We start from the raw sequence: 72,089 nt of genomic DNA on the forward strand, positions 1-72,089 counted from the left end.
GGGGAGATGAAACTGCAGTTGAAGAAGATATGTTGGTGTGATTCAAGGTGGTTTTGACAGAGGGCACATATATTTTCATGTTTGGACATAGATTTGCAGTCAAGTGTTAGAAGCCTTGATTGAACTACGAGCCATAAGTTGAATTTCATCCTTGGAATTGTGGGTGACTTCCACACCAAATTGTACCAATGGACTGGAGGGGAGTGCTCTGCAAGATGCCATGATGTGTGCTTAAGGTTGTAGGACCCATTTGGTGATGCCAGCCACAATTTCTTATCCCTTCTTAAAGTACAAGGAGGAGGGAGTGAAAGTAGCTCTGGGATAACATTAGTGAGGCTTGTTGAAAAGATGGATTCAAGATGAATGTGGCTACTGTGATTGTGTCATTGAATCCAGCATCAGTGAGAGTATTTAGTGGATGTCTAGTGCTGAAAGGGCCACTAAAGATCCAGTTGTCCCACCAGAAAGTTGTATCAATGCCATTACCAATCCTATGTTGGATGAGAAGTCTTGCAGGAAGCTGGAGCTGCAGTATCTTCCTCCAACTCCAAGAGCAAAGCTGAGGGATCTTGAGTGTCCAGAAGTTCCTTGATTTAATGAGGTGTGTGTTACACCAATTGATTCAAGCTTGTCATTTCTATTTGTTTGGAGATCCCAAATGTACTTTAGGATACCAGCTTTATTTGCTCTCACCGCATATACAATTTGGAAGAAAATAACAATGGGACTACTATAGGGATTTTTTTTTTTTTTTTTTTTTTTTAAGGAAAATGTATTTATAATCAATAATAAATTGACACGTTCTATTTTAATTATCAAATCATAGATGATAATCAAATCACCATCTCTTTAGTTATTTTTAGAACCAATTGAAAAATGGAATTATCCTTTGACAATTACCTGTCAATTCCTTATGAGACTCATACTGAAAATATTCAAGTTAATTTTGGGCATTAAATTTAGTGTTGCTGGAACACCCAAAATTAACCAGAGGAAAAAATGATGTCAAATCAAAATATAAAAGGGAAAAAAATAAAACCTGAAAAATCAATCATACGAAGAACATAAGCTATTTTCATATTTTAATATACCATTATTTAAAAAATTTATCTTTCATTAATATTTCTTGTATAGTTTGCTGACGACGGTCTTAGGTTTTATTTGATTTAGTATAAATGACTATGTAAGATTTATTAATTTAAAAAATTATGTTTAAACAAAATTATTTATGAACAAATCGTAGTCAATCGTTTATATTTTATTAAGCAAATAAGTTGAGTTTGATAGTTGATGCCAAAGTAATAAAATAAAGTTTTAAAAAATATTACTACTATATTGAGGACCTTCTCATGAAGTAATAGTATCCAAATGTATCTGTAACTGAGCCCATTAACGAAGAGACGAGCCCAAGTGGTGTCGCTAGCTCAGATGGGTTATTTGCAGCGAGCGAGGACTGCACACCCTAACAAAAACCCTAACTTGTGGGTTTTGGCAAAGGCTCGATGTTTAGTCAAATAAAAAGCTAATTTTCAAAATCCGCTGCACCAATACCTGCCTAACCCAACCAAAATGGAACCTACCTGGATGAATGATTTGTGGACCATGGCCCACAGGCCGTAGTCAGCTGAAATAGGTTTGGGCTGTGAACGCTCTATGTATTAAGTTTTGAGTGTGAAAAGTTGATGAATAATTGGTTCTTAGATTTCCATAAAACTTGGGCTGCTTATTATTATTATTATTTTTGGTAAGTTTGTTTAATTGTATAAGAGAATAAAAATAAATAAATAATCAAAAGAATAAAGGGGCATAACCCACTACATAATCAATCTATCAGAGAGAAAACAAATCAAGTAATTGGAATGGAATGCTCACCATTTGGGTGAGAGTATGTTTGGCGTTGCATTTGAATAAGCTAAGAATACTTTTAATTTGAAAATTTTATTTCTTTGTGTTTTATAATAATTTTTTCAATAATAAAAAGAAAAATAAATGTTATAGAATTTATTTGGTTAGTATGAAATTTTTTCAAAAATAAAAAATAATTGTGGGAAAGTCTCATTTCACAATTTGGATAGCATGAAAATTAATCAAAAGTATTATGATTTACCTAAATTGTACTTTTTTTAAAAATAAATTTGAATTTGTCTAAAATTAAATTTATATTTAATAATTTTTTATTTTTAAAAATAAAACAATATAAGAATCAAAATAATAAAAAATCTCTAAAACACAAAGATATAAATTAGGATAAGACTTGCCTACTTACCATTGATGTAGTCCAATCACAAATGCACAAATAGTCAGTAATTACAAAATTAGAAAAGTGATAAATAAGGATAATAAAATATTTTGGAATAAATTCAGTGACCCTCTTTGATTTTTTTATTTATCACTTTCCTGATTTTATAATTAGAGACCATGTGTGCATTTATAATTGGACTACATCAGCAGTCAATGAGTAGACAAGTTTTGTCCCAAAAATTATAATATTATTCCTATCAAAAGTTATGCATAAATACATTTTCTCTTTTATAAAGAAAAAAAAAAATCATTTGGTTCATTAGACAAAAATCTGTGATGGAAATTGAAAGTGAAAGAAAGTGATGTTAAAAGAAGGAAAATTAAGTTTTCATCATACATTTGGGTAGCAAATTTTTTTTTTTTTTTGAAGAAAGTTGTAAGAAAATATTATTTGGTTGATTTTGATAGCATAAAGGAAAAAAAAATAATTATACTTATAAAAAATACCCTTATAATTTTAAATACTAAAAAAATAAATAAGTTTATAATAGATAAATGCTCTTTATACTCAATAGTTTATTTTAGCAAGGAAATAGTCAAATATAGATTATTAAAAATAATAATATAATTATTTATATTTATATTCAATTTATTTATATCTAATAAGGTTTCATAATATTTATATTAGGTTAAACCCCTTTATTGTTTAAGGGGAGGAAACTAAAATGCAAAGGAGTAAGTTTTCCGGAAAAGTAAAATATTTTGGGGAAAATCAACACCAAGCTGGAATCCTATTTTTTCAAAAAATTTCATATTTTTTCTTTTATTTTACTAACTAAAAAGTTAAAAAAAAAAAAAAAAAAAAAAAAAACTCATTTAACCAAACTAAGCTGAGAATTTGGCTAAGCAAAGTTTTAGATAGGACAAATTGAATTACAAAAAGTCTCAATTTTTTATTTGACAATGGAACATTTTATAATAGAACATTTTGACAACTCTAAGGCTTCAGTTGTTTCAATGTAAAATATTACATAAAAGTTTTTTTTTTTAGATTAATATTTTATTTTATTTTTATGTTTTCATATTTGACTAAGGTCTAGATCAAGGTTGAAGTTAAGTACCTGTAAAATAACTTGTTAAAAATTAATGAATAAATTATTTTTGTTAAGTTTTACCCCGTAATATATTTTTTCTTTGTAAACACTTTACGATAATCAAAAATAAAAAATAAAATAATATTTTTTAAAAATTATTGTTCATTCAAATAAACGGAACCTAGATATAAAACGTGTTTTTTTTTTCTTTTCCCTTATTATATACCACATATTTTCTTAAAGGTCCCTTAGCAACACCATTGTCAAACAAACAATAATAGTACTAATTCCCTAGATGTATGAGCTGTGCATGCCAGTGCCACCAGGTAAGCGCACAACATGTGAGATTAAAAAACATAATTTGGAGAGAGTTGACTGGGTGATCTTTCATTTCATGTGATCCACGGGTCGCCTTGAGTGATTCGTAATTTAACAATCATCTAGAAGAAATTGAAATGAACGTTACAAGAAAATTCATTGAACTGACCATCATATTTATTTGGACTTTTCCATATACAATTACGATTTGGTCCAACACACTCGTGATCATTAGACCTATATTATATTGTTATAGTAGTAATTTTCATTTGTTGGAAGCCAAATCCCCAACAAACACTCCACTAGACAATGCCTTACTATGTATTCATTTCTAGAAAGTCAACCTTTTCGTAAAAGCAGTGGGATGAGGGGACTCAATCAACTTAATTGGTGTTTGCATACACACATCATTGTGACTTTTTGTTAAAATTTTAATTTCAACACGTCCTTTTTTTTAAATCTTTTTCCAAAGGATTGCTATGCAAAACCGTGTTCGCATCTTCCCATATTCACATCTCTTATGCTTCATTTAGTTGGAGAGATGAAAAAATGCGTAGAATAAATAGAGGGATGGATGGATGAGAAATTCCTAGGAAATAGAAAGTGTCTCTTCTATTTTTTGTTTGGTTGAATGGAGTGGATAGCAGAAAAGATGGATGGGGTGATATTTTTTTTCGTTTGGTTGGAAGGAAGAGAAAGAGATTTTTTATATTTTTTTACCAATATATTCTCATTGTATAAAATAATAAAAAGTAGATATCCATTTGAATTTTTTTGAAAAGGTTAAAATTGAAAATTACATATTGTTGGTAGTTATTTATTTTCTCTTTCCTCCCTTCCCCCAAAATTGGACGGATAATAAAATATGAAGAAAGGAGGGATGAAGCATCCCTCCTTACTTCTTCCCTCTCTTCCTTTCCCTCCAACCAAACATGAAAAGTCTCATCCATCTCTCCTCAATTCATCCCTCCAACCGAATATAGCACTAGAGTAAGAGTTAAGCATGAGACCTTATCTTGTGCTACAAAATTGTAGCAATTTTTTCACTATCAAAAGCAAAGTAGTGGGTGGGATCCACTACCACTACAGTGCCTTACGTATATGGATGGAAAGAATGCAATTAATATACCACAACTTTTCTATGTAACTTTTTAAAAGAATTAATGAGAAAATAAAAGACTGATTGGTCTGCCGGTTGAAAGGAACCATTTTGTGTTCGCGGGTTTTCTTGTCAACTTAAGGATAATATATTAAGTAGTTGAGTTCAAACACGATATGTTTAATAATTGTGTCAAGAACTTTTAATACTAACTTGATCTGTTTATTAAATAAATTATACGTGTAATCTGTTTAATGACCTATTTATAAAAATTAAAAATATATATATTATTTAAATTATTAATAATATTTAATAAAATAATAAATACTAAAAAAAAATATAAGTTTTAATCAACCAAATTACTAAAGAATTTCTAATTTACAAAATATTAAATTTTAGACACAAGTTTATATAGTAATTTTAGAATTTAAATAGAAATTTATCTACGACATATATAGTTAAATGTGTATAAACGGGTTACACGGGTTGAACTCCTGAACCTAAATACGACATAATTAACTAAACGGGTTAATCGTGTCGACTCGTTTATGAACCAAACCCTTTTAAGGCCAACCGAAATCTATTTAACTCGTGTCGTGTTAGTAGATTGTGTCAACTACTTTTGCCACCCTTAGATAATGTAGAATGGGTCATTTTATCGTCCATGTGATCTAATCATAAATAGACACATAATATGTGATTGTAAAATTAACTAGGAAAAAAAAAAATTGTAAAATTATGAAAGTATAAATAAGAAAATAGGGGAATTATTGAATTTATTTTTAAAAAAAAATTTACTATCCTTATTTATTATTTTTTTAATTTTGTAATCACAAATAATATATGTATTTGTAATTGAATCAGACAAAGAATGATACACTCACCTGTAGATAAATAAACAATTATTGTCCGTAAAGCTCTGTTCAACACGTCCTTATCTTTTTTCCGTAACATTACTACGCAAAACGTGTTCGCATCTTCCCATATTCACATCTCCTAGAGTGCGAGTTAAGCACCAGACTTTTATCTTGTGCTACAAAATTGTTGCAACTTTTTTACTATCAAAAGTAAGTAGTGGGATCCACCACAGTTCCTTATGTTTACTGTATATAGATGGAAAAAATTGCAATTGTCATCTATTGTTTGTGAAAAATGCCTACCTAATTTGTGATTATAGAATTATGAAAGTGATAAAATAAAAAAATAAGGAAATTACTGAATTTATTTCAAATAAATTTATTGCTCATTTGTAATTGGATCACATGAGCGGTCACTATGAGATGACATACTCACAGATAAATAAGCAAGTATTGTCCGTAAAGCTTTGCTTGGTAAGAAAGAAAAAAATTAGATGGAAGGAAGAGAAAAATAGATTAATAATGCATCCTTAGTATTCTTTTTGTTCGATTTGATAGAAAATAAGAGAATAAGTTCATAATTTGCTATATTAGTTAATAGAGAATGAATGAATTTTTTTTAATTGTCTTTACCACTATATTCAATAACATTTATAATATTGTAATTTATAAATGATAGTACTGTAATTTAAAACTTATACTCCCTTCGTCCCAATTTAAGTGTCGTTTATGGAGGGTAGTAATTTTTAAAGTGACATGTGAGACATGTATGGTCTGCCTCAAAAGTTATTAATTTGCCCTTTTAAGTTTTGAATATTCAAGTTTAAAATTTAAAATAAAATAAAAATAAATATAAAAAAAACATGACACTTATTTTGGGACGAGTATAATTTATGATAGTATTTAATTTAGAATTTCTATAATAGTTTACTTATCTTTTTACCTTTTTATTTTTTACCTTATTTTTGAACAGATAAAAATTTATAAAGAAAAAAGAATGTGTCATCATTGTTTCTTTTCTTTCCTTGTATCATCTCTATTTAACAAAAAAAGTTAGTTCATTCCTTCTTATTTTATTTCTTTTCTGCATAACACAACAACATAATATATATATATATATATATATATATATATATATATATATATTCAAGGAAAACAATTAGAGTGAGAGTTATTGATCGAGACAAATATATATATTGTATTGGTGTATGTCAATGCATTTGAATTATATTTCAATATATTTATTTTGTATGTCTGAGAAACACTATAAATTTGAGCAAGAGCACGCTTCGAGTGTGAAAGTAACACTTATCGAGAAAGATTATGTGACTTAAGTTGAAACAATATTTAATTATTTTAAAATTAAAATAGTGACGTTGAAAATCCTAAATAAATATATTGAAAAAGAATATAAGTATATTGAAAAAGTTTACCATATGCTACGGCAGTAACGTGTGACAACAGAGGATCCAAGGATACCTAATAATAATTGTAGATTACCGAGTGGTACTCAATAATTCATCCCACAACTCTGTCACAGTCAAAATCACCGCTCTCTTTCTCTCTCCTCTTCCAGATAAACGCGCTTCTGCCGTCACCACTTCCTCATTCGCTCAACCACTCCAACTTCCTTCCATATCAATCAAATACGTACGTATATGTATTTATATATCTATATGTAATTATATGTATGTATTCTTCTTCCATACACTGCTTTGACCAGCGATCTCTCTTTCTCAGAACTTTCCTCTTCGATTTCCTCTCTCCATTTATACCCTCTTCACTTTAACCTTTCCTCTTCGTCTCATATCTCTACTTCCTCTCATCTGTCTCCCCCTTTCTTTACCTATAGACACACATAACTTATTTACATTGATTAGCTTGGAGATGGAGAACAATCAGCAATCATTCTATCAATTCAGCGACCAGCTTCGACTTCAGACCAACAACTTGGCCAATCTCTCTCTCAACGACTCCATCTGGAGCAACTCCTATGTCTCCAAAAGGCCCGAACAGAGGCGAAATTTTGATATTAGTTCGGTGAATTCGTCGAACACTTTGAAGGCAAAAGCTTCCGATTTCAATGGGTTCAACGATGGTTGGAAGTTCGGCTCTTCTGGTATTGGATCAATCGGATCCTCTCAGAATCTCAACATGGTTGGGCTTAATGGTGGCTTCAATAAGGGGGTTTACTCGAAACCTTCCATGAACTTCGATCTCAACAACAACAACAGTCTTGCTTTCAACAATAGTGTTGGTTTTAATGGGAAGGGTAATAAGATTGGTGGTGGTAAGTTTGAGGATGATCATCTTGGAGGCAAAATTGGGAAGAAAAATAAGAACAAGAACACCAAAAACAACAATGATAGTGACAATAATAGCAAGAACAGTGTCGAGAAAAAGTTCAAGACACTCCCACCATCAGAGTCTCTGCCAAGAAATGAAACCATTGGTGGGTATATCTTTGTGTGCAACAATGATACTATGCAGGAGAATCTCAAGAGGCAGCTCTTTGGTATGCCCTTACTTCCCTCTCAATGTTCTTTGCTCTTATATATTCTTATACAATTTCAGACATTATATTGCTATTAATTGAATTTTGCACTTGCCCTGCTTTTTAAACAACAGATTGTAAATTGGATGTTTAGAGTCATTTCGATTAATACTTTAATTGTGATACTCTTTGCTCTCTGTGTCTCATATATGTCTCTATCTGGGTATATGGAATAGTAGTATGGGTTGACCTCTGATTCTCGTGCAAACAAATTCCTAATCTTTGTTGGAATGATCAAAATGTTTAATTTTAAACAATTAGTATGGATTGACCTCTGATTCTGTGCAAACAAATTCATAATCTTTGTTGGAATGATAAAAAATGTTGAATTTTGAACATTTTTTTGGTAGTAGTATGGATTGACCTCTGATTCTCGTGCAAACAAATTCCTAATCTTTGTTGGAATGATCAAAATGTTTATTTTTGAACATTTTTTGTTTGTAGTATGGGTTGACCTCTGATTCTTGTGCAAACAAATTCTGAATCTTTGTTGGAATGATCAAAATGTTTAATTTTGAGCAATTTTTGTCAAACCTGAATTCGCTGCATCTGGGTGGAAATTTTCACTAACTTAGGCTGTGTCCGGTTATGTTGAATTAGATTCAATTTAAAAGTTAAATTTTGCAGAATACAAAGATATTGCTTTTGGGTTGGCGTTTTTTCATCTGTACTTTTGTTAGTAATATCTTAGATTACAAATAAAATGGCCTTGGAATAGGATTGAATATGAAGGCTTCACCTCATAGCAACCAAACATAGACTGTGACTGTTGGACTTTGTCAAACTCATATTACTTAGGATTGAAAGCTTCAATTAATTTTTTAGATTATCATAAGCTCATCTTAATTTATGCTTCTCTAATAAATTACCAGGTTTGCCTCCTCGCTACCGAGATTCAGTTCGGGCAATTACTCCAGGCTTGCCCCTTTTCCTTTACAACTATTCCAACCATCAACTCCATGGCGTTTTTGAGGTTTGCATTCTTTCCTCTTAAATTTTGTCTAATAACTATCCTTTAAATTCTGTGAAAGATCAAGATCTTTGTGGTATCTCATCAAACACTTCACTATTGCAAATTCAAGAGCTATTTTTTCCATGAATGGTTCATTGGTCTTAAGGGCTTGATTATCCAAATGGTTAACCTTGCTTTGCTCTATCATGGTACTAGTTTATTAGGTTTTGGGCTTGTGTATTTTACCCTTCTCAATTCCCCGCTAGAGAAATATGTCTCTCTGAACTTCTGGTTTTCAAGGATTATTTAGTGCCTATTTTTATATTGTGCATCTTAAGCTAATATGGAAATGCTCTGTTTAGGCTGCAAGCTTTGGAGGAACAAATATTGATCCGACTGCGTGGGAGGACAAAAAGAACCCGGGTGAATCACGTTTTCCTGCACAGGTATGTTCTGCCTTTGTCCCATATGAATGGGGAGAAAAAAACTCAGCATCTGCTGATAATATCTGTGGGGTTGTTAATGATCTACATGCTTCTGTTTTCAATCTTCTAAATTGGGGTTTACCTGTGTGTTTATGGACAGGTACAAGTCATGATAAGGAAGGTTTATGAACCACTAGAAGAGGACTCCTTCAGGCCGATTCTTCACCATTACGATGGTCCCAAGTTCCGTCTTGAACTAAGTATTCCAGAGGTAATTACTTATAGACCTGATTATATCTGGTACAAGTTTTTTTCATGGGGTTTCAAGCAATTTGGTATCTTCATTTTAATGTTTCGGGGTTAAACAATGAGTTGGTTTTAATTTTGCAGGCGCTTTCGCTGTTGGATAAATTTGCAGAGGATCTACCCTTGAACGACCTGGTCTAAAGGCACGTAGCTAGATATACATTTCATATACGCAGAGGATAATGATGAAAGTAAAGAAAGAAGAATGAGTCATTTGGCTATAATATATATATATATATATATATATATATATATATATATATATGTTTGTGTGGGTTTATATATATATATATATGTGGAGTGTGAAGACTTTGGATGAAGAAGAATAGGGATGGGTTTGCCCATGTGATGTATAACTTTTTGTATGGAGCTTATAATTTCTGTTCTTCAGCCTGGCATACACTTACGAAAAATAATGAAAGTGAACTTTATTGTGGTCTAATATACGAATGGAATTGTATAGCTGCTTGGATTTAATGAGTTATTCAGTTTGAGGGTAATATTAAGGGAAGGGAAAGATTAAAGGTAAAGGTAATAGAGTTAATAAAAAAGATATGGTAGTACGAAAATTGGCGGTGAGCAGAATGGAAATATTGAATTTTTGAATTCATGTAGCGGATCTCAAATGACTAGGTGGGGTTTGGTTTGGTTTAACAGTCTTTTCATGTAAGCCTCTGGTGAGAAAAGAAAGTGTGGAATTGGTGAATAATTGGGGTGGTTAGGAAACACTCAAAGGTATCCCATTGCTCAAAAGTGACAGTATAATGTAGTTAAACCATCGCCTTTCAACAAATCTATATGTTCAATCAAGAGCCTTAAACAAATAAGTAGTTAATGCCCAAGAGAGAAGGCAAAACGTTTCAAAGGTGGTAGGTGTTGAACGAAGTCCCGTGAAAATGAAATGTCAATAAAGCTTATGGTGTAAGGTCTTACAGTCGTCGCTTTTTGAATGCAGGATAGGGACTTCTTACTTGCAAACAGAATCACCAGACATTCTCATCATCCCAACTAAGAAATAAGTTTGATTCTTCTTAAAAACCAAACAATTTCTTAAAAGGGTTATGTAAGTATCAAAAATAATTGGTGCCATTCTCCTAATTTCGTTTTTTTTTTTTCTTTTTTCTTTTTATAATTATGATTGTGACTCGAGACACCTTGCAAAATTGTTGTCAATAGGCTTGTACCATAGCTCATTCATGTTTGTTTTTTTAGATCGTGTTTGGTATAGGAGGGAAAAGAAATGAAATGAAAAAAAATGAAGGGAATGGAGATGAAATCATTAACTTTCAGTGTGTTTGGTTCATAAATAAGGAAAAAGAAGAGAAATGAGAGTGTTAATATCGTCCCATGAAAAAATTAAGAAAATTTATTTTATTAAATTTAACTTTTTATATTTAAATGATTAAATGGTATTTCGTTTTTGTCCTTCATTAATTTTAGGGTAAAATTAGTGTAATAAAAATATCGTTAAACCTAGAATCATTTGGACGGGTCTCCTAAACCCTATTTTACCTTATTTTTTATTAATTTGTCCCAAGTCCGTCCTAAAATGGAGAAGGTTTTTAAACTCCCAAATCCCATCTACAACACAAATCGAGCTCACGGCCCGTCCCGTTACCTTCACCATGCCTCCATAGATTATTAGTAAATTAAGCGGCAAATAATTAGACAATTACTTATTTTGGCAACAGGTCTCAACAAGGGGTCCATAGCTCAGTGGTAGAGCATTTGACTGCAGATCAAGAGGTCACCGGTTCGAACCCGGTTGGGCCCTTTTTTCGTCCCATTGTAATTAATTACATCTTTCTATCATTTTAGACATTACTCATCTTTATGTAATACTCATCTATGCAGTTTTAAGAAGAAAAAAAAAAAAAAAAAAAAAAAAAGTTTATGTACATCACACTTGATAGCCTTCTTTTTTTACCACAATAAATTAAATAAAAGCCAACTTCTTGTTTCCTTCCCTTTGTCAGGAATATATCTCTAAACGACCCTTAAAAAGTTAAAAAGAGAGTATACAAACCACAAAACTAGATTCAAACTTCTTTAAATCATTCTTGAGCCTGTTTCTAGTTCTGATTATATAATTGGAAAACTTTTGGGTATCATATATACCCTTTTCATTTCCCATTTTCCCTTTGATTTGATTCAAATCCAGTGGCTTTGTGGGAATTTTACTTAATTCTCATCCAATGAACCAACTCTGCAATAACATTAAAAACTGACACCAGAACATGCGTATATGCATACATTTATTTATATGTACTATCCATAAAATATTAATGGCTATAGGATGGAATCCAACATTCACAGATACACACCCCCCTTCAACAATTTACTGAACTGCTCCGCTCCTAAAAATGTCGCTATCTGAAATTATTTAATTTATCATTCTACCCTTTATTCTATTCATTTGTCTCAATTATTCTAATTTGATGCCTCCTAAGTCCTAACCAACGGTCTAATTTCCACTATTTGCATTCAAATTTTCAAAATAATCAACTCACTAATAATGACTCTTCTTACCCCTTCCCTTGTCTTCTTCCCCTCTAAATCCGTGACCCATTGATTTTAATTTAAGATTCCTCAGCTTTTAATATATACACACACACAAACACACACCAGCATTGCTTCTATAGATGAACCAAAAAAAAGGGTGTTAAAAGAGATTTGCAATGGGGAATTGCTCTGTCAAAGGGGTTACTGATATTAAATGCTCCAACTCTATCCGGCTTATGACAGATTCTGGTGATATAATAGAGTTGGAAGGGCCTAAAATAGTCCGGGAAGTCCTCAATGACTTCCCGGGCTATGGCATTTTCAGGCAAGGTCGCCTATCATCGCCATTGTTATGCCACCAGCAACTTTTCAGTAACCGGTTTTACTATCTCCTCCCACTAGGAAAGGAGATGTTAGCACCGGGTACTAAGGCTAGTACGTACTTGAATGATGGGTGCGCGAACGTGCCAGAGCCGGTGAGGATGTCATCGTCAAGTGCTGCATTGGATGTTGTCACAAACTTAACCAATGGGTCAGCTCTTGAAGTCCTGCCACCTCCTCAGAAGGGTGTGTGGAGAGTGAAGCTAGTGATTGGTACCAAACAATTGGAGGAAATTTTGTCGGGAGAGGACAATACCGAGGCCTTGATTGAGACGATGAGGATGGCTGCAAGCTCAGCCAACGTCACGCCTAGGCGGATCAAGGGTTCTAGGGGTGTGAATTGGAAGATTTTAAGCAATTTCTTTAAGGTTCCAGTTGATTATGAAAAAAAAGTCAGGTAATTCGATGTCTGAAACAGCAGTCCCAAGTCGGGAAGGGTTATTAGCTCAATTGGGAACACAAAACTTAGTGTTCCAATTGATCTATTTATTGAATTATTGATGAATCATATGACTTTGTCCTGGTTAACTTTTATAGCTTAGTTTGTACATTTTGCTATGTATCTCTGATGCTGAAGGGGGAAGTAAGGTTAATTATTATTTATTACAGATATTGCTTGCTAGTTTTCTGTATTTTACCTGAGATTTGTTGCACTTGTTTAAGTGCCCAATGGGTGAATATATTTTAGGAAAAAATTATAAATTGTATCTTTAAAAAGAAGAAGATAGAATTTTTTTCTTTTGAATTCAAACCTAACCTATTCTATAAATAGGGGTGCGATTTGAGCTAACCCCACTTTGAATTCAAACCAAACCTATCCTCTTATTATGTTCTTGCACACTATTTTTCTTTTGGAAGTTTGGTTTGGGTTGCTATAATTAAATTAGGATTAATTATACTGACACTTGTTTAAGTTTGATAAAATATCATATTGAAACACTTTTCAAAACTTATTACCACTAACACTCCTAAACACTTTTGACACATAGTCTTTTTAGCCTTTTATTTTAAGGATTAATTTCACTGACACCTCCTTCAAATTTGACCAAATATAATACTTAAATATCTTTTAAAAATAAATATGCCTATTTCTAACTTTTCATTAAATATTTTGTTAAATATATGAGAAAAGATAACTTTACCATTACTTTTTTAATCTCTTTTAATCAAAAATATCATATTACCTGAACGACCATTATACCCCACACCCACCTACCAACCCAGACATTGCAAGGGAGATGAGCCATTGAAGATGTGTGTTTCTGCCGTATCAAAGATGAGCAATTGAAGATGTTGGTGGCCTCCATTCATCGTCACATTCCGATCAGACCTGAGCTCGTGCTTGTCGCTGGTGAGAGAGCTTGCTGTTGGTTTGACGATGTAGCAAGAACTGGGTTGCTGCACCTCTGCAACTTCCGGCGAACAAAACAGAGAGCTTTGGCGGTGGAGAGTTGCAGATTCCAGTGACAAGTTGAGGAACCAATCCTCTGATGGGTGTTGGGTTGGGATTGTCACAATATGGATGAGTGGTTCCAGATATTGGCCAATGCCCGCAAAAAGTCCAGTAGTGTTGTCTACTTGTAATACCCCTAGTTTTTTGGGGTTTATAATTGTCACATTGTCACAATATGGATGAGTGGTTCCAGAGATTGGGGAAAAAGATGCATTTTAACCAGAAGCAACTACTTTCATGTGCAGAAATATGGATATTGAAACAAAAAATTGTGAGATGGTCAACAATCTCACAGTTGTGTGTGAGAGAGAGAGAGAACTCAAACGCTTCCATTTTCAAGAATTTCGCAAAAATCTGCAAGAATCAATCGCTATTCATTCTTCAAAAAAAAATTATCCCAATACATCTAATTTAAAATTTCATGAAATCAAAATCTGAATGTTTTGATGGACTCTTTGATGCAAAATCCTTCGTTGTATTATTGCATAACTGGCCTCCGTACTAGGGATGGCAATGGAGGCGCGTTTGGGCGGGTGTACCCTCCCCCGCCTCTGCTACCGTTTAAAAATGCCGCCCTCGTTTCCGCCCAAAATCACAAAAACGGGGGAACTTTTCACCCTATCTCCGTAACCGTTTAACATTTTTACCCATGTGAGTACCCGCCCCGTCCCGTTTAAGACTATAATTTATTTATTGTTGAAATAAATTTGCTCTTTTTTTTTCCCCTCATCTTCAATTTTTTACCATTACAACTTTTCTTTTAATCAAATTCATTTGTTACTTTAATATTGTTATATAGGGTACTTAATATATATATACTACTAATAAAAGTGGATTCAATATATAATATTTATATACACTTTAACATACTTATTTTAATTAAAAAATATTTTAAAATGATTTTCACGTACCATTTTCATCTCTTACCAAGGGATGCAAACTTTAGCAAAACTTCACATCTATTAGTTATATTATAAGATAAGATATCTGATATGGAATTTAAACATTTTTTATTATTTATATATATTTTTAACAATTTTATATTACTTTGTATTTCAAATAAAACAGTAAATTAATACCTTTTGGACTAAATTTTTGTTATTAATAATTTAATTTAGAAACACGCGACGTTTCATTATATTGATCTGCACATTGCTTCTGTTCTTCAAGGAACACATACGTTCATGGCTTCCTTTTTTTAAGGAACACAAATGTTCGGCAAAAGTTGCGCATCGATTGATTGTGATATATATAAGTTAGGAAAGAACTAATTCAATAGGAAGTTTTGACACGAAAACATTGAAATAGAAGAAAGACAAAACGAGGTCTGGAGATGGTTGTTAACAAAGAAGAGAAGTTTGGGAGCAATGACTTGATCAATTTGGTTGTTGATTGAATCTTGTTGATGAAGAGTTGCAGAAATCATTCAGAAAAAAAAAAAAAAAAAAAAAAAAGCCACAGATAGATGAGAGAGAGTGTGAGTTTCTTTTCTTTTTTCTTTTTTTTTTGGATAAAGTACAATGACACCCCTATCGTCATCATTTAACACTATCCAACTTTGACCTCTTTCACAGAAATACTATTGAAAATCTTCATGTGAAACTCTAACTCTGTATTCCTTATTGAACTAATTTTTGCAATTTTAGGGTTATGTAACACAGTATATGGATGATGGCCTCAATGATGCATCACCCAATAAGTTTCAGGTGTTTTTTTCTTTTTCTTTTACTATATATATATATATATATATATATATATGTGTGTGTGTGTGTGTGTGTGTGTGTGTGTGTGTGTGTGTGGGTTTCCTTGGTGTTTAAAAATTTTAACATTAAATAATTGAATCAATCTTCCCTAAAAACAGTTGATATTAAATTAGTCTACCTCAACTTTCCACTCACATCAAATAATCCGATTAATTCTTCGCAATATCAAATAGGCATCAAACCGGAGTAGACACTTCGGTCTATGGATTTATGGTAGATACACAAGTTGGCCTCAATGATGTATCACCCAATAAGTTTCAAGTTTTTTTTCTTTTTCTTTTACTATATATATATATATTGGTTTCCTTGGTGTTTAAAAATTTTAACATTTTAATATTCGTCCTATCATTTTAAGTCTCTTCCTAATCCGAATTAATATTATTACATCTTTTCTGTTTTTTTTGGATGAATACACACACACACACACACCTCTTTCTATTGGACTCAAGAAAGTATTATATACATTTTAACACCCTTCTAAACTAAACAAATTACTAATATTTTTTAAAACTGGATAGATTGTTGATAAATAATTAGCTTTAAAATCAAACACCTTTTAAACCAATTTCCTATTCTCCTTAGTTGTTCACATTGATGGTTACGTAATTAAGTTAAATCACATCTCTAATGAAATTAGAATTGAAATTTTATTTTTCAATAAAAATAAATGATAGTAGATATAACAAATTCACTAATATATCTTTCATTATCAAAGTGAACAGTTGTGCCATTTTTATCCGTATATATAAATTGTTTGCATATTTTACAATTTTGGACATGGCATGTGTAGTTAATTATGATAAATGAAAAAAATTCACGCCCATGTAAGTTTTATACCAAGTTTTAACAATGAAGGAATTGTATTCACATTCAAATTAACACCTCTTCTAACAAAAAATTGGATTATGGTAAAAAAAAGAAAAGAAATTTCTCATGCCCAGCATGCAAGTGTGAAGTGACATAGATTTAGATATGACTAAAGAGTTAGATTCACATGCATGCAATTAGGAGGATCTCGGACGTGTGTTTAGGTTCTTGACAATTAGCCGGCACACCTTACATCATAATTCACTGATGTACATAATTATATCAAAGACTTTTAGAGTAAGTAATTCCGTTTTCTATTGTTGGTATTTATGGAGATACTTTTTTAACTTTATTATCTAAAGTTTGTAATAAAATTTGTGGTTTGAAAATGATAGCATTTCTTTTAAAAAAATTAATAATAATAATTTTTAATTATTAGTTGGTTTATTCCAAATGTGATAGAAAAGAGAGGATTTACCCTTAAGACAGATCCATTGTTGTTGAAGACATAAAATTTCAGTGAAACGTTAATTTGGGTCTTTAACTGGTTTGGTGTCCCAGATTATGCAATAGTGGGACACGAATTGGCTAGATAAGAGCTCCATGGCTCCTTGATGTCATTATTGATGATTTAACCTCTTCTTCTTAATAAATCTACTCAATATATCTCTAATTATTAAATCTAATTATTAAATCACATGATTAAGTATTTAACAAACATAAACATGTTTATTAATATTAAGATGTTAGAGATACATTTTTTTTTTTTTGTCAAATTCTTCATTATACTACAAAAAGAATCTAAAGCAATTTCTGGAAGAAAAAAAATCAATAATCATTTCTCATCACGTGCATAGCACGTTGATTTTTCTAGTAGTGGTAAGTATATATACTAATGTAATAAGGTTACTTAAGTAATTTGCCTATCTAAACGGAGCAGGGCGGTGCGGGGAGACCTCCCCTCACCCCCGCACCAAACCCGCGCGGATTTTTAGTACATCAAACCATCCCCGCCCAAATAGCCAAAACGGTCCCCCAAAGCCGTTAAAAACGGGACGGGGTGAGGCGGGTAACCGTGGGAGCGGGTCAAATTGTCATCCCTACTTCGTACAAGAAGAATTTTGCTGTTATTGATGGTAATGGAAAATGAGCCTTTGCCCTGTCCATCATCAACGCTGTCGTGGAGGATCGATTATAGATCGGATTCGGCTGAAATTGATTTTGATTTTGTCTTTGATTATACTTTCCATGTGATTATTATCTTTGATGTCTCCAATTGTTGGAAGTAAAGGATCCTATGTTTTTTTTTTTTTTTTTTTTTTTTTTTTTTTTTTTTTTTTTTTTTTTTTATGTGTGTAATGTGTGTGTATATATATATATACACTAGTAAAAGACATCTACGATGCACGTGATCAATGTTTTGTAACTTATAGAATTTTTCTTTTCATATATTTTTTAATTATTTTATAAAAAATTATTTTATTTTATTTATATATATCCTTATCTAATTAGATTTTATAAATAAATAAATACAGAGGTTATATGTGATAGAGTTCTATTTTAAAAGTAATTAATAATTTTTTTATTAAAAAATAAATATTGAAATGCTAAAACTCCTTACACTTTTATATTTTATTTATATGTATTATTATATTATTATATATTTTCTTTAAATATATCATTCTATAGAAAATAAAATAGATAATTTATGGAAGAGTTTTATAAAATAATTTGTCATTTGTACTAGAGTTTTATAGAAATTATTTTATTTTCTTTAAATATATCATTGTCTAATTAGATTTCTTTTTGTTAAAAAAATCATAATAAATAAATAAATACACGTTATATGTCAAACAGTTTTAAAGAAAATAAAATAGTTAATTTGTGTTAGTCTTTTATAGAAACTCTTTTAATATATCCCTATTTAATGTGATAGAATTTTATTGAAAATAAAATAGGTAATTTGTGGAAAAATTTTATAAATTTTTTTTATTTTCTTTATATATATATATATATATATATATATATATATATATATATATATATATATATATCCTTGTCTAATTAGATATTCTTTTATTAAAAAACTATAATTTGCGTTAGAGTTTTAGAAAAATTATTTTATTTTTTATATCAATTAATAAATATTTTTTATATTAATAATTCTTGTATAATTAGATTTTCTTGAATTAAAAAACTCATAATAAATAGATAAATCTGTAATTTGTGTTCCAGTTTTATAAAAACTCTTTTAAAAATTTATTTTATTTTCTTTAAATATATCATTGTCTAATTAGATTTCCTTTTATTAAAAAACTCATAATAAATATATAAATACAGGTTATATGTGATAGAGTTTTAAAGAAAATAAAATAGGTAATTTGTAGTAGAGTTTTATACAAATTATTTTATTTTCTGTAAATATATTCATAATAAATAGATAAATGCATGTTATTTGTGATAGAATTTTATAAAAAATAAAATAACAAATTTGTGGTAGAGTTTTATAGAATTTATTTTATTTTCTTTAAATATATTCTTGTCAAAGTAGATTTTACTTTATTAAAAAACTCTTAATAAATATATAATGTGATAGAGTTTTATAGAAAATAAAATCGGTAATTTGTGGTATATTTTACAGAAATCATTTATTTTTCTAACATATTATTGTTTAATTATATTTTCTTTTGTTAAAAAAACTCATAATTAATAAATAAATAGGTAATATATGTTAGAGTAAATCTTTTAAAAACTCTTTTTATATCAATTAATAAATATTTTTTTATATTAATAATTCTTGTCTAATTAGATTACCATTTATTAAAGAAATAAAAATAAAAAATAAACTGAAAATAAAAGATAATTTGTGGTAGAGTTTTAGAAAAATTATTTTATTTTTATATTAATTAATAAATATTTTTCTTATTAATAATTCTTGTCTAATTAGATTTTCTTTTATTAAAACTCATAATAAATAAATAAATAAGTAATTTGTGTTACAGTTTTATATAGAACCTCTTTTAAAAACTCTTTTCAAATCAATTAATAAAAATATTTTTATATTAATAATTCTTGTCTAATTAGATTTTCTTTTATTAAAAAAACTCATAATAAATAGATAAATAGGTAAATTGTGTTAGAGTTTTATAGAAACTCTTTTAAAACCTCTTTTTTTATATCAATTAATAAATATTTTTTTATATTAATAATACTCATATAATTAGATTTTCTTTTATTAAAAAAAATCATAATAAATAGATAAATATGTAATTTGTGTTAGTGTTTTATAGAAACTCTTTAAATATATCTTTGGTTGATGTGATAAAGTTTTATTGAAAAAAATAGGTAATTTGTGGTAGAGTTTTATAGAAATTATTTTATTTTCTTTAAAATCCTTATTTAATTCGATTTCTTTTTATTAAAAAATTATAATAACAGGTAATTTTTGTTAGAATTCTAGAAAAATTATTTTATTTTATATATCAATTAATAAATTTTTTTATATTAATAATTATTGTCTAATTAGATTTTTTTATTTTAACTCAAAATAATAAATAGATAAATAGGTAATTTGTGTTAGAATTTTATAGAAACTCTTTAAATATATCCTTGTTTAATGTGATAGAGTTTTATTGAAAATAAAATGGGTAATTTGGGGTAGAGCTTTAAAGAAATTATTTTATTTTATTTATTAAAATAAACTCATAATAAAAGATAATTTGTGGCAGAGTTTTAAAGAAATTATTTTATTTTCTAGATCAATTAATAAGTATTTTTTATATTAATAATTTTTTGTCTAATTAGGTTTTCTTTTATTAAAAAATTTATAATAATGGATAAATAGGTAATTTATAAAAACTCTTTAAATATATAATTGTCTAACGTGTTTTTATTGAAAATAAAATAGGGAAATTATTTTATTTTCTGTAAATATATCATTGTCTAATTAGATTTCCTTAAAAAACTCATAATAAAAGGTAATTTGTGTTAAAGTTTTACAGAAATTATGTTATTTTACCTATTTAATTTTAATTGGTAATTGATTTGTGCTAAAGTTAACAAATTTGAAATTAAATTATCAATAGCACTCCTTTTAATATTTAATGTAATATATTAATGTTGTTAACTTATTACTATGTATATGTATTACTTAAAAAAAAAACCATCAAGAGTGTGTTGGGGGTAAGGGAAGGCGGATTGGATCGAGAGGCGATGCCTATGCCTCCTAATCCACTGCCCAATATCATGAGGATGTAAAAAATAATAATAATAATAATAAAAATATGTATGAGGATAATATGTGGTGAATTAATTATTTATGCACCAATTAATTTATTAAATATTTTATTATGCATTAACAAAAAAAAAACTCTATTAATTCATAAAATAAAATTAATAATAATTATCTAATTAGATTTTTTATTATTAAAAAAATCATAATAAATTGGTAAATAGGTAATTCAAAGTCAAGTCAAAATTAAGTCTAACCGAAAATCAAAAAACATTGAAACCCTCCTCAAAATAATATATTAAGAATGAACCAAAAATAAAAAATAATAAAAATTGAAAAAAAAAATAAAATATAAAAAATCATCAGCAACAAATTCAATTCAAAATCAAGTACAACCGAAAATCAAAAACATTGAAATCCGACTCAAATAATATATAAAGAATAAAAACTAGAGAAAAAAATTACAATCCAAAGTAAACTTACAAAGAGTAAAATAAAAATAAAAACTAAAGAAAAAAGAATAATGATACTTTTGAAAAATAAAAAGTAAACAAAAATAAATGACAATAATGGCTCAAAATAATAATACATTATGAATGAACCATAAATAAAAATTAATAAAATAAAAGAAAATAAATCACAATTCAAAGTAAACTTACTAAATCAACTATTTCTAAACATCCATCAGAAAGAGAAAAATTAAATAAAACAAACCATTTCTAAACATCTATTAGAAAGAGAAAAATAAAAATAAAATAAGAGAAAAAAAATAATAATAATGCTTCTAAAAAGGAAAAGTAAAAAATAAATAAATAAATAACAATCCAACCTTCTCAATACAACAAAAACTCACAAAGAGTAAAATAAAAATAAAAAGTAAAGAAAAAAGAAGAATGATGCTTGTGAAAAAAGAAAAAAAAAATAACAATAATGACTCAAAATAATAATAAATTAAGAATGAACCAAAAATAATAAAATAAAATAAAATTAAGAAAAAAAATCAACCACTTCTAAACATTTATTAGAAACATCAATTAGAAAGAGAAAATAAAAATAAAACAAATCAACTACTTCTAAACATCTATTAGAAATAAAAAAATAAAAATAAAACAAAAGTAAAATAACATAATAATAATGCTTATAAAAAGAAAAAGTAAAGAAAAAACTTATGAGACCAATTATAAAGAGAAAAGAAAAAATATGTACACCACAAGCCAGATCTAATATATATATAGGTTATATGTGATAGAGTTTTATAAAAAATAAAATAGGTAATTTGTGGTAGAGTTTTATAGAAATTATTTTATTTTCTTTGAATATATCATTCTCTAGCATAAATTGTTTTTATCAATTAATAAATATTTTTTTATTAATAAATAAATACTGAAATACTGAAACACTGAAACTCTTTACACATTTAATAATAATATAGATATAGATATAATTAGTAAATTTACAACTTTCTAGGGGTATTTTAGTCTTTTAATCTAATTATTTAAGCTAATGGGTTGGTTTGACAAATTTAAAAGGTGATTAAGTCATTTTACATCATGTCAGAACTTTTCAACTAACGATTAGGGTGTTAGTGAAAAACGAAGCAAAAATTTGTAATATGAGTGATAGTTATTTTTGAAAGATGATTGAAAGTGACATTTGACCAAATCTGAAATATCATAATTGTATAAGGACAAAATTACCCCCCAATAATTAATTATCCAACAACACCCTCACTCTCTCTCATACTTTCCCTTTATCTTCATACGTGGGCCACCTCGCACCACCTCACCACCATCACTAGTTGAAATATATGTAAATAAATAAAAAATCTGTTTCAAATGAAACTCATAATAGAAAAAGATTCACACAAATAAATAAAAGAGATATATTCTTTGTATAAATATATACACACACAAGCACAAATTGCTCCAATTTTTCAATCATCAGATCTATTGTGCTCTTTAATAAAATTCATTTATATATAAATAAATAAAATATCGTCAATTCAGTTTAAATTTTGAAGTAGTTAAAAAAAAAAAAAAAAAAAAAAAAAAAAAAAAAAAAAACTTTTTGCAGTGATTTAGGTGTATTCTTTTGTAATGTGTCTGAATCGTTTGATCGTAATTACTATATAAAACAAATGAAATACGGTATTGAAGCTTAAGAATCAAGAGTTGTCACGCATTATAACTGATAAAATTTTTGTTAATATAAATATAATGCATTATGCAAGTCGAGAGGTTAAAAAGGGTAAAGTACAGCCACACCCCCTGAGATTTGGTAAAAGAACACTCAGAGAAAACTTATTTGTTTTTTGGACAAAGACACCCCTTAAGGTTCAAAAATGGACAAAGATACCCCTTTACATGAAAAATTGACCAAATTACCCTTTGACCATTTAGGAGACTTTTTAACTTTACAATTTAATAAATTGGACCAATCTACCCTCATGAATAATTTATGCATAAAAAAAAGTTAAAAAAAACTTTATATTGTTTACTTTTTTTTTTTTTACTTTATAAATGTCTCAACTTCTTAAAAATGTACATGTCTAAAATGATTTTTTGATTCAATATATATATTTCAAATAAATTATATTTTGTTATTACTTCTTTTCTTTTACTTTTTTATTTTTAAATTAAGATATTTAATTCTTTCATCTAAAAAAAATTAAACCAATATCTTTTCCTTAAAAATAAAAAATATGGTACTAGTATAACTTTATGTATCTTAAATTATATATTAAATATTATGCATTTCCCAATATAAAAGAAAATAGGTACCAGTATAACTTTATGCATGCCTTTGTTTTTTTTTTTTTTTTTTTGCCTTTGTTTTATTATTACTTTTTTTCCCTTCTATATTGGGAAATGCATAATATTTGATATATAATTTAAGATGCATAAAGTTATACTGGTATAATATTTTTTATTTTTAAGGAAAAGAGATTGGTTTAATTTTTTTAGTTAAAAGAATTAAGCATCTTAATTTAAAAATAAAAAAGAAAAAGAAAAGAAGTAATAACAAAATATAATTTATTTGAAATATATGTATTAAATCAAAAAATCATTTTAGACGTCTATATTTTTAAGAAGTTGGGATATTTATAAAGTAAATAACTAAAAAAAAAAAAAAAAAAACTGAACAATACATAAATTGTTACTTTTTTTTATGCATAAATTGTTTATGAGGGTAGATTGGTCTAATTTATTAAATTGTAAAGTTAAAAAAGTCTCCTAAACGGTCAAAGGGTAATTTGGTCAATTTTTCATATAAAGGGGGTGTCTTTGTCCATTTTTGAACCTTCAGAGGGTGTTTTTGTCCAAAAAATAGGTAAGTTTCATCTGAATGCCTTTTTGTCAATCCTCAATGGGTGTGGTTGTACTTTACCCTAAAAAAAAATTACATTGAAGCCAAAATAGAGAAAGAGATAAGTAATAATAGGTGGAAAAGGAAAAGTTTGCTAGGGTATTTTGATATTTTAAATAATTTTATTTAGGATAAAAGGGGTTTTGACAAAGTCAAATGGGTAGTAATGTCATTTTACACTCAAAAAGTAATCTGACAACTCTAAAAAGTAAGTTTAGGGTCTTAGTGAAAAACGGACCAAACGTTTATAACTTTAGTGATAATAATTTTTAAAAGGTATTTAAATGTGATATTTAACCCATAAAATTATGGTACTTTGTTATGTTTTTGCATATATAACTATGATAAGGCAAAACAAGTTTTTTTATTTTTATTTTTTTATTTATTTTTGGTGGTGGTGGTGATGGTGGAGGAGGAGGAGGAGGAGGAGGAGGATTCTGTTATAAAGTCAGAATTCAAAATCCAGCACAATATTTCCTTAATCTAATAGGAATCTTAGGGCCCATCCATTTGACAATTGTTTCTATTTTCCATTTATTATTTCATTGTAAGTATATCTTTGTTGTTGACGAATTTGGTAACTAAATTTGTTACATGATATTTCAAAAAAATAAAAAATAAAATTGAATGATTGTTAAAAAAAATGGGATTCACATTATATTGGTTTTTAAAAAAGAATTTATATTGCACTAATTTTACCATAAAAACATAAAACAAAAAGGGTTTTATGATATCATCTTTTTCCAAAAACTAAAAAATAAAAAATAAAAATAAAATGTAACAAACACTTTCCATGAACCAATAATATTAGTTTCCATTTACAACTCGGATTAGTGAAGTGTGCGTGTGTGAGATAAATATAAATAGTGAAGTGTGTGTGTGCGCGCGCGCGCGCGTGTGAGAGAGAGAGAGAGAGAGAGAGAGAGAGAGAGAGAGATACATGTATAAAACTTGCATCATCGGAGGCGTAGATATATTCCTAATCCTACCAATAATCGTATTTTCCTATTCCTAGTAAAGCTCTGAGTAATCAATTTCTCCTCCTGTTCACACGAGGGTTCATTCTTAAATTACTTTGTTAAACTTCTTATATCCATCATCATCGAATCATCGATAACGTATCACTACTCTCATTCTTGCTCTCTGTGACCTTTGACAATGGACTTTGCGATTTCTGGACCAACTCTTCCAATCGAGTACGCTCTTTTCTTTCACGCCTTTTCCTTTTCTTTCTCGCCCATATTCTCTCTACTTTTTATTTTCACAGTTTATTGATTATCATTACAATTTCATCGAATTGCTCTTCATCTGAATATTAATTCACTTTTGCCTTTTAATTTTGTGAATATGTAGTTCGATCATCATATATCTGCTGTCTTTGGGATTATTATAAAGTGCTTTTGTTGGATCATTTTTTTTTTCTTCAACGGCAATACCTTCTTTTTCAACGTTTTCTCCCAAATAACCGTCCTATAAATTCATGATCTTCTATAACTTTATCAAATTTACATTCATTTTATTCTATTTTAGTTTTTTTTAATTTTGGGGCTTTTGATCTTGAATTGTGTATTTCCGTGTACTTAATTTGATTTTGCAATCACAACAAGCTCACCTAATATGCTGTCCCAGGGTAAAAAGAATTGGGTACAAAAATAGGGAGAATGCCGGATAGGAATATATGAGTGGAAGTGGTGAGACCCACAACTCCAGTAGGAGTCGGCATTCTCGGAATTTTAATTTTCATCCTTAACTTTTAGTACTATTTAAACAAAGTGACTATCTTCAAACTCGAATCCATCGTTAGCTTTTAGTACCACTTTACTAAGCAAAAACCCCCGTTTGTTTCACATAGTATATGTGTTGGTACTTAATATCATTTGTAACAAAAACAGGTTAGTTGGTGGCCATTAACCTAATATGAGTAGCATTCACATCCTCTCAGTTCTTTTTTGTTATGTTTCTTAACATAAACATCCAACTTGAGGTTTAATGGCTCGGATAAAATGCTGCTTCATTTATGGTTTTTACTTTTATTGCTCGGTTCAGAAGGGAAAGAAGCTGGAAAATAAATGTTTCTTCATTAATGGTTTTTACTTAAATTTTTCTAATTCAGCAGGAAAAAAAGCTTGAATATGGTTTGTGGAGCTTTCTACATACCAAAGGAGAAATCCCGAACTCCTCAAGGGGATGATGCCCACTTTATATGTGAAGAAAGCCAAACGATTGGTGTCGCGGATGGCGTTGGAGGCTGGTGGAAGAGTGGTGTAGATGCAGGAGAATATGCTCGGCAACTCATAACAAACTGTGTTAATGCAATCCAAAACAAAGCAAGAAGTGACGTTGATCCGAGAAAGGTTTTGGATGAAGCCTACTCAAAGACCAATGTTAAAGGATCATCTACAGCTTGCATATTAACACTGAAAGATAATGTAAGTGTTTCTTCACTGTAATTAAATAATGATCTCTATCACTCACTAGTACTATTCCGGCATATAATTCCTAATGACGTATAATCTTGTTTCTTGTTAAAGCATTTGCACGCTGCGAATGTGGGTGATAGCGGATTTTTGTTGATTAGAGAAGGAGAAGATGTTTACAAATCACCAATTCAGCAACGCCGCTTCAATCATCCATATCAGCTTGGAAACACATCAAAAGATAAACCAAGTTCAGCACAGGTACCATAATTATTAATCAACATCTACTTTTACTTCATCTATTATATTTGATTTACTTACATTGGAGTAAATATTATGCACTCTTAACATTTTCTTTTTCTTGTCATATCACTCTCTTTGGAAACATATGAACACTCAAAGATTATTGATATCCTTTCCAATTATTCAATATATATATATATATATATATATATATATATATATATCATGTGTTTGGCAAGGTTGATGGTAGTTGATCCATGCTCTTCAAATTTGCAACATGTTTTGAATGATTTTCCCAACATGGCATGCAGATTTTTGAAATTGCAGTAAGGGCTGGAGATCTAATTGTTGTTGGCACGGACGGTCTGTTTGACAACATGTTTGCAAATCAGATTGAGGATGTTGTGAAAATGGTGAGTAGAGATTGTGTTGACGTAGAGCATGTTGCCCGGGCAATAGCTGAACATGCTTATTACAACTCAGTGGACGCAGCTGCTGGTACTCCGTTTACAGAAGCATCTCTCATGGCAGGGAAAGATCGTTTTGGTGGCAAAGAAGATGACATAACTGTTATTGTTGCTTATATTCTTTGATCAGTAAGTTGTGTGTTTCCAATGGATAAGAGCTCATGTCAGGTTAATGGAGTGCCAAGCTGGAGATTGTAAATAGAATTTAGTAGCTTACGAGCAACTTTTTGTTGAGAAATATTTGAATTCACTGAAGTTGTCCTCTGTATAAGCCGATCAATGGAAAGAATGAACTAATTTCTTAGAGAACATTTTTGCGAAACCAGTTCATATTGTTGATCAACAAGGCGTTTGTGTTAACAATGTTTCTGGTACACTTCATTCAGCAACATTTTTTTGATCTGGTTCTGCCAATTATTTAGCATATGACTTGTAGTAATTATATTTGTTAAGGTATGTTTCGCGGCATGGAATTGGAGTCTTGGAATTAGTGGAATTAAAGAAAATTTTGGTTCAATTTTTTTAAGTTGCTTTTCTCCAATTCCATCAATTTCAATTCCAGAGCTCCAATTTCATGCTTGCCAAACATAGCCTTAAGAGGATTTCAAACAATTCAACACGACAAGCTCTCAATATTTTTTTCAAACAATTTTGTTTTTCCAAAATCATGTGTTCCATAATGATGTACTTGAGGCTAAGCCCAAAAACAAATTCACCATCCAACATGCAATCACTAATTTCGGTCGTATAGAATTGAAGTTTTAGAATTGATTGAAATATGTGGAATTGAAAAAAAGCAACTCAAAAAATTGAACATAAATTTTCTTCAATTTTACCAATTCCAAGACTCCAATTACATACAACCGAACATAAACTTGGAACAATTATAAATAATAGGGTTAATTACACTCACACTTCTTGAGATTTGCTTTATTGACAGGCAGATGATAGTTAGCTTTTTTTTGAACACTCACACCCCCTGTCAGAAATTGTAACCAAACAGCCCCTAAAAAGGTATACGAAGACGTTATTGCCCTTCAATAAAATAATAATTTCTTAATTCAAAATATCAAAACATTTACGTGGCCGAAATACCCCCATCATTAGAGCAACTCCAACCACCTACTATATTGGCTCCAATTTCAAAATATAGTAGATGGGTTTAGCATGAGCTCTCCAATGGCATGTAAAAATGGCTGCCAAAATATAACTTTGTCAAATAATGTGTCAAATATAGCACAAAATATAACAGGTGCCAAATCTGTTATTGCATTCTCTCCCCTGCCTCTCTCCTCTCCCCTTCATCATCTAGAAAGAGAAAGTACACACAGTTGTGATTCAGGCTCTGGTGCACCACCTCTCTCGAACCGAAATTGCGGGCGATGGAAACTGAAAGATATGGGTTTTGAACTTCTGATTCTTAGAGATGATTTTGTAGTTTACAGTTGCGTGCGCGCGCACATAGGTGGGGTTCAGAGTCGAGAACTATTTGAAAATTTTCACTATGAAAAAAAAAAAAAAAGAAATAAAAAAATATATTTGTTTTGCTAAAATAAATTGTAGATTAAGGTGATTACCTCACAATGCAATGCAAATTTTGTTATTTTATATTGTAAATATATATATATTTTTTAAAAAAAAAAAATCATAAAAAATTTCACCAAATAGGATTTAGTTTGCAAAATAAGAATTAAAGACCTTGATTAGTTGATTTAGAAAGAAAAAAAAAAATTAAAACAAAACCCATACATACAAGTTAGCAGAAAGAACTTCTGATTTTTGTAGATTTTGTAGTTTGCAATTGGATATATATACAGAGAGAGAGAGAGAGAGAGGGGGGGGGGGGGGGGGGGGGGCAAGTTTAGAGTCAAGAACGAGAATAAAGATAGAGGCATTGGGGGCTGAGATGATTTGTCCAATGTTTTGATAGAGTTTGTTTGTTATGTAAATGACTAGTTTATTCATTTATTTTTATATAATTTATATTCTTTGGATTTGATAATTAAATTTTTTTATTTATTTTTAATAAGACAAATAAGCTAAATAAAATATAAATACATAAAAAAAAATGGTTGTGGCATAAAAAAAAAATAACATTTTGGATGAAATACATCATTAGAACATAGTTACTAAAATATAACATTTTGACACCGTAATTTATCTCAAAATATAAATTTGAGATACAAAAATAACATTTTGCATTGGAGATAGTCTTATTATCCACAACTTTTAAGGCACCTGTCATCAGTCATCACCCTCACCCACCACCACTGCCCCAAAAAACACGACCGGCACTACAACCACCTCTCAACCTCCTATACACCATCACCATTGCCCTCGAGGTGGCGGTTTCACAGTATGGCCACTGCCACCTCCTCCCACCATGGCCACACTGTGAAACCGCTACCTCGAGGGTAATCAGAGAAATCATTATTCTAGTCTGTGTTGAAGACGAGCAACAAAGTATGATGTGGAGTTCCAGATTAGTCCAAATTGAGTTGAATTCGGGCCTTGTAAGTTTCAAATTGTCATCGTTGAAGGCAAGGGGATGGCATCGTGGGGTCGGATCACCCTTTTTTAGGCCCCAACTGCCACCGGAATGGGCTCAGGCACCCCATCGTCGTCGCGCGTGGGGTTGCACCCACTTGTGGCGCTTCATCTTCTTCCCCAGCGAACCCAGAAGAAGCTCTGTTTCCCTTTCGCCACCAGCAACCAACGTCGTCATCTTCTTCAAGGGCATCATCGGAATATCGTTGCAATGCTTTTTCCATTACAAACCAGTGTAATTCCCAGTGCACATTATTTCGGGCCACACCAACCTGGTCAACAGTGGTGGAGCCACGTAGGGACAAGTGGGGGCAGCAGCCCCCACTGAATTTTTTATTTTTTTTTATTTTTTTAAATTTTATATAAATTTTTTTTTATATTTGTATAATTGTCCCCACTAAAAATTGACATTGTATGTATATATATTATCTATGTATATAACCTAATGACTATTAACGGTATTATAAAAAATAAAAATATAAAAATATAATCTTTCCAAAAAATATGATATTTTTTTTCTACGGTATTATAAAAAATAATAAAAAATAAAAAAAGAATATAATCTTTTCAAAAAATATGATATTTTTTTTTTACTTTCTCAAAATATTATATTCTTTCCCACTTTATTCAAAAATACAAGATATTCTTTCACACTTTTGACTTTACCACAAACAAATGTGTTGTTAATTTCCATCACATTTTCAATCTATAATATTTCTCTTTCGGCGAGTCTTCAATATTTCAAAAATTCACAAAATTCAAACAAATATTGCAGTGCGGAGACAAGTAATCTGATATATATTTTTTTATCATCTAAATTTACTATTATTATGCCATGAACATTTTGAAAACTTGACTGCGTGCTTTCAGAATATGAAAAATATTCTGAAATATTTAGTATTGTTTAATTTTTACATATATTATTTTGGTTCAAATAATATATATATATATATATATAGATTATTGTTGTTAAAAATTGCCCCCACTAAAGAAAATTTCTGGCTACACCACTGCTGGTCAATCGCCACCACTTCAACCACCACTGCCACCACTTCCACCACAAGAACACAAAAACTCAAATAATTCACCACCACCTCAACGTTAACCAACCAACCATGAACTTCTCAACGTGTTGGAAAATTCAAGAAATTTATAGAATTTTAGAAATGCAAATCTATATATATATATATATATATATATATATATTTGTCTGTGAGGCTCTGTGATTCTATCTCTCTCAATATGGAATTTATATATTTTATATATATATATGAGATTTATTCTTACATGTATGTGGATTTGGATTTGTAGTTGTGTGGATTTGGATGGTGATTACGCTAGATTTGATGATGTATGTATATGCGATGTGGAGTGGTGATGGTGGTGGCGGGTGTGACACAAAGGTTTGAAGGTGGATTTCACCCACATTTTTTATTTGCGTATAAGGGTAGTTTGGTCTAATTAATGAGTTGTAAAGATTAAAAATATAATTCTAGGTTCCAAACAAGTCAACTATTAAATTAAAGGATAATAGTGTCAATTCACCGTATCAGATGTGACAGAGGGGTATCTTTGTTAACTTTGTCAAACCTAATAGGTGATCAATGTTATAAAAAAAAAAAAGGACTAACTTTCATCAATAAATCATAACTTTCATCAATAAATCAAACTTCATGAAGTGTCATTATAATTAACCCTAAATAATATGACTTTATTGTAGCAAGATGCAACATGTATGACTCCTTTATAATTATCATAAAGGTTACAAAAAAATTCATAATCATTGCATTTAAAAGCTTTGGAATTGGAATTTGCTTTTTCCAATTCCAATTCCAATTTCTTTTAAACTTAGAACCAAATTCCCTTCCATTTCAAAAATCCTAGACACGATTGGGTGCTCCCAAAACATAGCAAATATATATATAATTCTTTAAATGGTACATAGAGTACAACAGATGTTCACAGGAAAAACTACTCAAGCTTAATAGTAGTTCATTTCATTAAAGCAGATCATTCACATCAGTTCTTAATGGGCTTTGCGCTTCAACATCTAGCACAGATCCAAGAACACAGAAATTCAACTTACACAGAAAGTATTTTGACATTGAAATATCAACACAAAATTCCTCAAAAACCAGACCCCATTGTGCAACTACAAACAGGAAGGGTTTCAGTGATAAAATATCGTTGCTCGGGTTTCCAATGGCTCTAGAGTTTTCATCTAGCAAGCAATACCCTCAGTTCAGCCTTGAGTCCATCTTCCTGATGGCTTTCTCTATGGCAGGTACATTCTTCTTGAAGGATGACCACTGATCAGTTGTCAAGCTTATTCCTGGGATACAGCAACAACAGCGAAAATTTTATTTTCATTTCTAGTATTGAAAGCATGATGAATTAGAAAAGTAGGTGTAAAAGAAAACCAGAGCTTAAGTAGAAGGCAATGATATAATAATTATATAGGATGGCATCCATCTCCAATCTCCATGTAGTGGAGCATGTAAGTGATCATAGAGAGATTACAAATATAAAAATCATATGGCTAAATCAATTAAACCAGTTAAAAGAGATTATACAAGCAAAGAATACCAGCTCAATGGCAAGAAGGGTTTCACAAGGATCTCTGTTCCTTTTTTGGTATTTCTTGTCCTCTTTCCTATTGTATTTGACTGCGGAAAGCCAAATTTTCCTCCTTAAAACCTTGAAAATCACTTTTTCTTGATAAACTATGCTGGTTTCAATCAAAAGTAAGGAAATAGTAAACTAAAATAAATAAATAAACAAACAAACAAACAAAAACAAAAACAAAAACAAAAACAAAAAAAGTAAAAATAGGGCTGTCAATTTAACCCGCCCCGTCCGGCACTGATGGAACGTGTTTGGGTGCATTTTTTCCCCGTTAGTGGGGGGTTAGGGTAGTGTCAGAAACCCCAGCCCACCCCAATTATTAATAAATATATGTTCTATTATTAGTTATAACATTTTTCTTTCATTATTTTTACTGATAATATAAAATTTCAAATACAAAGTTAAGAAAATTCATGATTGTGATTGTTATGTACTTTTATACTTATCTTTTCTAAAAAAATGTCATAAACTCATTCAAAATTGTTTTCTCCTTAAAAAAAAAAAATTAAATAAATAAAAATAATAATAATTAGCGGGGTAATCTGAACCATTCCCGACTCTGATATGGGGAAGGTTTGGGAATTAAATGTCTTTGCAGGGCGGGTTTGATATAGGGGTAACCCGCCGCAAACCTACCTGTTGACATCCCTAAATAAAAAGCAAGCAAAATTCAAATTGAAAGAATTCTAATTAACTACATTTGAAGCTGAAGTTAAGGCGCACTCTTATTGAGCAACAGCCATTAAGAAAATACTTCAAAATGAAATTTGTAAAAATAAAACATTTTGTCCCGAAAAGCGCCTTTAAGGTCCACCTTTTAGCCCTATGAAACAGAAGGGAGACCCACGAACGAAGAAAGGAGTCCACTGAGTTTTCTGCTACCTATTTGATGAATTCCAATGAAAAAAGACTCTCTCATGAGCTGTTGGAACTCATTTGATCTCCTTTAGAGGCTCACTCGTAGGATGCGGACGATCATTCTTTCTTTCGTTCTTTCCTCCTTTTTAAGTGGTGTAGTCGTCGATCAGGGCAAGGTAAATGGGATGAAAGAGCTCAATGGGTTCGCGAAAAGGGCAGCTAAGCTCTCACCGGGGATGCCAAAGTCTGGTGGAGAAGACTTTGGGACCTCGACATTTTATGGCTTCAAGGGATACAAAAAAACATGAAGCTCACAGTCACAATAGAAGTTTTAAAATCACCAAGAAATATTACAAGTGGTGAATATAATCCCCTAAATTTTATAAGAATAAATAAAATTTTCTGTCTTTAGACCCCTTAAATTTTCATAAGACACTAACCTATCGGTCTATGGTAAGAAAAAAAGGCAGAAGACACTTTTCCCGGTGAAAAGAAAAAAGACGAACAAAAGAAACAAATTAGCTGCATAGAATCACAAGTTTCAGCAAGAGCATCAAATCACCCAGTTAAAAATCTGGTAATGCTGGTGTGGCAGAAGATTGAAAGCTGTGATTCCATTGCAGAACTCAGTTGAAATAGGGTTTTTTACAGCCAGATTTCAGGTGGTTCAGTGAAGAAATTGGCATCACACTAGAAGAGGTAACAGCATAATTATCTTATAGCTTGCATGATCTTTTTCATCAAAGCTTATTATAATAACCATGAAAGTTACTTTTATTTTGTTATTTGTTATTGAAAGAAAGGAGATGCAAATCCTTTTCAAGGATGTCCAATACAAATACAAATCGCTATCAAGATGTAATTTCAATTCATTTATGCCAACTAAAATTTTCAACAAAATTAGGATTTGTTCATAAATTATGCATCTATACTTAGCACTTTTAGTTTGTCATATGAGGCTTATAAACTTTGGTCACTAAAGCTGTGGCACACTATAAAGTGCTTGAGGAAATGCAAAGAACCTTAGAAGTACTATAATTATCAATACACTGCCAAAATATGCTCCTTCAGCTTCCTGTAATAGCTCAACAAACCAAACTTCTTCATACCCAAACATTCCAGCGGAGATGCACAACGGATCACATAAGAACACACACACACACAAAACTGATTTCCATTTTATTCTTTCATGTTTAGCTCTTATTCTAACCTTAACTTTTATTTCCTTTAACCATTGAGAAACTTGTAAATTTGCACCTTCAACTTCCTGTAAAAGTTCAACAAACCAAAGTTCTTCATACCCAAGACTACCAGCGAAGACGCACAACGGATCACATAAGAACAAAAACACAAAAAATAAATAAAAACATGATTTCCATTTTATTCTTTCATGTTTAGCTCTTATTCTAACCTTTTAACTTTTATTTTCCTTTAACCATTGAGAAACTTGTAAATTTTGTTCCACATATATGCATCAAGCTATAAGGTAAAAGTAGCACATAAGCCAAAGAAATTTTATTAATAAAATTACCAGATCATTTACCTTTGGAAGTAGGAAGCTCTTTTCCATCTCTTCTATAGTATTCCCTAATTGACACCAGTGTCTTCCCTCTAAAATCTTGAATAGTCACCCTTCTCCTTTCCGATAGCTACATCAAAGCACAACAAATAAATAATTTACATAAATTAAATAAAATTGCAAGTAATTACTTTCTCTGTTTGTTGGTATGTATGTATATATGTAGGAATGTATGTGGATATATGTGCACTCATTTTATTTTGCTGCCAACAAATTATTGCTGGAAAAGAAGAGAAATCAAAATTCCCAACATCATATTTTTCATTATCTTGGACCAAGAAATGACTTCCACTCAAAACCATATAAGTATCAAAGATATATATACATGTATCTATATACACATACACACATATAGACAAGATAAAAAATTAGGGTTAAAATCCATTTCAAATTTTCAATTACTACCAAAACCAGTGCTCAAGATGAACAAATCATATTCGATTGCAGACAAACTATTTGCTCGACTAAAAAAGAGAAATCAGAAATTTTCAACATCATATTTTTCATTATCATGGACCAATAAAACGGCCTCCCCTCAACTAATATAAGTATTAACTGGATGTGAACTTTTCTAATTTTGTATATCAAAGATTTATATTCATATACGTCTATATGTCATAAACTTTTCACATACATCATGTCTTTATGCATACATACATCTATGTACATATATAAACATAAAAACACTTTAACACAACATGTATATGTACGTGTGTAAATTGTAGTGTCCATCACATTTATTAAGAAATTAGGGCTAAAAACCTATTCAGATCTTCCGAAAACCCTAGCTATCAAAACCAATGCTCAAGACAAATAAATAAAGTTAAAAAAAGAAGACTTAAAAGCTCCGACTTCACCTTACAAACAATGAGATCGCCTTCGTCATCGAACTCTTTAGCACCGCCTCTCTTTCTCTTTCGGCCTTCCTCTTCATCTCCTTCTTCTTCGGGCTGTTCGGTTATGGTGATTTCTTCGGCCGGTTCTGTTTCGGCCTTCGCCTTTTCTTCTTCGAGGTAGGCATTGACGACTTTCCTGACGAATTGCTTGCGGTCCGGCTGGGAGAGGTCGATTCCGAGCCTGTCGGAGGCCATTTTGCGGATCTTGGACTCGGTCGTCTCGTCCATGTTGGAGCTCCTCAGGATCTCCAATACCGTTTCTTCGATTTTCTCTTGAGTTTCTGGTTCCATCTGTGAGAGATTTTATAGGCTGCCAAACAGTGCTTGATCGGGCAATCTGTGTAATTCTGCTTGATCGGGCAATCTGTGTAACTGAAAAAGGCAGTGGAATAGGTGTGTAGATGTGTGCACGTGCTGGGGCAATAAATCAGATGCGGCCAAATCTTCACTCAGATCGTTACGTGGCAACTCAAGTATAAATATGTTCAAATTTAACGTTTAAATTGAATTTACTTTAGGCTCCCTACGTAAAATATTTTCTTGCGAAATGATTTTTATTTTTTTACGTTAAATATATATATATATATATATTCGATTGAATTCATCAAGCAGGACGTGGAAAATGACTTGCCTAAAATTGATGAGTAAATTATTATTCTTAGAATTTAATAATTTTTTCTTCGTAAATACTTTATGACAACTAAACATCAAAAAATAAAAATATATATGTATTTTATATCCAAACAAATGAAAACCTTAATTTCAATTCAAAATAAGATAAATATATATATATATTTATAAGGCAATAGAACTTTGAAAAAGATTATTTGGCTCTCCAAAATCTACCGAAGGTACTATCCCTCAAGACATCTGCGTATCATCTGTTAATAGATTATGAATTATGAATTTAAATTTGAATTTGATTTGAATAATCAAATATGAATTGAACAAAAAATCCAAATATTGATTGGATAAAAACTCCAATAACATGTTTATAATGTTACCTTAACAAATCAAACAGAAATTAAGATAATTCGATTCCTTTAGTATTCAATCTGATTAAAATTATATATATATATATATATATATATATATATATATATATATATAATGAATCTAATGATAAATAATTATATATATAAATTTAATGGTAGATAACTAATTACATATATAGTATATTGTAATGTAATATATAGTATATCATTAGATTCATTTATATATTAATTATTTATCATTAGATTCATTTTATATATTAATAACTCTCCTATAGTCCTATTAAGAATTAAGATATGAATTGAAATCATTTCAATTAGTCATTAGCGTTAGCAATGTAAGCAATACTATGCATGACCGTACAAGGCTCAAAGGATGAGATGGGCTTCGAGTGGGTCTAATCATAACAGGGTTAAGTGACAAATATATTCATTCCCTCTCGGAACTCCACCATTCAACAAAAAAGGATGGAATTGGACCTCAAAAAGCCATTCAGATTCGTTATCGATTAGGTATCAGTGGGAACATAAAGATCAAAAAGTTAACAAAGTATCAGATCGACCAAATGGAACACATAATAGGTCAAGATCATATTGTTCATTGGGAATTGAAGAGGGGAGAACAAGCAGACATCGAACGATTCATTTCTATTTCTTGTTATCATGAAATTCGTCACCGTACGCGGTCAACGAACTCATACTAATGCTAGGACTTGTCGCAACGAACTCATACTAATGCTAGGACTTGTCGCAAGCGAATTCGGAAACGAAATCAGTCTACCGAAAGCCCGCATTGTCTGATCAATCACACTGATAGCTTCAATAGTTCACTGAATGAGTACTATTATATTTAAACCTACCACGGGGACTCGCATAATGTAGCAACCACTGACAGACACACTCCGGGAAGTAACAGTCTAGTTCACGACCTGAGTTTGGAATAGGTGGGGATACAGCTACCTCACTTTGGACCTTCTTGTGTCCATGGTTGTACTTTCTATTATAGACTTGCAATTAAAGAGAGAGATGACCAGAAACTTTATACCATATTGAAGCCAACATATATTCTATGCTGTTCAAGCCAACAGGTGGTGCTAATACCAAAAGAGACAAATTTTGGCGCCAAGTGGAAGCATAGCTTCGCATTTTTGCATCTCCCACTAAAATGATTGTATCATTACAGTGAACCAAAGTTCAGCAGAACAGTGTAGACAAATTTCCTTGGAAAATTATATACTTGTAGAGCTTTTAGATACAAGACCAAAAAGCGATTAGCTGGAAGAAGCAAAGAATGCAAAAAAGAGAAATATAGACGGCCTCTTCACCACCAAGCATCCAAAACTAAGGTTGAAAAAAAAAAAAAAATTTAAGATGATTCAAAGAACTCAGAAATTTCTAAATGACCCAATCCTTGTAAAAGATAAGACCGTATCATTTTGTAGGTATTATGAATATTATAATCATTGTCACTATCACTTTTGTGTTTCTCACCCCTGCACAACTTGTTGCTCTCCATCTCCGTCAATGAGCATCAAAGAGCTGTGATGATGCACCATGTACCAGCGCCCATTATGGAACTCATAAACATTAGTCATATTAAAAGGCCCAGCGTCCATATCAATATAGGTTTTCATGGTAACCCATGCAACGTCTGTCAGTACCCGTGCCCGGACATCCCTAATCTGAAAGTCTACAGCTTGGTCCCAGTTAAATGCCATCTGCCAGCTCTCCATAACTGCATTGTACCTGCATGCAAGATAAATTTCAAAAACATAAAATAATATACTCTCTCCTGATAATTTCTATACAAATGTAGAAAGCAACTAATGAACTCTAGTGATGAAAAATACCAACATTTTTTTGATAAGTAATGAAAAATACCAACATAATTACAAAAAATCCGAAACCCCAATTTCCTTGGTTTGGGCATGAATAAAGGACTTCAATGAATCAATGTGCAATTGATTATTTCACAAAATTAGACTTAGAATTCAAACACAAGCAGCAAAAACTAACTCAATGCAGAAAAGATTGGGTCAGTGAATCAGAATACAAGAAAAACCCTTTTTAATCCAATCAAATCAGTTCTAGCAGGTAGAAAAACAACCATAGTTGTTAAAGGCCCAAAAAGCCCTAGGCTCGTCAAGGCATAGTTAGAGCTCCTTAACCTAGTACAAGCTAGGTCGCAGTCTAACGACTCTAACCCAATAGCTTAAGCTATTAGGTGGTGCTAACACCAACCCATTTACCCAATCACTTCCCCATCGGGATCCGATCTAGGACAAGAACCCCTTGTAACATTCTCCCCCACTTGAATTCGCAACGTCGCCGTTGTGGTAGGGCCACCCTACTTACCCAACTGTAGACTTGGACACCTCCCGAGCAGGCGCTTGGGGTGACACCAGATCAATTACTAACTCTGGCTCTGATAATAACTGTAACTTGTCGGATGCTTTGCGGTCCGACCCAAAAGCTTAAGGTATTAGGTGGTGCTAAGACTCAATCCATATATACCCAATCACTGTCCCCATCCGGATCCGATGTAGGACAAAACACCTTGTAACATTAGGCCCATTCTATCAAGCCATAAAGCCCTCAAGCTCATGCTTTTTAGTATGCTCCAGGCTTAAAAAAGGCGCATCATGTATTTTTAATCATTTATTCATATCATTTCCCTTTTTATTTAAAGACTACAAAATTAAAATGTTCTATATCATACATAGTATTATAAATTTATGGTTCACTACAAATATTAACTACGGTTAGTACTTAATTCTGAATATATATAATAATACATGTTTAAATATGCAATATTATTGCACACGCGCCTTACTTCGATCAAGCTCACAACTTATATCACGCCTTGCACTTAGGCTCCGTAAGGCCTTTGGTGCTTTAGTGCGCCTTGAGCCTTTAACAACTATGAAAACAGCAGTAGCATTATGTATGGTCCATTTTTGGCTATACATGCACTTCAGAAAATTAACTGTCCACAACTAATTACAGTAGATGTCTCTTCAAAATATTCAAACTCTTGTGATCTATGTTCCCGTGAGAGAGCTTCAATCAAAATAGATTGGCGAAGGGGGGAGAACTGACACACTAGCCAATAGACTAGACTAGGGTCCTAGTTGACTTAAGATGGTAAGAGCACTGCAGACTTGGAACCTAGGATAGCAAATTCAACCAATCTTGGCAACCAACAGATAGAAATCTAAATGTTATTTCATTAAAGTATTAGAAGCATACTTTGATACAAGTTGATTATTTAAGACATTCAATTTCACAAACAAAAACTCCTCCTCTTTAAAATAATATCCATATATGAAATACAAGTGGTATCCAAAATTATGTCTACAAAGTAACTGCTTATAAAATTCCTGGTTTTGAAACCAACCTCATTCAGCTATTTCATCATCAAACCAAAATCTGAAATGCACATACATCCAAAGGCAAATAACTGCTTATAAAATTCCTGGTTTTGAAACTACCCTCATTCGGCTACTTCATAATCAAAACCGACAATCTGAAATGCACATACATCTAAAGGCTCTCAACATCAAGCTGGGGGAAAGGAAGAAAAAAAAAAAAGGTGTTGACCTTTAGATCTCCGAAATGCACACATCAGCCTTATCTTACCTACAACCACCTAGATGCTTCAACTGATAACACCGCAGACCACTTTTCTATGACCACCTAGCATCTGTCAGTGTAGCACCGTATATTGTATACTCTTAATACAAATAAATAATAATGCTTTGCATCATCATATTTGTAAATGTACTTCATCCATCACTCAATAGTCATTTATATAACAAACGACTACTGGATGGCATCCTTTTTTCTTTTTTTCTCTTTTTTTAACAAGCTTCCATTTGCTTCCTAACTTGTGGGATTTCGAAAGTTAATGTTGGGAAGCAATTGAAGACTAATCCTATTGATCAATTACAAATTCCAAATATCCATCTCCTTCACTGCTATTAAGATAGTAATAAAAATAAATAAATTACCATTACTTCTTCCAGGGTAGCTCTATCCCAACACAAAGGCAAAACTAAAAAACTCTTCCCACCAATTGAATAAATTGAAACCTTACAAAGTGGTCCACTAAACCAATGTTTATTATCAATACTAATCAAAAGAAGAGTAACCAACAATCAGATACCACTCAAGCATTGTAATGTAACATAAGGTAGAACTTTTAATGGTTCCCAAAGCATATATAAACCATATTAAGACAAAACAATTTGCTATTAAATTTATTCTGGACTGGGAAAAACAACAACATACCCCTTAATTTAATGAAAACTAACCCTTTATTCTTCAATCAGTAGGACAGAATGATATGAATTGATATTGATATCACAACCACAACTAGTAGGGTGCAACTCGAGCAGGTTGGAGGCTCAACCCAAGTATGAAATCTTCAACACTAACCCAACCCATCCTTAATTTTTTAAGCTCGGGTTGAATTCGGGTTGCTGTGGTAACAAATGAAATAACCTTAACTTTTCCACAACAAAAATAATTGAAGATATTGGCATAATGACATAATAGCAAATGGATCATAAGCTAATAAGTTCAATATCCCATACATGTTACAACCAAGGAAACCCACTAAATAACCAATCACATAGAACCAACACAAATATATGTATATCTATATATATAATAATAATATGTTGATACGAAAATCCACGAGACCCAAATGACGCTGCAACTGTCTGTGGTCATTGACTTGACCGTCGGAGAGTCCTCGGCCGGCACCACACCGGTGCCATTCGTAGTGACATCATCCATTTATTTTGCAGGAAACGTCGTCGTTCTGGGTCACGTGGATTTTTGCATCAACATATTATATTATATATATATCGGGTTCAATTTCGAGTTCATAGTTCGGGTTTTGTAAGCCCGACACAATAACCCAAGCCGGACCGAATTGCAATTTACACAGACCAAGCCTAAAATATTTTAAGCTGGACTCGGATTGGATGCGCCTGAGTTGCATCCCTAACCACAACTATTCAAAAAGGGGTCAGTCCAATGGACTGAACTGGTCAAACCGAGTAGAAATGATTTTGGGGAAAAAAAAAAAAATTCATCATGCAATGCCCCCCAACCTCCCCCCCCCCCCCCGGGAAAAAAAAAAAAAAACAACAGGTGCACAAGCCCAATTATTCTAAACAACAATTTATGCTACACAAGCTCAAATCATACAAACACTTCATGAACTAATTCAACTACCTAAAACTTACCATAAGCTAAAAACAAATGTGAAGTACTTAAGTCAAAATGCATCACAACATAAACTAATCAGACAGACAGGTATAAATGAAACTTTTGTTGCAGTGAACAAATGAAAAGCAGCATACCCTGTAAACAGCTCCCCTGATGTGTGAACACACTTCACATAATCTGCATTAAGCCAAAGACGACCCATTGCTGGTAGTGATCTTTCTCTAATGATGTTAAAAAAATCCGCATTAATATTTACAATGGCTCTTGTGGCTGCATAATAAGCCTTCCATCCATTAACTGGCGTAACGCTATCCTGTTCCAACGTGAAATCCTAGAACATATACAAACCAAAATGTACTGTTAGAATAAAATAACAGTGACATTGGACAAGTCTCAGAACACAAAAGAAAGCACGTCATAAAAGAGAGGCTATAACGAGTTTGTCATTTTGAATGACGATCAGCAATGTATCCGACTCACTAAAAGATAGTTCAAAATCTTCAACTTCAATTGAAGTAATTAAGGACCATTATATAATTTTGTCATGCCAATAAAACTTACCATGCTGCACTACAAAACAGAAACTGAAGAAATTAAGAAACAACAAATGCAACTAACATGTGAATAAACTTTTGAAAAGAATCAAATATGTATGGCTGAGAACAAAACAATATAGGCCAGTAAGCTCACAACACGGCAATTCAAAGATCCATCCAACCAATAGACCCTACCTAATCCGTACCTACACATATAAATTATCTTAATCAGTACCTATACATACAGATACATATCAAATTATCAATCGATACTAGAAATTTATCTAGACACATCAAACTGAAGAATGCCGATAACAAGACTATTAGATCCTTCAATTAATAAGCCTTTTAAAAAATCTCTTCTCTTTTCATAAAATTGTTAAAATCCATTCTGATTAGAGACATAATCTCGGGAGATATCAAACGATCAAGAATTAGACAGTGACAGAACAACCTGTGATTGTTGATAGATTTATCAACGACTGACGAATTCTCAGCCACAGGTAAGAGTCACAATGTCAACTGTAAGCCCCAATAACAAACAAATGTCTATCTGAAGCATTATCAAAAAATAAACTCCTCCGGTCTTACTTTACTTCAAAGTAATTCGCAATATACTTCTGCAATTATCTAAATTTTTGTCTTTAAAACCCTAACTAATTGCATCTATACTTTTATGATTAAAGATAACAACCACATTTAATTTTTCTACCACTTTGCAGTCCTAAAAAAAATTCTAAAACTGCCAAAAAAGGCTAACTATTTGGGGATATTTTGTTTAACCAATGTGTTATAGAAAAATAAGCTTTTGGTAATGGCATTCACCAATTAAAAGATAAATTCTATGGCTAATACTTAATTTTTTAATTTTTTGTTTTCTATTTCTTTGTACCTCTTTCCACCTTTTATTCGATTAATCAACAGATTATTTTCTTACTAGACATATGGTAAATAAAACGAGATCAATCTTCATTTCATTTTGTTTAGTTGTTTTACAAAAAGGCAGATGGCAAGTTTTTTTGTCTATAATCATTTGCTGTTGCAATTTAATCAGTGATCTCTATTCTTCATCATATTTACATGTTAAATGGAATGGTTGAAAGATCAAAGGCTCGGAAATTTTTTTCACCTTTTTCTCTTTAATTTTCCCCCCATTTCTCTAATGAACCAGCACATAGACACCACTTGCCTAGCCTTCTTTTTCCATTATCTGAATGTGGATAAATTGATCAAAGCAAAATTAGTTTCAAGAAGGAATATAAGGTTTTTCGAGAAGATTCACTGACAATGCCACAGAACAAAAGTACAAGTGGAGTATATTTAAGCGTCAACCTGTCTATCACTTTCAAGGACAATTCCCCCAAACAAGAAAGAAAAGAATCAACAAAATACTAAAGGACAACCAACAGCCAGATCAATAGACTGTCCAAAATCTAGTGGCTGAACTTGTGAGTTGGAAAGTCCACTCCTCTAAGGCCTGCCTAGTTCTCTCACCCAATAAACACACCACATCAAGTAAAGTGGAGTCATTTCCCAACCGATCCATGCTCACAAGACATAAAGCTGGTTCCAGCATAAAATGTCCCCAACCCCTTGACATGAAACATGAAACATCTCTATAGCAACACCACAGTAGAGCATCAAATGGTCAACACTCTCCCCATGTATTTATAAAAGTAACACCAACTAATGAAGATGAAATGAAACACCTAAACCTTTTAAGTAATTTGCGGTCAAATTGGCACTGAAGACTGGCCCACACAAAAAATGCCACCTTCTTTAAAGCTTTTGATCCCATAGGTATTCCACAGGATGATAGGAGTGAAATGCCACTCCACAAATCCGCATGTAAAATGATTCAATAGGAACAATCCATTCTTCATCACTCTTCATTGCATCTCATCCTCCCCATCACTCCCAAATGGGTAGAGTAGCAATACCTCAATAGATATTAGATACGCCATAGATTCCAACTCCTAATACTGCAAAACTCTATAAAAGTGGGGCACATGTCACTCCCTCTGTAATATACTTTCTTCTTTTTTTTTGATAAGTCTGTGATGTACTTATTTAATTGGCTAAATACGCCTCACTATCCATGGCAATACAAAATAGACTAAGAATTACACCACCAACAGAATACATATGATCCCCACACCATGAGGTCATATCACCGACCTCAGAACAAGCATATTTAAAAAGTATTCCCAACCTTTAATGATGTTTTCCATAGTCGAACACTGTGCAAACAATATAAATTCCACTGTGTGAACCAAACAATGGAAAAAAAGCTCAACCCACTCAAGTGTTCAAGCCTCAAGAAGCCACACTTAAAGGAGTCATTGTATGACCATTTAAGTGAAAAAAAAAAAAAAAAAAAAAACTTGGACAATCATGTTCCATAGAACAAATATTTAATCTACCCTTTAAATTACAACTACCAGGAATTGCAATATTCTATTCAGATATGATAATGATATTACCAAACCTAATGAACCAAAATATAATAATTGAGTTAACGAAGAAATAAACAAATTGAATAACAAATAATCATTAAAATTTTCTATACGACAAATTAATCAGACAAGGAAAGAGTGTCGAGGAATCTGAAAATGCTCATCATTAGAGCAGAAAATAAACCAAAGCCAGCTGATCCGAGGTTTGGCACGTTCAATCTCGTCTTGCAAAAGCCAGGGAAGTGCTCAGACTCGGCTCGTGTTTTGACGAGCTTGGTCTAACTCCTTCGTAATCCAAAAAGCTCAGGCTGGGCTTGGCTCGAGCTCATTTTCCAAACATACAATATCAATTAACATGTGTTATACTACACAAATGTTGATATATATATATATATATATATATACTGTATAAAGGTCACACACAAATTATACACAGATTCACCTACATATACAAACAAATTCATATATATATATATATATATATATATATTACAAATGTAAATTTATAGATACTTGAACATTGAGAGGAATCGTTGACGGTAGTCCACTTCTTTTCTCCTTCCGTCCAAAAAACACTAATGGTTGTCGGCAACGAAGAGAGAAGAACAAGAGATTGAACGACAGGAGGAGAAGGCGATCGTTGGGGACCAGGGAAACGAGAGATAACGTGAGCCTCTTTAATGCTCTCAAAAACCCAGATTTAAACATCCGGTTTTAAAACATCCACACAACACTCAATACCTGAAACCGCTCCCGCACTTTTGGCAGTAGATAAACAGGTCTTCATAAAACTGCCCCACATTGGTTTTATCAAGATGTCTCCTTTAGATCACTATTACCATCCCCGACTGGCAGGGAAACGAGAGATAACTTTGACAATAGGGGCAAGAGAGTGTGGAAGACAAGGACGAGATAGATTAGGGTTTCTTAATTGTGGAGTCGTGGACGCATATGGGCTTTAATTGGATTGGTCATTGGTGAAGGAAACATGGGCCATTTTTGTTGGGCTCATCATTTGGTTTACAATATCTTTCAAATGTGGGCTTATATATATGAGATTGCAATGAGTCTTAATTGTTTGACACGAGCTTAGGCAATAATTTTTATTTGACCAATCTTATACTCGCAATAAAACCAATCATAAGTAGACGAGGTTGTGGGAAACTCGAGCTGAAGATCGGCTTTTTGCTTAATAAAAAAGCCATAACCGAGCCCAATCTGTTCATTAAAAATTCAGTTCATTTGCAGCCCTAGTCATCACTGATCATACAATACATCTACAGTACTACCACCATATTATCCACAAGTTGTATCAAACAATGAAAAACATCTTACATTCAAATTTCTGTATGTTATAGTGCCTCCAAAAGTCCATCTTATATATTCTATTACTTTCTTTCCCTAACTGATAAAATCCCCAAAAGATAAAAAAAAAAAAAAAAAAAAAAAAGGGAATACCTAAAATATTTTAGTACAATAGAAGAGAGTTTTGACATGCAAAACAAAGGTCTTAGCACATCAAAATATATATCTATATATATATATATATATATATATATATATATATATATATAAAATAATCTACTTAATGCATTTTGTGCTCATCTTTCTAGACAAGAGAAGTGGCTTTCTAAATTCAAAATCTCCTACCAAATTTCATTACTTAATTGACATTTTGAATTTAAGAATATAAGAAAAATGACGTCTGAACTCCAGCTCCAAAACCAAATTTGTGACTTTCCATTTTTATATAGATTTCAAAAATTCAAATTCATCAAGTTTCAGAGTCCTCAAATCGACAGGCTCAAACTAGTAACAATGAATCCAGGTCCGCTAGTATCAAAATTTATGAAAGCTACTAAGTGAAATTCACTGTTAATTGACAAAAACTTGAAAACTTTAGTTACAATAACATGGCATAAATAAATAGTTACAACATGCCGAAACAAAAAGGGCAAAAATTTTAACCGGAGAAAAGAAAGGTAGGTTCAATTTGAAAAATTACCTTGTGGTAAAGTGCTTTCCATGCATTATCATCGTTCGCAGCTTTCCTCATTAGAGAATTTGTCATCGAAAGCCTGCAAAGACTCGGATAATCCAAGTAACTCAGAGCGTGAGTCGTGATTTCCGGAACTAATTGTTCCATCATAGAAGCACCCGTCTGCCGCTCCACCGCCACCACCGGCGTCCTATCCAACATCTCTACGCCACCGGCCCCACTACCTCCGTTCAAATAAGCCGTCGCAGTCATCGTTCCCAGATCAGAATTTTCACCACCAACCCTACAGGAACAAGTGCATTTACATGTATTCGTCAACAATGTGCTAATATCGCCGCCTGATTCGACCGACTTAGATTTCCGGAGTGGTTTTGATTGGACTGCGAAGAAAGCGAACAAGCAACAAAGTGCGGTTACTATTAGGGCTACGACGAGCAAGAAAGGTGAGAAATCGCCGGAGAAACTAGAGGGGATCTCCATTCATAAGACATGAAATCGTCGCAGACATGAAACCCTAGAAATATATGTGTATTATAGGGACGCGTTCCAAAGGAATAAGTGTTCCGCCAGGGAGTGACTCAAGAGAGAACAAGCCACTAGGGTTTTAGTGTGTATATACTTACGATTCTTGTTGTTGAGGAATTTTTGAAACCTAATAAAACTTTTTGATCGTAAAGAGAGAGTAGAGAGAGAGAAGGAGGGGGGCGTGGTTTGTAAGTTGTGAGTGAAGAAGGAAATCGAAAGTGGGAGGAGGAGAAGAAGAAGAAGGGAAGGAAGGGAGAGTCAGATTAAGAAAATAATACGGTGGTTTCTCACAAGCGGAAACAATCGCCGTTCTGTAAGGGTAAACCACCAAAACGATCTTCCTATTTCCATTTTTTATTTTTTAAGGCAAGAAAAATTCCATTGTACGAACAAAGAACAAAAATTTTCCATTGAAAGTATACGACGTCGTAATTATTGAAATGGGCAAAATCCCAATATTACTTGCCAAAAACATATCAAAAATAATCAATGAAAGTAGCACCTTAAATTTGAATTTGAAATTGAAATCATTTAAGTTCATATTTTAAATTTAATATTTTTTAATTTTAATTTCAATACTAACAATATTTATCTACTCACTATTTTATTTTTAGTTTGTACTCGCATATACATGTTTTTACTAAGGCTTGAACCTTGACTTCCTTATGAAAAGTAAAGATCAGATACCGCTAAACCATTGACCCATTGGTCACTTACCAATATGTCATCCTTACTAAATATTGACGTGTCAGGAGAAAATTAATAAATAAATATATTTAGAAAATTTGTTGAGTTTATTATAAAAAAAAAAGGGGCTAATTTCATAAAAACCCCACTTATTTCAAAATTTTATAATAAACCCCCAACCTATTTCAGAAAAAATCCCGACACTTTAAAAAGGGATCAAATTGCCTTCAAATCCATGTCCGACCCGTTAAACAGTCTGTGAAATGTCAAATTTGATCCTATAATTTACTATTAAATTAAAATTTGATATTTATTATTTCAAAATTACAGAACTATCCATGATTGGGTTTTCTCTCTCTCACTCTCTCTCTCTCTCCTACAACCCGACGACAGATTTGCGCTGGTGACGCAAGGAGATGAAATTGCCCGGCAATGCAAGGATGAGTGAACGACGACGATGAGGCTTGAGATTTGCAGTCTGCGATGCACGATGAAGTAAGGAGGAACCGATAGAAATGAACGGCGGTGTAACGACCCGAACCCGAGTGTCCGAATTGTTAACCGGGTCCTTACCTGAACTCGAGGTCGTCTAAGGGCACTATGGTCAATTCTAAGGTCGATACATAGTATACATGCCACCCCAAGGCTTATACGAAAAATAAAAAAAATAAAAATAAAAATAAAAATTGAGATCACAAATACAAAAGATGTCAAAACAGTCCACTGACCCATTCAAACTTGTGGAGGAGCGTCGTCCCAGGGCCGGCCCTGGCCCAAGGCGACCAAGGCGGTCGCCTAGGGCCTCAGAATATAAGAGGCCTCCAAATTTATAGGCCCATGTATGATGGGCCACAAAAAAATAAAATAAAATAAAATAAAAATAATGCAGCAAATCAAAATTTATAGGCCATGAATGTTCGGCCACCAAAAAAAAAATTTATAACTGCAACAAAGGGCCTCAGGAATGATGGGCTACCAAAAAAAAAAAAAAAAAAGGTCTAACCAAATGCAGCAAAAAGGGGCCTAAATAAAAAATAATAAAAAAAATTAGGGCAAGCATATCACTTATGTATAGAAGGCCTCACATTTAAAGTTCGCCTAGAACCTCTCGAAATTTTTTCAATCTCAGGGCCGGCCCTGCGTCGTCTGCCACTTCCTTTCTGTGACCTAAAAAATATAATAATATGATGGGGTGAGCCAACCGCTCAGTAGGAGATGTCTGAGACACACCTCTTAATAAACCCGTAAATCCACACAAAGCATAGGGTAAAAGTAAATGGTATCATATCAATCGAAAGAAAAACACAACAACGACAACAATATCATCAACAACTACAAAACAGATCATCCAACCATATGTACATAATGCATGCAAATGTAATGCAATGACATACCAATGTCATTCCCCATTTCCGAAACATTTCCGTTTCACCATTCCAAACTGCTAATGTAACCCTACATATAGCACCTTTATAGTGTCACGAGAAAAGGATTGGTTAGCTATCCCCGATCACATGGCACCTCCATGGCGTCGTTCTGGGCCTAGGTAGCTCAACCACACTAGGGTCTCTCCCTAGTTCCCTCTAGATCACATTAATGCCACGGACCACTAGGCACCTCACTAGGCGTCCGAGTTTTCTCAAACCATTTTTAAAACATTCTCCTAAAAATAATTTTCACTTGTTTTTCAAAAGATTTTCCCTTTTTCTTTCCCAATGGAATGCATGAATGCTTCGTGCTTCCCAAACTACCAGAATCTCATACAATTCAACCTTAACAATATAGCATGCCAATTAAGAAACAAAATTATAGCTTGCTTATTATTCACAATTTTCAGCAATTAATCACTTAAGACAATAACAAAATCATAGCGTGCTCGTCTCAAATCAACAAATCATATACACACATATCACTTAAACATGAAACTCGCATGAAAATAAAATTCATATATATAACATCGTAACAAATTTTCAAGAAATAATCATAATTAAACATAATATACATCAAATATAGGGGAATGAATCATAAAAATCAAAGAGTGTATGGATTAGAGCACCCCTACCTTAAAATAGATGAAAAGTCCCAATTTGAACCCAAAATTTGAAATCCCAAATGGTGGTCAAACGGCACTTTGATCCGATCGAAACAAATATCTCAACGCGCTCATCAACTTTGCTTTAAATGGCAAGATCAAATTCTCAATAATAAACTCAAGATCGGAGCTTGAAATCATTATAACAAGAAAAAGAAAAAAGAAAAAGAGAAGTTGTAATAGAGAGAGAGAAATGATGAATCTGAGAGTGAGAAATGTAATGTTGTAATGACTTTGAGATCATTAGATATAAGTTATAATAATTATGGGTCCCCTGACTTTACAAAAATATCTTATATATATATATATATATATATATATATATATATACACACACACACACTAACCAAATTACAACCACACAAATAAACATTTAACCACATAATTATACATCAAATAATAATGCATGACTGCAATGGACCCGAAACACAATCCTCGTACACAACAACCTCGGTAACGGGTTCCACCTGGGACCTTTCGGCCCGAAAAATAGAAAAATGACGAAATGGCAATCAATGCATTTTCGAAAATCCTGAACTCAAAAAAACACTCCAACCAACACTCTGAACACATCCGGCACATCCCACGATGTCTGGCACGTAAAATGACATAAGACAAAAATACCCTCAAAAAATTAAAAAAATTTAGAAAATGAAAAATGGCGAAAATTGGAAACATTACAGGCGATGAAGCAACGATTTATCAGTGAGCACGCAAGGACGGCAGTGCACTAAACTTACAGGTGCACAGGGTCTGAACTAAACGACGACAATAGAGTGAACTGGCGAGCATGCAGGTCTAAACTGCAACCACATAATTTATCGGTGAGGATGCATGTCTGAACTACAGCCACATAATTAATAGGCAAGGCAAGACTGAAACGAATAAAACACGAAACTTACCAGCAAACACACCAATTGAATCGGCGATGAGAAACGAATCGGTAGCGACGAAGTGCAAGCACGGACTATAACGATGAGGTCGTGTCAATGTCACGATTTCGGTGGAGAGGTTGTTGGTTAAGTTCTGTAGATGGGTTATGTTTGGGTGCGATTGGTACAAGGGTTTTGCAATTGGATCTTGTGGCTTAGGTTGGGGTCTTGTGATTATGTTTAGAATAACTGGGTCTTATGAGCTGTGACAATGTGTCTATTGAAGAATATGAACAATGCAAATGGGTATAAAGTTGTGTTTGGGTCGTGGGAAATTAGGTTTAGATGGTGTTTGGGTTTGTGGGTCTAACAGTAACAACACATATATAATCAGGGTAATTATGTAATTTTAAAATAATAAATATCAAATTTTAATTTAAATAGTAAATAATATGGTCAAATTTGACATTTCACAGTCCGGTTAACGGGTCGAACACAGGTTTGGGGGTAAATTTGATCACTTTTTAAAGCATGTCTGTGATTTTTTGATTTATGTTAAAAGTTTATGATAAAATTTTGAAAGTAATGAGGATTTTATGAAATTAACCCTAAAAAAAAAATTTTAATAAGCAACTCTCACATGGGATGTGACAAAAAAATTAATTCAAGTAACCAAAGTGAAAGTCTAATAATCTTCCATTTCGTGTTATTTCACTTATGTTTGATAATTATATTTTGGGCAGTGTTATTAGGAGCTTGGATCTCCTTTGTTGAGAGGTCCTATCATGTGTCTTAAAATTATAACTTTTGAAGTATAACAACTCACTCTTCTTATCATCTATCAAAAAATACTGTAATAAACTTATAGTTATTATATTTATTTTCTTTATTCTCTTTCCTTTCATATCTCTATCACTCTATTTTCTCCACCTCTTACATCACCGCCCTCTAACGGTCATCTCCATCTCTTACACTTCCATCCTATAACGATGGTCATCACCCCTCTTCTCTCAACCTCTTACCACCACCCCCTCCACAAACCACCATATTTATAAAACCAATATATATTGGTAAGACTATGCACCTAAACCTATATGATTAAATCTACTATGAACAAGAACCAATATATCCACGCAAATACATTTATTAATCAAAACATATATATATATATATATTAGGAAAAGGCACGTGCGATGCACGTGGTAAATGTTTTGTAACTTTTCTAATTTTTGATTTTATATATATATTTTTTAATTGTTGATTTGAAAGTTGTAATAATAAACCTTACAAAAAATAGCAATTTTTGTAACTCTTTTAATATTAATTGATAAATATTTTTTATATTAATAAATACATACTGAAATATTTTGAAATTGGTGATAGAGTTACAGTTTTTGTAAAGTAATAAATTATTTTAGGTAATTTGAATTTTATTAGGTAATTTGTAATTTGAATTTTATTAGGTAATATTTAAAAAATTATATATATATAATAGTATAGATTTGAATTTTATTAAGTAATTTGTAATTTGAATTTTATTAGAAAATTTGAAATTTAGTATAATTTTAAATTTACAATAGAAATTCAATTATATTAATTTTTAATTAAATTTTGAAATAGAAATTCAATTATACTAATCATACATTAGATTTAAATTGATATAAAAATTTATTATATGGAGTTTGTGATTTTTTGAAAGACTCTAAGTCATATTTTATTTTCTTTAAGTATATCATTTTACAATATGATAGAGTTATAAAGAAAATAAAATAGGTACTTTGTGGTAGAGTTTTATAGAAATTATTTTAATTTATTTCAATATATCCTTGTAAAATTAGATTTTATTTTATTAAAAAACTCATAATAAATAGATAAATACAGGGTTATATGTGATAGAGGTCTCTTTTTATATTAATTAATAAATAATTTTATATTAAAAAATAAATATTGAAATGCTGAAATTTGTGGTAAAATTTTATGTAAATTATTTATTTTCTTTATATATATATATATATATATATATATATATATATATACTTGTCTAATTATATTTTCTTTTATTAAAAAAACTCATAATAAAAAGATAAATAGGTAATATGTGTTAGAGTTTTATAGAAAATCTTTTAAAAACACTTTTTATATGAATTAATAAATATTTTTATATATTAATAATTTTTGTCTAATTAGATTACCTTTTATAAAAGAAGATCATAATAAAAGGTAATTTGTGGTAGAGTTTTTAAAAAATTATTTTATTTTTCATATCAATTAAAAAATATTTTTTATATTAATAATTCTTGTCTAATTAGATTTTTTTTTATTAAAAAAATTTATAATAAATAAAAAAATAGGTAATTTGTGATACCTCTCGAATCCGAGACATGGGTTGATCAGGTCCAAGCCCAAACCCGAGGAAAATATCAAGCAATTAATATTTAAATGAACACAGATTACAAAGTGAATTAAGAAATAAATAATTAAAACGTGAAAGAACTCTAAAATATAATCCTTTAAAAATAAATACTTAAAATTCAAAACCTCCAATAATTTAACAACTCGGGAATCCCTCCAAATGGAACCCTAATAAAAATCCAAACTGAAATGTAAATAATTGAAAAAAAATCCAAAGTTAAACCACGGAGAGAAGTCCTACATCGTCGTAAGAGTGAGTGATAGCCTCTGCTCAGCACAATCAAGCCTAAAACTAGAACGAAAAAAAATAGAAGTGGGTCAGGCCCACGAATAAGTTCTATCCTACTACAATCCAAGCGGAGACTCGATACGCATGTACATCCTAACCAACTCAACAATAGCTATGTAGTCCATACATATATATATATATCCACACTATGGGACTCTCACTGGACTATGATGAGGGTCTCAACCTGAATAGAAGGCAACATGCAAAACGCACCTGAATGGGCATGACTACCTAAGCCTAACAGGGTATACCTCAACCAACATAGCCAGTTACGCATCCTACTGCATATACGCTCCCTAACCATCGACTCTGAAATTCAAGCTTATATCGTGGTACCATAAAAATATATTTAAAAATCTTATCATATCCTATCCATCCATATGAAAATCTAGTTAGTCGTTCAGCTTATTCAGCCGCACAGACTATCATATAAGGAGGATTCTATTTTTATAATCTGTACCTTTATTCCAAAATAGATAGGACTTAGCAATTTGAGTTAATCCATCCCTAATATACCACCGTCCCATACTGGCGCATACAATCCAAACATCCAGCGGTTGATAATACAGATACTAAATATAAATATCAACTAATCCATAAATCCCACAATTGATAATATAAATATTAACAATAAGAATCAATTGTTCCATATTAAACATGATACAATTTTTGTAAATTAACAGGCTTATTCGATACTACTCCGCAAAGTCCAATAATTGATACTACAGGTCATACATGTAAACCAATTAATTCTAAGTAAGCACAATAGAATATATAATTTCACATGCTTAGTTTTATAACACTGGAACATAATTAACAAAACCATCAATGAGAATTTGTGATACCCCCTAATTTTGGAACACGGATTGATCAAGTCCGCGCACAAAATTAAGGGATATCAAAACAATTTAAGTATTTAACAAGCACAGAATACAAAGATGAATAATAAAGAATAAATAAACCGCTGAAGAAAACTAATAAATAAATATTACTTAATGATTCTCCAACAATTACAATTCGGAAATCCCATAACTCAAGGACCCCTTAAAACATTATCCAATAATCCAATACTATTTAAAAGTACACAAGATGAATAGACGAATGACAGTCTCCCAGCTGCGGATCCTCAACCTCGAGACTGGAACCTCTAATAACCTGAAAAATAAATCGTGGGTTAAACCCTACGAGCAAGTTCACTCTACCAGGCCTCTGAAAACCAATAAGCAGATCATCTCTGATCAAAACCAAACCTAATAAAGTTTTAACTTTAATAAAGCACGATATACATGTCTATATATAATTATATATACTATACTAATCACATCCATTAATAGGTTTATTAAATTTCCATACCTATTAAATAATTATTAAAATAATATTCATACCTAGACCAATCTACCATTTCATTTTATAAAAACTCCTTTGACCTTAATCCCATCCTAGTCAGTTGTTTAATCATTTAAATAACAAATTATAATAAAAGAAATACTCTATTTAATCCCAACCCGATAATGATTTTAATTGTTTAAATCACATATCCAAAATCCAAGTTTTGACAAATCATCCACGTCTTCCCCAATATTATTTTATTAATGTAAAATAATACACTAACCAGTAAGTACTAAACTATTCTCATTTAAGAATATCTAACCCTAATCCAATCCATACATACAACAACCATAGATGATATTTTAATCATCTAACACATAACAACGTAATTATGCTTTGGCAAATCAACCATGCCATTGTAAATATTTTTATTTATATATTGGCAATTCAACCATGCCTCCATAAGTATATTTATTTATACATTGGCAATTCAACCATGCCTCCGTGTATGTATATTTATACATTGGCAATTCAACCATGCCTCCACAGGTATATTTATTCATACATTTAATTAGCAATTCATCCATACTTTCCATATATGTATTCTATTCATACAAATATTTAGATAATATATTTAATCATTTGACAATTCATCCATGCCCACACTTTAACCATGAATTAACTTTAAAATTAACAATACGCTAAATCATACATAGCCATCACATGCATATTATACGCATATCATTAATTTAACAACCAGCCTATTAAGATATGCCAAATAAGAATGATAATATTAATCATCTTAAATGATTTATATATATATATACCTACACATATGTTATTTAATGTATATATGTGTTTAACACCTTCTTTAATAATCCTTGATTATTGATTTTAATTATTAATTTATTATATTTACACAAATTAGTGCAACTAAATATGTCAGAAATAGTTTCCTTTAAATACTCCATATTGGTTTAAATAGTTTTCTGACACTTTCTCACTAAAACATAAATATCTCCTAGTAGGATGGGAATCTGATAATGAAATTGGTACCATTGGAAAGAAGACGAAAAATCCTTGAATTTGAGCTCAAGAATGACCCAATTTCGATTTAAAATGACTAAGTTATGACCGTTTTAATTTCTAGTGTCGAATTAGGCCAACATAGTTTCCCACGCGCGCCCACGTGCTTACTATGCACTTGCACGCACTGGATTCAAGCCTCCTTGTGTGCTGGTATTGGCTAAGCTCTTTCAGCTACCGTGAGCTCACCACACTGAATCCATCACTTCCTTTATGCCGCATCCAATGGTCATAAATGAGTGCGCAAATGAACACGCTCACACTAGATTATTTTCTATTAACTATAATAGATCTAAGGTCCAGATCAGCGAGTGCACCATCTTCTCATGGTCTGCAATACACCAAATAATCCCATAGTTGACCAGACCACTTCTATGGTCCAGATACACCTGCGCACCAAACTTTTATGCGCCGCGATGCACCATATCAATTCACATAAGTTTAATTAATCAAATGGCCCTAATTGGCGTATACACCCTATTATCCTACACCGCGCTGCACTGGATCAATTCTTTATTGTGCCGCCGCTCCACATGCGCCAGTTACCTAGTGTATATATATATATATATATATATATATATATATATATATATATATTTTCCTAACAAATAATAGGAAAATAAATCCTAATAAATTCCTAAAAATATCAGAAAAATTCCAGAAAATTACAGAACAATTCTAGAAAATAAAGAAACCATAATTAACTCTCTTGGGTCACAAATCCACCTATAGATTGATTTTAAAATATACATAACACCTATATATATCAATTAAAATCCAATAATCTAAAAATCAAATATAATAGTTTATACTTTTTAATTATTCCGATCTAACCATAATTTTTAAACAAATAAATTTAATTAAAGCATTGATACTCAAGGTGAAATCCTTATGAGTTCTAAGAGGAAAGTTAGAGAAAACTCGCCTGAAGGTTTCGAAACGAAACCGACGCTTTAAGCTTTAATTATCTCTTCTAATTCCGACGTCCTCCTTTTCAGATCCGACCTCCTCCTTGTCAGCCCTTCTTCTTCCTCTCTCTCTGTCTGTTTTATTTTTCTAACGTGTAAAACATTTAACCCTAAAGCCTTATGTGTATTTTTATACACCTTAAATTCCAAATCCTATTCCAACTAGTATTATGAATTAAAATAATAATCTTTAAATAATTTATATCTATAAACATATATATATATATATAAATATATATTCCTTCCATAATTAACTCATTAGTTAATTAAATCATATATACTTATAAATATCAATAAATATATATCTATATATATATCTTTCCATAACAATTATTAATTAATTATATATATATATATATATATATATAATTGATACAAAAGTGATCATTTAAATAATTAAATAACCACGGACCTTCACTAATTAACCCAATAAGGTTTCATACAAGCCCAAGACCACATCTTTTGGTCCAACTTTCCTTAAGCCCAATCCAATTAATTTAAATAAATAAGATAATTAATTAAATACAGAAATTAAAATAACTAATTACATGAAGCACATAAACAAACAAGAATTTACAACTAAGTCATATAATACCAATAAAATCAACACACCAATAATTCAATCAATAATCAACCACACAAACAATCAATCATCATACATAATCACGAAATATAACTTAATTAAAATAAGATAATTAATCTAGCACTCAATAAAATAAAATAAATCATTGAAAAATAAAATAAAATAATTAATCCTAATTAATAAATCTTTTAAAATTATCGGGGTATTACATTCTTCCCCCCTCAAACGGAATTCCGTCCTCGGAATTCACAAATCCATGAAATAAAAACTTTGATTATTTAATTTCAAATTTCATTATTCCTTTTATCCGTGTGGAAATTAACCCATCCACACATTCATTATTAGCAGACACATCACGTAATTAGCTAATTCCATATTTATATAATTGATAAATATAAGTACACACTAGAGACTCTCACTGGACTAAAGCAGTTTCAACCGGATAGTGGGTATCTCATGTAAAACGCACACAAAGGTGGTTACGAGTCCTCCTTCTACCAGAGCCCACACATCCTTAAACCCAGCTACCCATCTCAATCGGCAATATACGCCTCCATCCTAACCACTGATTCTGAGACTCAAGCTTATATCATGGCCCATATATGTGTGTGTGTATGTATATATATATATATATATATATATATATATATATATATATATATAATCCATTATATCCACATAAAAGTAAACTATCCAACCATATTATTTCAATGGCATACCATCCAACTATTCCGTTGACCTGACACGAATAAGTAGGACTTAACGCTATGGTTAATCCGTTCCCTTATAAATATATAGGTAGGACTTAACTTCTTTGGTTAATCCGTCCCTGAAATGCCACCGTCCCATACCGGTGTATTAAACCATACAATTCATAAATAAATAGGTAGGACTTAACTATTCCGTTAATCCGTCCCTAAAATACCTCCATATTAATTTATTGGTGCATAAATCCATAAAACCCATACTTCAAAATTAGGGGAAGATTCAACGATTTACCAATACCTTCTAAATCGGTGTCTTACCATTTTCCTGATAAGACTCAATGATTTACCATTAGGACACACTAACGGACCGAATATAGAATACAATGAATCCTAAACTTAAGCTCTAAGTAAAAGAGTACACAACGCGGAAGTCACACAACGAAAGACACCCTAGGGACACTTGAACCTGGAGTGCTCTGATACCAACTGTGATACCCCCTAATTTTGGAACACGGATTAATCAAGTCGGCGCACAAAATCAAGGGATATCAAAACAATTTAAGTATTTAACAAGCACAGAATACAAAGATGAATAATAAAGAATAAATAAACCGCTGAAGAAAACTAATAAATAAATATTACTTAATGATTCTCCAACAATTACAATTCGGAAATCCCATAACTCAAGGACCCCTTAAAACATTATCCAATAATCCAATACTATTTAAAAGTACACAAGATGAATAGACGAATGACAGTCTCCCAGCTGCGGATCCTCAACCTCGAGACTGGAACCTCTAATAACCTGAAAAATAAATCGTGGGTTAAACCCTACGAGCAAGTTCACTCTACCAGGCCTCTGAAAACCAATAAGCAGATCATCTCTGATCAAAACCAAACCTAATAAAGTTTTAACTTTAATAAAGCACGATATACATGTCTATATATAATTATATATACTATACTAATCACATCCATTAATAGGTTTATTAAATTTCCATACCTATTAAATAATTATTAAAATAATATTCATACCTAGACCAATCTACCATTTCATTTTATAAAAACTCCTTTGACCTTAATCCCATCCTAGTCAGTTGTTTAATCATTTAAATAACAAATTATAATAAAAGAAATACTCTATTTAATCCCAACCCGATAATGATTTTAATTGTTTAAATCACATATCCAAAATCCAAGTTTTGACAAATCATCCACGTCTTCCCCAATATTATTTTATTAATGTAAAATAATACACTAACCAGTAAGTACTAAACTATTCTCATTTAAGAATATCTAACCCTAATCCAATCCATACATACAACAACCATAGATGATATTTTAATCATCTAACACATAACAACGTAATTATGCTTTGGCAAATCAACCATGCCATTGTAAATATTTTTATTTATATATTGGCAATTCAACCATGCCTCCATAAGTATATTTATTTATACATTGGCAATTCAACCATGCCTCCGTGTATGTATATTTATACATTGGCAATTCAACCATGCCTCCACAGGTATATTTATTCATACATTTAATTAGCAATTCGTCCATACTTTCCATATATGTATTCTATTCATACAAATATTTAGATAATATATTTAATCATTTGACAATTCATCCATGCCCACACTTTAACCATGAATTAACTTTAAAATTAACAATACGCTAAATCATACATAGCCATCACATGCATATTATACGCATATCATTAATTTAACAACCAGCCTATTAAGATATGCCAAATAAGAATGATAATATTAATCATCTTAAATGATTTATATATATATATACCTACACATATGTTATTTAATGTATATATGTGTTTAACACCTTCTTTAATAATCCTTGATTATTGATTTTAATTATTAATTTATTATATTTACACAAATTAGTGCAACTAAATATGTCAGAAATAGTTTCCTTTAAATACTCCATATTGGTTTAAATAGTTTTCTGACACTTTCTCACTAAAACATAAATATCTCCTAGTAGGATGGGAATCTGATAATGAAATTGGTACCATTGGAAAGAAGACGAAAAATCCTTGAATTTGAGCTCAAGAATGACCCAATTTCGATTTAAAATGACTAAGTTATGACCGTTTTAATTTCTAGTGTCGAATTAGGCCAACATAGTTTCCCACGCGCGCCCACGTGCTTACTATGCACTTGCACGCACTGGATTCAAGCCTCCTTGTGTGCTGGTATTGGCTAAGCTCTTTCAGCTACCGTGAGCTCACCACACTGAATCCATCACTTCCTTTATGCCGCATCCAATGGTCATAAATGAGTGCGCAAATGAACACGCTCACACTAGATTATTTTCTATTAACTATAATAGATCTAAGGTCCAGATCAGCGAGTGCACCATCTTCTCATGGTCTGCAATACACCAAATAATCCCATAGTTGACCAGACCACTTCTATGGTCCAGATACACCTGCGCACCAAACTTTTATGCGCCGCGATGCACCATATCAATTCACATAAGTTTAATTAATCAAATGGCCCTAATTGGCGTATACACCCTATTATCCTACACCGCGCTGCACTGGATCAATTCTTTATTGTGCCGCCGCTCCACATGCGCCAGTTACCTAGTGTATATATATATATATATATATATATATATATATATATATTTTCCTAACAAATAATAGGAAAATAAATCCTAATAAATTCCTAAAAATATCAGAAAAATTCCAGAAAATTACAGAACAATTCTAGAAAATAAAGAAACCATAATTAACTCTCTTGGGTCACAAATCCACCTATAGATTGATTTTAAAATATACATAACACCTATATATATCAATTAAAATCCAATAATCTAAAAATCAAATATAATAGTTTATACTTTTTAATTATTCCGATCTAACCATAATTTTTAAACAAATAAATTTAATTAAAGCATTGATACTCAAGGTGAAATCCTTATGAGTTCTAAGAGGAAAGTTAGAGAAAACTCGCCTGAAGGTTTCGAAACGAAACCGACGCTTTAAGCTTTAATTATCTCTTCTAATTCCGACGTCCTCCTTTTCAGATCCGACCTCCTCCTTGTCAGCCCTTCTTCTTCCTCTCTCTCTGTCTGTTTTATTTTTCTAACGTGTAAAACATTTAACCCTAAAGCCTTATGTGTATTTTTATACACCTTAAATTCCAAATCCTATTCCAACTAGTATTATGAATTAAAATAATAATCTTTAAATAATTTATATCTATAAACATATATATATATATATAAATATATATTCCTTCCATAATTAACTCATTAGTTAATTAAATCATATATACTTATAAATATCAATAAATATATATCTATATATATATCTTTCCATAACAATTATTAATTAATTATATATATATATATATATATATATAATTGATACAAAAGTGATCATTTAAATAATTAAATAACCACGGACCTTCACTAATTAACCCAATAAGGTTTCATACAAGCCCAAGACCACATCTTTTGGTCCAACTTTCCTTAAGCCCAATCCAATTAATTTAAATAAATAAGATAATTAATTAAATACAGAAATTAAAATAACTAATTACATGAAGCACATAAACAAACAAGAATTTACAACTAAGTCATATAATACCAATAAAATCAACACACCAATAATTCAATCAATAATCAACCACACAAACAATCAATCATCATACATAATCACGAAATATAACTTAATTAAAATAAGATAATTAATCTAGCACTCAATAAAATAAAATAAATCATTGAAAAATAAAATAAAATAATTAATCCTAATTAATAAATCTTTTAAAATTATCGGGGTATTACAGAATTGCTATCCTAAGATTAAGCAATTTAAAATCCTTTCCTTCCAGAAACAGTAATCTAATTTCTTAAAATTATTTACTGTTCAAGTATAAACATCAAGACAATTAGTAGTCTGAAAATTTGCATGCTTATTTGAGATTATTGAAGCATATTAACTGTGACATATCACCGAGAATTGTTATTCCAAATTTTAGCAAATTTAAATAAAAAGCCTTTACCACCAAGAACAATAAACTAGCTTATTTAAAAATTGTCTACGGTTCAAGTAAAAACACCAGTTGGTTTATTTTTTCATCAATATACTTTGAAGTTTTTAATAAGGCTTGGGACATATTTGAACACCCCAATACAGCTTCTACCTGAATCTGAAATCTCAAAATCCAAGCCCCGTAGTCCAAACAGGTCACTGGAACGCCGAAAATAAAAAAAAATTCAAGGGAGCCACCTCCCTAGTGTACGGAGCCGGCTCCCTCCTTGAGGGAGCCTGCTCCAAAAGCCCTAGAGCTGGCTCCCTCAAGGAGGGAGCCTGCTCTTTGATTAGGGGAGCCTGCTCCCTCCTAACGGGAGTCGGCTATCCTCCTGTTCCCTCTTCGTCTTCAAGTCCGGCGACTTCCCAAATGTCTGTCCTCCATTCATAGGGTTCCTAGGTGTTTAAATTAAATCCCAGTATGTTCCAGAAGCAATTAAATTATTTACTCAATCACCGACATTAGTAAAAACATGAATTATGCAAAAAGAATTTAAACCGGAACAATTAACCATTCATTAACACTTACTGTTTCAAGTAATCAACCGGCGAACCAGAGTAATTTTAATGTTTCCCCAAGGTGTTCCAAAACTAATTAAATTCTTAATACATCAATCTACATGAATTAAGTTATGAGTTACACAAGAAAGAATTTAAACGAGCAATACACAATTTATGAATACGTTCTGTTTAAAACATCAAAGGTATGCAACCCAAATTAATTTTAATCTTTACTTATTCCTGGAATTGCATTAGGCATGTAAAGAATACGAGCCAAAGAGAGAGAGTTAGGAATAGAACTTGCCTTTAGGTCTCAGTCTGAAACCTTGCACTGTCGTCTTCCTAAATTCTCCGGTGAAACCCGACTACTATAAACCCTCCTCTGTTTTTCTCTGCCTCCACTGCCGTAAATAGGGTTCTGAAACCTTAGACTGACTTAACACTTATATTTATAGACCATACTTAAACCTAAGTTGAATTACGTAGGGACTGAAAACACACAAGTCGGCAACACCGTGCATTATAAAACCCTAAACCATTATACGAACTATTATTTTCACAATTGAAACAATTAAATCAAATAAATAAAACAATTATCCACCTAAGCATAGATATAAATAAAACAAATAAAATAAATAGGCAAGTAAATAAAACCAACACACTTAACCAATTAACGAAATTAAACAACAATTAATCAAATCAAATAAGGCAATTTAATTTCACAATTTAAACAACTAAATCATATAAATAAAACAACTAAATAAAAAGCAAACAAGTAATTAATCACACAAAAATGAAATAAAATAATAATTAAAATGTCGAGACTATCATTTTAAAATTAGGGTTATTACATAATTTGTGTTAGAGTTTAATAGAAACTCTTTTCATATCAATTAATAAATATTTTTTATATTAATAATTCTTGTCTAATTAGATTTTTTTTTATATTAAAAAACTCGTAATAAATAGATAAATAGGTAATTTGTGTTAGAGTGTTATAGAAACTCTTTTACAACCTCTGTTTATAACAATTAATAAATAATTTTTTATATTAATAATAATTGTCTAATTAGATTTCATTTTATTAAAAAACTCATTATAAATAGAAAAATAAGTAATTTGTGTTAGTGTTTTATAAAAACTCTTTAAATATATCTTTGTCTAATGTGATAGAGTTTTATTGAAAATAAAAGAGATAATTTGTGATAGAGTTTTATAAAAATTATTTTATTTTCTTTAAATATATCATTGTCTAATTAGAGTTTTTTTTAACAAATAATAAATATTTTATTGTGATTAATTTTATTAGCTAATTTTTAGAGTTTTATAGAAACTATTTTTATAAAAACCTTTTTATACCATTTAATAAATATTTATAATAAATAAATAAATAGGTAATTTGTGTTAGTGTTTAATAGAAACTCTTTTAAAAACTCTTTTTATATCAATTAATAAATATTTTTTATATTAATAATTCTTGTCTAATTAGATTTCCTTTTATTAAAAAACTCATAATAAATATATAAATAGATAATTTATGTTAGAGTTTTATAAAATTCTTTGAAAACCACTTTTTATATCAATTAATAAATAATTTTTTATATTAATAATAGTTGTCTAATTAGATTTTCTTTTATTAAAAACTCATAATAAAAGCTAATTTGTGGAAGAGTTTTAGAAAAATTAGCTAATTTGTGATAGAATTTTATAGAAATTATTTTATTTTCCTTAAATATATCCTTGTCTAATTAGATTTCATTTTATTAAGAAACTCATAAAAAAGGCTAATTTGTGGTAGATTTTTATAAAATATATTTTATTTTATATATCAATTAATAAATATTTTTAAAATTAATAATTATTGTCTAATTAGATTTTCTTTTATTAAAAAATTCATAATAATAAATAGAAAAATATGTTAATTTGAATTTTATTAGGTAGGTTTTAGAGTTAGCTATGCATTTGTCGTAGTTTTATAGAAAATTTTATTTTCTTTAAATATATTACTGTTTAATTATATTTTCTTTTACTAAAAAAAACTCATAATAAATAAAAAAATAGGTAATACGTGATAGAGTTTTGTAGAAAATCTTTTAAAAACTGTTTTTATATGAATTAATAAATATTTTTATATATAAATAATTCTTGTCTAATTAGATTACCTTTTACTAAAAAAACTCATAATAAAAGGTAATTTGTGGAAGAGTTTTAGAAAATTTATTTTATTTTTTTATATCAATTAAAAAATATTTTTTATATTAATAATTGTTATCTATTTAGACTTTCTTTAATTTAAAACTTATAACAAATAAATGAATAGGTAATTTGTGTTAGAGTTTAATAAAAACTCTTTTTATATCAATTAATAAATATTTTTTATATTAATAATTCTTATCTAATTATATTTTCTTTTATTAAATAACTCATAATAAATAGATAAATAGGTAATTTGTGTTAAAGTGTTATGGAAACTTTTTTTAAACCACTTTTTATATCAATTAATAAATAATTTTTTATATTAATAATAGTTATCTAATTAGATTTCATTTTATTAAAAAACTCATAACAAATAGGTAATTTGTGTTAGAGTTTTATAGAAACTCTCAAATGTATATTTGTCTAGAGTGATAGAATTTTATTGAAAATAAAATAGATAATTTGTGATAGAGTTTTATTGAAATTATTTTATTTTCTTTAAATATATCCTTGTCTAATTAGATTTAATTTTATTAAGAAAGTCATAATAAAAGCTAATTTGTGGTAGAGTTTTAGAAAAATTATTTTATTTTATATATCAATTAATAAATATTTTATATATTAATAATTCTTGTCTAATTAGATTTTCTTTTATTAAAAAATTTACAATAATAAATAGATAAATAGGTTAATTTAAATTTTATTATGTAGATTTTATAGTTTTATAGATTTTTTATTATTATTTTTTTTTATAAAACTCTTTTCATATCAATTAATAAATATTTTTTTTATATAAATAAATAAATACTGAAAGTGAGGAGGCCCAGAACGACATGGGCCGGATCTGACTTGCAAGCACTACATCCGGTCCGTACAGCTGGGTCAGCCCATATAAAGACACTGCCATATGGGCCGAACGCGAGTAAGCCCATCAAAGGTGACCAGGACTTATGGAGGAACAGGTCCAGATCCAGCAGTCAGTCAATATTTGTAAATATCTTGTAAATATCTATAAAGAAAGGAAGGAATGGAAAATGGGGGGATCTTTTTGGTTGAAATGTAAGAATTCTAGAGAGAGAAAAGGAGGGAAGGAATTTCTTGCATCTTCAATTGGCGCCGTCTGTGGGAATCGTATGAAAGTTTGGTTGATCAATGAGGAATATCGAGTGGATTCAGACCAATTCGGTTGATCGAGACTCGATCTTTGGGATTTGGATCCAGATCTGAGCGATTGTGACCTACTCTGGAGGAATTACAATTCTTGAAGCTTTGGCAGAAGTGGCTTCAGATCTACGCAACAACGAGTTGTTCGATTGTGGCGAGATCTGACGGATTCAGAGTTCAGACAATTCAGATCTCGTAAGCGGTGAGCGTAATCCGGAGAATTCGAAACCAGATCTGAAAAATTCCCACTCACGAAGCTCAGATCTACTCGCGAACTTGAGATTAATGCCTTTACTCCGTTCAGGAATAATGATAGGTGAAAGCTCCAATCCGATGGAGGCTGTCCAGCAAACAAAGCTTGAGGAGTTGATAAACTTGATTGAGGCTCTAAAAAAAAAGAATGCAGAATTGAAAGCTGGAATGCAACATCGGCAAATACCTGCGGTTTCGCATCCACTTCCGGTCGGTGAAGGAGGTGTTCAATCTAATATCGCGCGTCAAGGCGAACAGGACGAGAACAATCAGTCAGCTCACCACCGTGATGAAAGGATGATGGACAATTTGCCGCCAAATGTTCGTCGAGTTGAAGATCACGAAGGATCGACTCACGTTGATCCGCATCGGGAAAGGTTCGACTGAGAGGAAGTGATAGAGGTTGATCGCCGTCGAGTAGCGTCGCCTTGGCAAAGAGAGTTCATAGAAAAACGGTCGTTCGATCCGTCTTACCGGCCCTCCATGGCTACTATCACTCATCGCGGTTCGGAGGGCAGAACCATAACTCACAGAGCTACCGCTGGACTCCAGAGAGAGAATGAAGCTCTCCGATCCGCAGCTCGGACGGTTGATTCACCATTCACCGACGAGATCTTGAATGCCCCACATCCAAGGAAGTTTGCTATGCCAGTCTTTATTCTGTTTGACGGAACAACCGATCCGATCGATCATGTGTACCATATCCAGTTGAAAATGGCCCTGAATACGGAAAACGACTCTTTAATGTGCAAATGTTTCCCTACAAGCCTGGCCGGACCGGCGCTCAGCTGGTTCAAAAACTTGCCTAGGAGCTCCATTGGTAGCTTCAGAAACCTGTGCGATCGGTTCATAAGCCAGTACTATGGGAACAAGCGCCCGCCGAAGGACATCTCGAGTTTATTCACGATGAGGCAACACAAAGATGAACGTCTCCAGGCTTTTCTTACCAGGTTTAATCTCACTAAGAGTATGGTGATCGAATGCCACCCTTCTACAGCAGTTCAAGCCTTCAAGTTAGCCATGACACGTGGAACTCCGTTTCACACCAGTCTGGTATTGAACACGCCGACTACTATGGATGAACTCAATGAAAGAGCCGATGGCTTTGTGCGCCTAGAAGAAGAGGAGGCAGCTAATGCTCGGACAGCGTCGCTCGTGTCGACCGAGGAAAAGTCCAAGGCAAAGATCAGGTAGAAGCAGGCTCAGCCGCAACGTCAGACCCCTTGGAAGGCAGAAAAAAGGTCCAGGGAGGAAGAGCTGATTACTCCGCTGAAGGTCACTCTGGCGAGGCTGTATCAGGAGAACAAAGATAAGTTTCATCCACCACTGCCAATTAGGCAACCCCTCGAACAGAGGGATCAAACTAAACATTGTGCTTTCCATTCCGATTTCGGTCATCAAACTAACGAATGCAGGAACCTGAGGAGGCAGGTGGAGATGTTGATAGCTAGAGGGGAGTTCGCGAGTTATGTTCAAGGCTCGGTGATAGAGCAGAATCGACCGGTGGAACAAATAAAAAGGAGTCATAAACAAAGCTCCCACAATTCACAACCAGTTCGTATAATCAATGCTATCCATGGTCGACCCGAGCCTAGTGAAGAGTCAGACGAGTTACTCCGGGCGCGCCTGCGGCAGGCGCAGATGAAGAAAAGGGTCAGCAGTGTGAATACTCTACACCAGCAGAGCCTGTCGATGCAGATAAAGTTCGACTGGACAGACCTGCAGCGTGTTCAACTGCCCCATGAAGACCCGTTGGTAGTCAGTTTAACAGTGGCGGACTGCTTGGTGCGCAGAGTTCTGATCGATCCTGGGAGCAGTGCGAATGTCATGCCGAGGGACACATTTGATAGGCTCGAGATTGAACCAGAGAGGCTCAAGCCCACTGGAAATCCCTTGTTAGGGTTCGATGGGAAGAGGGTGGAGCCCGTCGGGATGGTGGAAGTGGAAGTTCAAGCTGCAGAACGAGCTCTTATGGAAACTTTTGTGGTTGTAGAAATTCACCCCTCGTATAATCTCCTGATGGGAAGAGGATGGATTCACAGAGTCCAAGGTGTACCCTCAACTCTGCATTAGGTCATGAGGTGCCTCGGACCCGATGGAGATAAAGTGATAGACATTCGGGGGGATCAGGTCGCAGCCAAAGAGTGTTATTCCGTCACACTAAAGCATGCTGGGAAAGGGAAGGCGCCCGTCCGTTCGGCAAGCCCCAGATAGCAATTACAGGAACCTCCGCTCGAGCAGAACAGGGTGGAGGAGTCAGTCGACTTGACCGGGGAGCCCCTTCTGGATGTGCAGATCGATCAGTCCAGGCCAGAACGAACTACCAGAGTAGGTATAAGACTGACCAGAGAAGAGCAGCAAGAGCTAGTGGATTTCTTGTCCCACAATGCCGACGTATTTGCATGGAGTCACCTAGACATGCCTGGAATTAGTCCTTCCGTATCCTGTCATTCCCTGAATGTCAATCCCAATTTCAAACCAGTGAAACAGAAGCAGCGAAGATTTGCTCCAGAACGTAATCAAATCATAGCGAAAGAGGTCGATAGGCTGCTTGATGCGGGATTTATCAGAGAAGTGCACTACCCTGATTGGTTGTCCAACGTCGTTGTCGTGCAGAAGAAGAACGGGAAATGGCGGGTATGCATTGATTTCACCAATTTGAACAAAGCCTGTCCGAAGGACAGCTTCCCGCTGCCTAAGATTGATCAAATGGTGGATGCCACCACCGGGTATGAGCGTTTAACCTTTCTGGACGCTTATTCAGGTTATAATCAGATCCCTATGGACCCCGCAGATGAAGAAAAAACTTCTTTTGTCACCGAGCGAGGAACATACTGCTACAAAGTTATGCCTTTCGGACTAAAGAATGCGGGAGCAACCTATCAAAGACTTGTTAGCAAAATTTTTAAGAATCAAATGGGTAAGATTGTGGAAGCCTATATTGATGATATGGTGGTAAAGAGTAGGAAGAAGGATGATCATCTGAAGCATCTGCAAGATGTATTTGATGTACTGAAGCGATATGGGATGAGGCTCAATCCGACTAAGTGCTCGTTCGGTGTGAGTTCCGGACAGTTTCTGGGACACGTGGTCAATCGCAGAGGCATCGAAGTTAGCCCCGCTCAAGCAGAGGCTTTGATTAAGAATGCCGAGCCAAAGACGATCAGAGAGGTGCAAGCCCTCACAGGACGAATAGCTGCATTAAGTCGATTTATTTCAAAATTGTCAGATCACTGCAAACCGTTCTTTGACACGATTCGGAGCCATGGAAGGCAGGCCTGGGGGGATGAGCAACGACAAGCATTGACTCATTTGAAGGAATATATGCAGAATCCACCAGTCCTGTCAGCCCCAGATCCGGAAGAAAAGTTATTTCTATATCTTGGAGTATCTGGTGTCGCGACGAGTGCCGCTCTGATTCGTTGCAAGGAAGGGGTGCAATACCCGGTATTTTATGTAAGCAAAACACTGACAGAGGCAGAAAAAAGATACTCAAAGGCCGAACGGGTGGTACTTGCACTTGTAAATGCAAAAAGAAAGTTGAGGCATTATTTCGAATCCCACCCCATAGCTGTTCTAACAACTTTCCCAATCAGAACGCTTATGCACAAGCCAGAGCTCTCGGGCAGAATGACAAAGTGGGCCATAGAGTTGAGTTCATTTGACATAACGTATGAGCCGAGAACAGCTGTTAAAGGGCAAGGGGTGGCCGATTTCCTGCTAGAATGTGATGCCGAAGATACGGAAGAAGACCTTAGATCCGGCTCTTGGAAACTTTTTGTGGATGGCTCCTCTAACCAGACGGGGGCTGGAATTGGGATCAAACTGCAAACCCCAGAGGGTACTTCCTTGAGCCAAGCACTCAGACTTGAGTTCCGAGCCACCAATAATGAAGCGGAATACGAGGCGTTGCTAAATGGATTAAAGTTGGCCAGAGAGCTACAGATCAAAAGTTTGACTGTGTATAGTGACTCGCAGCTGATTGTTCGGCAGGTAAATGGTGAGTACGCGACCAAGGATGACACGATGGGGGCATATCGTTCTGCTGTTCTGCATAAAGCCAAGGACTTTGCAAAGATTGAATTCATACAGCTGCCGAGGGAACAGAATGCAGATGCGGACCGGTTAGCATGTAGTGCTTCGAGTTGCGGTGAAACATTGGCGAGGGTGATTCCAGTAGGAATACTGACCCAGCCATCTATTCTCGAAGAACCCTTGGACTCTGACCCTTGGCAAGTCAACGTTATACCGTATGAACCGAGTTGGATTGATCCCATCATCACCTATATTCGAGATGGCGTTTTGCCTATGCAGAAGGATGAAGCTAGGAGACTCAAAAAGAATGCTGCAAAGTACGCCATCGTGCGTAGCCAGCTATACAGAAGGTCCTACTCTGGCCCATACTTGAAGTGTGTCACCCCCGCGGAGGCGCAGCAGGTATTGCGAGCTATTCATGAGGGTGTGTGTGGCAATCATTCTGGGGGCGATCGTTAGCGCATAAAGCAATGACACAAGGGTATTTCTGGCCAAACATGTCAAGAGATGCGGAGGAGTTCTCTCGAAGGTGCGACAAATGCCAACGATATGGACCATTGATCCACCAACCAACTGAGGAATTGCACGTAATGGCCTCGCCATGGCCTTTCGCGCAATGGGGGATGGATGTGGTCGGTCCTCTGCCAACTGCAAGAGCTCAGAACAAGTATGTGTTACTGGCCACGGATTACTTCTCTAAATGGGTGGAAGCAGAACCATATCCTAGCGTGACTCAGACTCATGTGAGACGATTTATTTGGAACAATATTATCTGCCGTTTCGGTGTTCCCAGATCAATAGTCATGGACAATGGCACAAACCTCGACAGCAGGCAAGTAAGAAAGCTGCTGGAGGAGTATGGAATCAACCAGAAGTTGGCTGCAGTAAGTCATCCTCAGGCCAACGGACAAGCAGAAATCACAAACAGAACCATTTTCGCCTGCATTAAGAAGAAGCTGGAAGATCATAAAGGGAAGTGGTTGGATGAACTCCCGAACGTTCTATGGGCTTACAGAACCACCCCAAGGCGGCCGACTGGGGAGAGCCCGTTTGCAATGGCGTATGGTACCGAGGCAGTTATACCGGTTGAGCATTTGGTCGCCACTATCAGAAGCTTAGCATG

General features: G+C 32.3%; 5 protein-coding genes and 1 non-coding gene across 8 annotated transcripts; 4 read left to right on the plus strand and 2 right to left on the minus strand.

Annotated features, from left to right (window-relative positions):
• The first annotated feature begins 7,205 nt into the window (after positions 1–7,205).
• On the plus strand, positions 7,206–10,288 carry LOC132308191 (B2 protein-like). The gene is made up of 5 exons (XM_059806211.1): positions 7,206–8,124; positions 9,036–9,136; positions 9,478–9,561; positions 9,701–9,811; positions 9,931–10,288. The coding sequence occupies exons 1-5, from the start codon at positions 7,497–7,499 to the stop codon at positions 9,985–9,987; spliced, it is 981 nt and encodes a 326-aa protein (XP_059662194.1). The 5' UTR covers positions 7,206–7,496; the 3' UTR covers positions 9,988–10,288.
• A 1,260-nt stretch (positions 10,289–11,548) lies between these two features.
• TRNAC-GCA (transfer RNA cysteine (anticodon GCA)) lies at positions 11,549–11,620 on the plus strand. Its single transcript has one exon. It is a non-coding gene; the product is annotated as a tRNA-Cys (tRNA).
• An 880-nt stretch (positions 11,621–12,500) lies between these two features.
• Positions 12,501–13,305, plus strand: LOC132310443 (uncharacterized). Its single transcript, XM_059808615.1, has one exon. It carries the CDS (start codon positions 12,525–12,527, stop codon positions 13,128–13,130), a length of 606 nt encoding a protein of 201 aa, XP_059664598.1. The 5' UTR covers positions 12,501–12,524; the 3' UTR covers positions 13,131–13,305.
• An 11,965-nt stretch (positions 13,306–25,270) lies between these two features.
• On the plus strand, positions 25,271–27,839 carry LOC132308192 (probable protein phosphatase 2C 80). Of its 2 annotated transcripts, none has more exons than XM_059806212.1 (4): positions 25,271–25,545; positions 26,463–26,778; positions 26,881–27,027; positions 27,321–27,839. In XM_059806212.1, the coding sequence occupies exons 1-4, from the start codon at positions 25,508–25,510 to the stop codon at positions 27,600–27,602; spliced, it is 783 nt and encodes a 260-aa protein (XP_059662195.1). In that variant the 5' UTR covers positions 25,271–25,507; the 3' UTR covers positions 27,603–27,839. The 2 variants fall into 2 exon arrangements, with proteins under 2 accessions (XP_059662195.1, XP_059662196.1); XM_059806213.1 differs by having other exon boundaries at positions 26,466–26,778.
• Positions 27,840–31,981: 4,142 nt separating this feature from the next.
• Positions 31,982–36,383, minus strand: LOC132308193 (RNA polymerase II transcriptional coactivator KELP). Of its 2 annotated transcripts, XM_059806215.1 has the most exons (4): positions 35,943–36,383; positions 35,050–35,155; positions 32,610–32,689; positions 31,982–32,355 (listed from the first exon to the last, which is right to left on the minus strand). In XM_059806215.1, exons 1-4 carry the CDS (start codon positions 36,270–36,272, stop codon positions 32,350–32,352), a joined length of 522 nt encoding a protein of 173 aa, XP_059662198.1. In that variant the 5' UTR covers positions 36,273–36,383; the 3' UTR covers positions 31,982–32,349. The 2 variants fall into 2 exon arrangements, with proteins under 2 accessions (XP_059662198.1, XP_059662197.1); XM_059806214.1 differs by lacking the exon at positions 32,610–32,689 and having other exon boundaries at positions 35,943–36,377.
• Positions 36,384–38,319: 1,936 nt separating this feature from the next.
• Positions 38,320–48,070, minus strand: LOC132308194 (F-box protein SKIP8). The gene is made up of 3 exons (XM_059806216.1): positions 47,209–48,070; positions 42,346–42,542; positions 38,320–38,719 (listed from the first exon to the last, which is right to left on the minus strand). Exons 1-3 carry the CDS (start codon positions 47,680–47,682, stop codon positions 38,461–38,463), a joined length of 930 nt encoding a protein of 309 aa, XP_059662199.1. The 5' UTR covers positions 47,683–48,070; the 3' UTR covers positions 38,320–38,460.
• Between the last annotated feature and the right edge of the window lie 24,019 nt (positions 48,071–72,089).

Source organism: Cornus florida, unplaced genomic scaffold (genome assembly GCF_030987335.1).
Source record: "Cornus florida cultivar Cherokee Brave unplaced genomic scaffold, ASM3098733v1 CherokeeBrave_3.0.0_Hap2_Chr05, whole genome shotgun sequence".
Taxonomy (NCBI): domain Eukaryota; kingdom Viridiplantae; phylum Streptophyta; class Magnoliopsida; order Cornales; family Cornaceae; genus Cornus; species Cornus florida.

What these genes read in the sequence shown, in the direction of transcription:
- LOC132308191 (XM_059806211.1), top strand. Translation starts at nt 7,497, where the DNA reads ATGGAGAACAATCAGCAATCATTCTATCAATTCAGCGACCAGCTTCGA. An exon ending in AACTCCATGGCGTTTTTGAG is followed by an intron (nt 9,137 to 9,477) that starts GTTTGCATTCTT and finishes TGCTCTGTTTAG; the next exon opens with GCTGCAAGCTTTGGAGGAAC. An exon ending in TTGAACTAAGTATTCCAGAG is followed by an intron (nt 9,812 to 9,930) that starts GTAATTACTTAT and finishes TTAATTTTGCAG; the next exon opens with GCGCTTTCGCTGTTGGATAA.
- LOC132310443 (XM_059808615.1), top strand. Translation starts at nt 12,525, where the DNA reads ATGGGGAATTGCTCTGTCAAAGGGGTTACTGATATTAAATGCTCCAAC.
- LOC132308192 (XM_059806212.1), top strand. Translation starts at nt 25,508, where the DNA reads ATGGACTTTGCGATTTCTGGACCAACTCTTCCAATCGA. An exon ending in GGACCAACTCTTCCAATCGA is followed by an intron (nt 25,546 to 26,462) that starts GTACGCTCTTTT and finishes TTTCTAATTCAG; the next exon opens with CAGGAAAAAAAGCTTGAATA. An exon ending in ATAAACCAAGTTCAGCACAG is followed by an intron (nt 27,028 to 27,320) that starts GTACCATAATTA and finishes CATGGCATGCAG; the next exon opens with ATTTTTGAAATTGCAGTAAG.
- LOC132308193 (XM_059806214.1), bottom strand. Translation starts at nt 36,272, where the DNA reads ATGGAACCAGAAACTCAAGAGAAAATCGAAGAAACGGTATTGGAGATC. An exon ending in GCGATCTCATTGTTTGTAAG is followed by an intron (nt 35,156 to 35,942) that starts GTGAAGTCGGAG and finishes GCTTTGATGTAG; the next exon opens with CTATCGGAAAGGAGAAGGGT. An exon ending in AGAGCTTCCTACTTCCAAAG is followed by an intron (nt 32,356 to 35,049) that starts GTAAATGATCTG and finishes GCTGTATCCCAG; the next exon opens with GAATAAGCTTGACAACTGAT.
- LOC132308194 (XM_059806216.1), bottom strand. Translation starts at nt 47,682, where the DNA reads ATGGAGATCCCCTCTAGTTTCTCCGGCGATTTCTCACCTTTCTTGCTC. An exon ending in GGAAAGCACTTTACCACAAG is followed by an intron (nt 42,543 to 47,208) that starts GTAATTTTTCAA and finishes TATATGTTCTAG; the next exon opens with GATTTCACGTTGGAACAGGA. An exon ending in TCAGGGGAGCTGTTTACAGG is followed by an intron (nt 38,720 to 42,345) that starts GTATGCTGCTTT and finishes TCTTGCATGCAG; the next exon opens with GTACAATGCAGTTATGGAGA.